At 41.6% G+C, this 72,089-nt stretch overlaps 1 protein-coding gene and 2 long non-coding RNA genes across 3 annotated transcripts; all 3 read right to left on the bottom strand.

Annotated features, from left to right (window-relative positions):
• Positions 1-3,412: 3,412 nt before the first annotated feature.
• On the bottom strand, positions 3,413-11,200 carry LOC308571851 (vomeronasal type-2 receptor 26-like; the record flags this gene model as incomplete). Its single annotated transcript, XM_081167464.1, has 6 exons — positions 3,413-4,314; positions 4,936-5,062; positions 7,106-7,333; positions 8,840-8,913; positions 10,022-10,298; positions 10,913-11,200. The coding sequence occupies 6 exons, from the start codon at positions 11,198-11,200 to the stop codon at positions 3,413-3,415; spliced, it is 1,896 nt and encodes a 631-aa protein (XP_081023590.1).
• Positions 11,201-17,783: 6,583 nt separating this feature from the next.
• On the bottom strand, positions 17,784-32,489 carry LOC308572334. The gene is made up of 4 exons (XR_014001728.1): positions 31,238-32,489; positions 22,672-22,899; positions 20,687-20,813; positions 17,784-17,952 (listed from the first exon to the last, which is right to left on the bottom strand). It is a non-coding gene; the product is annotated as an uncharacterized lncRNA (long non-coding RNA).
• A 6,058-nt stretch (positions 32,490-38,547) lies between these two features.
• LOC308572338 lies at positions 38,548-41,734 on the bottom strand. Its single transcript, XR_014001732.1, has 3 exons — positions 40,975-41,734; positions 39,672-39,798; positions 38,548-38,880 (listed from the first exon to the last, which is right to left on the bottom strand). It is a non-coding gene; the product is annotated as an uncharacterized lncRNA (long non-coding RNA).
• Positions 41,735-72,089: the final 30,355 nt, after the last annotated feature.

Here is a 72,089-nt window from a genome sequence, read left to right as displayed (position 1 = left end):
CAAAATTGTATTATTTGCGGATGATATTCTTTTATTTATTACAAAACCAGAAGATACAATTCCAAAAATTATGGAGATAATAAAAACCTTTGGCAGAATATCAGGATATTCTATAAATTGGACAAAATCAGAGATTTTATCAATTGGGCCAAGGGCTACATTGTATAGAAACCATCAATTTCGGATGTGCAGGGACTTTATTAAATACTTGGGTATAATGATTTCATCAGATATAGACCAAATTGTAAAATTAAATTTCAATCAAATTATAAATGAGATTTCTTTTGATATTGAAAGGTGGGGACCTCCAAACTTTTCCCTTTGGGGACAGGTTAATGCCCTCAAAATGAATGTTATTCCAAAGCTTTTATACATTCTTAGAGGATTACCAATACATATTCCCAAATTTTACTTCCAAAAAATAAATCAACTATTTAGATCGTGCCTGTGGGGTACAAAGCCACCAAAAATATCACTACATAAAATGTAACTTCCAACTAAGGAAGGTGGCTTTGGTCTCCCAAATCTGGAACTATATCATCAGGCCTAACCTGCTGAGTAAGACTAATGACTGGAGAGCAAGCAGGGATCCCAATTGGGCTACTCTCGAATATAGTTTCTTTGAACCTCTTGTAGGGTGGACTAAACTCGGCTCCAATTTTATGAAATATCCTATTATCCTGGAGAGTATTAAAGCACCTATAAAAATTTGGATGAATAAAAATAAAAATAATAAGGATGACCCCTATCAGCATGAGAAATTAACAATATGGGCCAACCCAAAATTAAAAATTGGAAATCAAGTAATAATTTGACAAAATTGGCTGAAAAAAGGTATTTTGACATTGAATCAACAAATCGATGAAAATTACAAATTTGTGGAATATAATACTTTGCAAGTAAAGTATGGATTAACCAGTGAAACACAATGGCAATACATCCAATTGAAACATATATTGGAAAGGCAGTTTGGCCCTGACGCTATGGCAAGGGGAGGAGAAGTGGGAAAATATTGTTTAAAAGGTGTAGTCATAGGTATATCAGTACTCAAATCTGAATTGTTAAATTGTGTTATTAGTGTTATTGTGGTTTTTGTTGTATGTGTTTTTTGTGGTTGTTCTTTGTGTTGAAAAAATGATTAAATATTTTTTTTTTAAAAAAAGGTATGAGTGTAGAAATCCAAGCATATCGACTTCCTGTTTCCGGCGGTGGGAAATGGTGAACTCCCACATGATCGGACTCCAGTCGTTCCAAAAATTCAGGGCTGATATGGGGGTAATTAGCCCTGGAGCCTCCCCAGGGCAGGGGAGGGCTGTCTCGACGACCCATGGTTTGCCCCAGATTGCCGATGTGGTAGGCGGCAGGGGCACTAGGTCATGGAGCAAGGGACGGACTGATACTCCTGCAATGCCACCCCATAGCCGGATGCATCTGTTTGGGGAAATATAAAGATTTGAAAAACAAACAGACACGCTCTGAACTGACGAAGCTGGAAAAAAACCTGCAGTATGTACACTGTCTGGTGTAAAAGATTGAATTTCAAAGAGATCCTCATCATGATGTTTGGAATCTGGAGGGGGTTGATTTGAAATGCCTGTTAAAGACGAAAATAAAGAACAAAATGGCGCCTACTATGCAGTTATGGAATATCTGAAATACCTCCCTGATTAAGAGAAACAGGAGCTAAGCGATGGCTGGTTATAATAATTGGAGACAATATTAAATATGCAACTGTTTGCAAAAAGAATTTTTTTCATTATGAGTGAGAGAAAAGGCTAAATGGATGTCTAACAGTCCCCCTCCAGGGCCCGGAGGGGAGACTCGGTGGACTCCAAAGGCTAATTGATCGTCATGTCTGATATATGGCTACATAGCAAGCAGTTTGCTTAAGAATAAATCAACAAGGAGTCTTTGAAGGAGCCCCCCCCCGTTTCTCTGATAACAGCTGGACGGGAAAGACTAACGATTTGGGAATTGCCAGAACAATAATCTTTAAAGAGCTGGACAGAAGCCTGGAATGGAGGCAATTAGATGAAGTGGCGTGATCGAAAAACAAAAACAGTTGAAAGAGTACAACACACTGGCAAATCTGCACTCCATGAGAAAAAAAGCATTCATCTTCTGATATGATTGAGGGTCACAGAGCCAGAGACAAACATGGAGGATAAAATCACAATACGGAATTATGAAAACATCTATGACAAGATGCAGGACTATGATGTTGAAAACACATTGGAAGTCAGACCATGGGAAGTCAAAAAAATTAAGATTACAATTTGGAAGACAATTGGACTTTTGTATTTTAGTTTTTTATTTTTATTGGATTTGATTTGATTTGATATGTTAATTAGATGTTCTTATTGGAAAATTAATAAACACTTTAAAAAAAGGGGGGGGAGAAATCCAAGCTTATCCTGAGAGTTATCAAATTGGCTAGAGGTGTCTTTTTGTGTGTAGACTTTCTAGTGGAGTGCACATGTGATTTTCAGTTTGGAGCACTTTTAAATGTTCTGCTTCAACATATTATGAAGAATGTAAATGAATACATACATACTTGTAGGGGCTTCAAAATGGATCACACGAAACATGACCCATGATTTAAGAGAACTACTGTTGCCACAAAATTGTCACTTTCCATTCATTTCTGAAAATAATCAGTACATGTCGGGGAATGGTTGGGTTGATAATGAACATAGAGTCATTTCTTGATTGGCTTCCTTTGAGGTGTGATGACACAAGCTGCAAACTGGATCTTGAGAGTGGCAGTGGGCAAGCAATCTTTGGTTGTTTCTACTGGATTCTTACCTTCTTCTTCATCCTTATCTAAACATAAAGTATCTTTATTGCCTGACACCCTCCATTTACCTAGCCTTACTTTGTGAAGTTTGGTTGCTAGTGCAGTTAGGCATGTAGTGAAGACAAAGTATCTCGGATCCAACCTGTTGCAATTCATGGCTATCTCACATGAACTTGATAGATGCCCAGCTCACCCAAAATAGGGACAATTTGGCTTGGGGCATGGTCAAATCTGGTGCACAGCCCTGCTAGATAGACTAATGGAATCAGCAAAAGGCAGCTTCTCAAGTTTTTGCACTGCTTTTCTTCTCTTCACTCTGCGCCCCATCATCTCCTCAGGAGAGGTTCAGGGCCTCTTGGGAAGATATGGGAGGTCAACCCTTTGGATGCAGGAGAAGAAGAGTAGGAGACCAGTAGGGCTTCAAGCTGTTGGAGTTCCCAGTTCATTTATACCGCATATGCAACCACGCTGGATTTCAAGACCATAATTGATAAGAGAATCTCTTCTGTTATTTTGATCATTCCAGGTAACTTCCTTTCCTAAAAATTACAGTGAAATTACCATGCCAACAAGTCTACAGAGTGTAAATACAGAAATGACAGACTATACTGTTATTTACATCTTTCTCCGTATCAGCTGCTCTCTGTTATTCAGCTCAGGCCTCACCACAATAATGTAGCATTTAGGGGAAAAGATGCAACCCAGCAGCCCAGCACTGGAAGCCAAGATGGAGAAGATCTCCACAGCCACCATGTATTTTCCTCTGGTGCTCAAGTATGTGGGAATAAAGGAGAACCAAACACTGCAGAAGACCAGCATGCTGAAGGTGATGAACTTGGCTTCATTGAAGCTATCAGGCAACTTCCGGGCTAAGAAGGCCACAGTGAAGCTGATAATGGCCAGGAAGCCCATGTAGCCTAAAACACCATAGAACATGAGAACTGACCCCTCATTACATAAGAATATAATTTCTTCAGTCATTGAGTGCATGTCCACATCTGGGAATGGGGCAGAGGTTGCCAACCAGGAGGCACAGATTCCTACTTGAATCACAGAGCAGGAAAGGACAATGGAGTAAGCCAGTTTTTTGCCTACCCACTTCCTGATTGTGGAATCTGGCTTGGTAGCCATGAATGCCAAAACCACTGAAATAGTCTTGGCCAAGATGCTGGAGAGGGCCACAGAGAAGACAATGCCAAAAGCCGTTTGTCGGAGTGGGCAGGTTGCCTTATTAGGCATTCCAATGAACACCAAGGAGCACAGGAAACACAAGAAGAGGGATATGAGGAGAATGTAAGTGAGGCTTCTGTTATTGGCTTTGACAATGGCAGTGTCCCGGTGCTTAATGAAAATGCCAAGTACCATAGCTGTGATCAGAGAGAATAAAAGCGCACAGAAAGTTGAAACAATGGCCACGGTTTCCCCAAAGCCTAGAACATTAGGTTTCTTGGGAATGCACTCATTCTGCTCTCGATTTGGATATTGATGCGAAGGACATCTGGCACAGATTTCCAACCCTGAAAAAAGGTGGTATGACAATTGAAAATCATTCAGAATATGCTTATGAGAGGTTTTTTCAAAAAAATCCTCTTACCATTGTGTTTTCATGAGGAAAAGTTTCAAAACTTCTAGTTGAAATGCTTCTGGCCTAGAAGCTTTGAAAATAAAGTCTCCAAAGAACCTTGCTCTTAGAGAAAACACCACCAATTATTTTCCATCCTCCCTTTGCCCAAACCTTAGTTTCTTCCAGGGCAGAATGCATGTACAAATATTATGTCTTGGTGCATCAAAACAGACCTGGTGGACCTACACTCATGGTTTCTAACTTTAAAATATGTTATTAAAATGTGGCAACACAGAAGTGAACTGCTGGCAATTGGAAACTTCATCAAACATTATAAAACATTATATGCAATAATGTTTAGAAGATCAATGTACATAGATACAGTGTTGGGAAATTATAGATTAATCTCAGTTCCTTCACTCTTGAAGGTTAAGATAATTTATTCATAATTTATTGATAGCATTTACTCAGAATGAAGATTATTCTACTATTGTTACTATACAGAGCAAACCCCATTGCCAATTTGCTCATAATATACTAAAATAGCTTGAATATGTGATATGGCATCTCTCACCCTTCTCATTTGAGAACATCCCATGAGGACATGGATCACAATCATAACAACAGAACTTCTCCCCCTCCTTCTTTTTCTTCTCATAACCAGGAAGGCAGTTGGCATTACATAATGAAAGGGGTGGCACCTATCCAAAGATACGTGAAGAGGTCAATATTAAGAAAATGTTTTAGGGGATTCATCTAATATCAGGTGATCTCCCATTAATAGTAGGATCCATATGTGCCTAGGTGGCACAAATAGTGGGAGAAAATGTTACAGTTTGAAGCATCATGGAAACACAAGCAGATTATAATGTTCATACCTAGATTGACCATTCATGCAACCATCAGATATTTTGATCTAATACTACTACTGGCTATTTCTTTTGATGGAACTACATCCTCGTGCCCTTTGCTGCAGGAATTTCACTTGATGTCCCCTTAGTCAACTTCAGGGAGTTGGTGTTTGGAGGTCTTGAAATATTGTAGTTCTGCTCCTATTTGGATGCTCCCTACCACTTATACCATTGGAATACGGTGAAGATGAAGTGAAGATGGTGGGCAGATGTATTGGGGTGGTGATGGACTGGCTTTAGAAAACCAGCTTCATGAAATGGAGGGAACTGCAATACAATGCGTACATAAAATAAATTGGAACTTTTTGTTCTCTTCAAAAACAATTCATAAAGTCTGGTGTCGTTTTTCAAAAACGAATATTTCCAACATTTCCCTCCCAATGTCTTATTTTTTAATATATGATTTTGTAGGCAACTACTTCTGAAAAGTTATGGATGAAGGAATTGGAAAAATATGTCGAACTATAGCAGCAAAGATCTTTTTAATACTCTCAATATATGCAAAATAACCTCTTCATCCTTCATATACAAGCAAATGGGAATGGGAGTTAGCAAATATTGGGTTAACAATCCTGAAAGCAAAATGGATGTGGGCATTAAAATATTCCAGAAATGTTTATTAGTGTGAACCTGAAAGAGAACTATCTTAAGTCAATATTGCAATGGTACTTAACTTTACACAGAATTTATTTATTTATTTATTTGACAGAAAGAGGCATTGTTTGAGGTACAATGGATTTAAGACAGAGCTAATAAATATATTTTGAATTTTAACATAATAATGCCATTCTAGACTGATGCACTGAAGGTTTCTCCTTCGTAAGTCAGCTGTGGTTGAGCTTTTCCCTGTGATGTTTTCCTTTACCAATATATATTCGCAAAGCTGGAGCAATTATGTTGCTACACTTAGTTCCAGTAAAACTGCTTGTAAGGATACTGATGCCTTCAATGCAGACGTGTACCTAGGCTCCCTTGTGCCCTTAGCAAGGAGATATATCAGTGCCTCCAAAGTCATGAGGGATCATGGAACAGAAAATTGAAAAGTTTCCATCTTGTCACCAAAACCTTTTCCTTGGACATCAGTTCTGCCTCATCCCTCCCTTGGTCTGTCTGCCTACCTTCCTTCCTGCATTGACCCTTCACCCATCACCTTCCTTCCTTCCTTCCTTCCTTCCTTCCTTCCTTCCTTCCTTCCTTCCTTCTCTTGCCACTCTCAATCTCCCTCTCTTTTCTTCCATCCAAGCCCTGCTTAGCACTCTGTTCAAATTTATAATAGTGCCAGAGGCCCACTGGAGATGCGGAACCACACAGCTGCTCTGATGGCCAATGCCAGCAGCTGGATAAACCCACCAAGAAACTGAGATGAGCCTGTATGCCTTGCCAGCAACCCATGAAGCCTATGGAGTACATGAATGGACCACTGGGCTCCTAGCATGATTTTGGGGGAGGGTCGCCATGGGCCTGGGCCCATGGCAGGGGTCAACCTGACAAACACCTCCTTACACCCCTGCCTCTATCATTCCAACTCAACAATAGTGTCGCAAGCAGTATCAAATAAATCTATCTCATTCTATCTCATGCTACTAACTGGAGAGCTGCCTTGGACAAACAAGCATGTTGGACATGTTGTCTGATAGCCATTGGTCCTTCTTGGTGTGACATGTCTTTTATGCATATTGCTCTTTTTATGACGTGGTTCATTTGTTTATTTATTAATCAAATTATTAGTAGCAGCATTATTAATAGTGGCAGCAGAAGTTGGGCAGCACTTCCCTTTTCACCTCATGTGGCAAAATTACACGCTCTCCCACTTGTGTGCAGTGATTTCCTTACCTGAGTGAAGACTCTGTGCCATTGAATTCCGTTCCCGTTAATGGTGAGCTCTTTTCCAGGAGGGGCCTGGGGATCCAGCCTTCCAACTTTGACCCTGATATATGAATTATTTGGGAAAGTGACCAGGTTTGTAATATCAAAGCCAGCTGCTAATTCTCCATGTTCATTTAATGTAATTTCATCCCCAGCACTGTTGTTGAATGAGATCCTCTGCAGCAATGAGTGGAGCTAGGTGGAAAGAGAATCGGAAGAAATAGAAAATATTGTAATTTATAATGCTAAATAGCTTTCCTAGAAGGATTGACGTTATTTTCCTCCAGGAGTTCACCACTTCAATTAGCAATGGAGAGAATCCAAATTTTAGTAGGAGATACAGGAAGAGAGGGATATCATGAATTAGCATAAACTCAGCAGCCAAGAGACCTCCAGGAAGATACATAATGGAGGCATAAACCTTTAGGCCTGCTAATTTCAGATCACCCTTTGTAAATCATTAAGAAATGGAAAGGATTTGAGTTGATGTGCAGGATACTGAATCAACCCTGGTCATGCTGGTCAATCATCTCTGGTGGGCTTGGGACAGAGGCGAAAGCTGTTTCCTGGTCCTGCTAGATCTCTCAGCTGCTTTTGATACTGTCAACCATGCTATCCTCCTGGAGCATCTTGGAGTGCTGGGAGCTGGAAGCACTGTTATGCAGTGGTTCTACTCCTTCCTCCTGGGTCATGTCCAGAAAGTAGTAGTGGGGGATGAGTGTTTGGACCCCTGTGAGCTCACTTGTGGGGTGCCTTAGGCTTCTGTCGTCTCTCCTATGCTTTCCAGATATATTTGAAACTGCTGGAAGAAATCATTGAAGGTTTGTGCTGGGTGTTCACCAAAATGTGTATGATACTCAGCTCCACCACCTAGCATTTAATTCATAACCCGTGAAGGCAGTGAACATCCTGTTAGGGTGTCTGAAGACAGTTAGTGGGTGGGTGGTGGCTAATGGATTGAGATTCAATCCCAACAAGACAGAAGTAGTGTTTCTGGGGGACAGGGGGCAGGTAGGATTCCTTAAGCCCTGTGGCCTTAAAGGACCAGGTGTGCAGCCTGGGAGCCATTTTGGACTCAGATGTTTATGAAGGTCCAGGTCAATTCTGTGTCCAGGGCAGCTTTCTACCAGCTCTATCTGGTATTCCAGCTGAGACCCTACCTGCCTGTGCACTGTCTCGCCAGAGTGGAACATTCTCTGGTTATCTCCTGCTTGGAATACTACAATGCACTTTATGTGGGGCTACCTTTGAAGTTGACTCAGAAACTAAAACTAATCCAAAACACAGCTGCCAGACTGTTGACTGGGAAGACTGTTTCCTAGTTCTGCTGGATCTCTCAGCGGCTTTTGATACCATTGACTATAACATCCTTCTGGACTGTCTAGAGGGGCTGGGAGCAGGAGGCACTGGTGGTTCTGCTCCTTTCTCCTGGGCCGTGTCCAGAAAGTGGTGGTGGTGGGTGAGTGTTCAGACCCCTGGCCTCTCACTTGTGGGTTGCCATAGGGTTCCGTTCTCTCCCTCATGCTTTTTAACATCTATATGAAGCCACTGGGAGAGATCATCAGGGGGTTTGGGTTGGGTGTCACACAGCTGCTAGAATAGTGACTGTGAGTGGCTGCCAGGACCATATAACACGGGTCTGAAAGGAACTCCATTGGCTCCAGTATGATTCCAAGCAAAATGCAAAGTGTTGATGCTGACCTTTATAGCCCTTAAGTGTCTTTGCTCCTGTATATCTGTAGGAGTATCCACACCCCAATCATCCAGCCCTGACACTGAATGCAAAAAGTGAGGTTACAGGGATCCAGGCAGAGGGCTTTCTTGATACCCACACCTGCTCTTTGGAAAACCCACCCATCAGATGTCTAGGAAATGAACAACAATCTGACTCTTAGAATACATCTGAAGGCAGCCCTGTATGGGGATGTTTATAAAACTTTTTATAAACGTTTCATATCTTGTTCTGTTTTAATTTGTTGGAAACTTCCCATAGTGGCTGGGATACCCTAATTAGATGAGCGGCATAATAATAATAATAATAATAATAATAATAATAATAATAATAATAATAATAATGATGATGATGATGATGATGATGTTTTATATTTTGGAATCCCTGCATTGCATTGAACACTGTAAAATGGCATCATTTTCCTCTGTAGTCAAACAGCATGGCTCTGTTTGCTTGAGTTACCATAGAAACCAGACATTTTCATTAGTGCACAATACTGAACACTTTGCAAGGTGAACACTTTATAAGAGGAAACACTACCTGCCAAGGCTCTACATTCTGAGAAGAGAGTCTGTCTCCACCCTTTATCCTTTTGCGGATGGCTTCAGATGTGTCCCTAATATGTAAGGCGTGTGCCAGAGCATAGACAGCATTATAGATACTGTAGCTGTGGCCGGTCATGCTCATTTCAAAAAATGGTGTAGGAAGGCTCTCCAGCATCTCCTCTCCAGTACATGTACCCATAATGAGTGCTAATGCAGTGGAATTTGAAAGTGAACAACTGAATGCTTGTTCCCAGAAATCCTTGATAAAACCATCTGCATCTGCCCAGGAAGGCTTTACGCTCTTTAAAAAGTCTGAGAAGTCTTGAACATCCTTGGAGTGAATCGCAAAGGAGATAGCACCATGGAACATTTGTATATTAACCTCCCCATTTTTTTCAAAACGGTCTAATATGAAATCAATTTGGGCGGTTGTAATCCATACTTTTCTTTCAGATTGCTTCCTCTTAGATGGAGGCAAAATCAGCTGAAATATATTTTTTATCCCTATAGAAGATAACAGCCATAAAATAGATGTACTTTCTCCATATATAACAACCGTATTTGCTCTGCTTCTCAGAAAAGCAGTGGACAAAATCCTTGTGTTACCCAAATCAAATATGTTACCAGTAAAATGCAGGTGGTATTCAAATTTTTCTGTGAATTCTGAACAGATTCCATTCTTTAAAAGCATTGGTTCAATGATCTGCAAGAAATGCTCTCCAGCTTCATTATTTGGAGTGATGAGCCCGACCCATTTCCATCCAAAATGCAGAAGTAACTGGATAATTCCCTTGTACTGAAGATCTTCACTGGGGACCATGCGGTAGAAGAAACCACGTTTGATTTGATCATTTGTGGCTGGTTCAAATGAACCATATGAAATCTGAAAAAATAAAAAAGCCAAATCTTTCCAAGTGGAATCAAGAATTCACAATGCACCCATTTATGCTTTCAGGAATGATGTAATGTGAACCCATTAAGGTGCCCCATTTATAATATTGGAACATTTCAAACAATCTTCCATTAAATATAATATACAAACATTAATATACACACATATTAAAATAAATTATCAAACCTTCAATTCTAGCATGTGGTGGGTCACCTAAATTAAGTAATTGGGTATTTGATTGATTGATATTGGAATTGATATTATGATTTGGTATTGATACAATGAGGCGTATATTGGAATTTTGTAACTGAAAACTGCTAAAATTATTTTTTTAAAAAATAATAATAATGTGCCCCATTTATCAAAATGAAACTTTTTGAACAATCCTCCATTAACAATATGATATAAATTTTCTTTAGACCTTATGTCCTTTTATGTAAATTGTTGGGTACTATTATTATACCCCCCAAATATATCCATATACTGCAACCCGTTTCCCTTTTCCATTTTGCCACTTCATATTTATGCATCAACAGATTCCTAGTGGGAGGAGAAAAGAGTGAACTACGGCATGAAAAAGCCATTTTTCAATACCTATATTCTACCTGTGGAATCTTGTAAAGACCTAAGACATCTGCCATGGATGAGGAGGTGTCAGAGCTAAGTCCCCCAATGACTCCTCCTACATTTTTCTGAATGCCACATATGTAGTTGGGGACAAAGTGATGTGATTTAAAGAGCAGATCCAGAGTGTTTCGGTAGGCCATCTTTAAATCAAAATAGCTATCATAGATGTGGAATCCAAGAGTGACGTTGGGCAAGATCTTGGCATTCTCATTGATCTCGTCAACAGCAAACACCAAGGCCAGGATGTGTTGGTAGAACTTTCGCATAACCCTGCAAAGAAAGTGCCTTACCATTTTATAGGGAATTAAACAGTGCACAACACTTAGATCTGAGGGATACAACTGCCTCGATTAAATCATGTTGGAAATATGGAAATGGTTTTGTTCCTTTAGAGTTAATGTTTGGATGTCCCTTCCACCCGAATCAATTTTTTTATTTGTCTGAACACAAGGATTGAGAAGTGATCTTCACTTAATAACATTCTGTTTTTCTAACCATGTTGCTTTTTATTACTAGAAACATGTACAGTTATTGAAATCATTACAGCGCCACTTCATCAGTTGTTGTCCCTAGCAACACAAACTGGTATGAAATTAAGATAATGGAATTGGCAGCTGCCATTTTGAGTATGAAGAATGCTGATTGACTAAATGGCTCTCATCCTATTATTGCTATGTGCACTTGAAGCTTGTCCCTGATTGTTTTCAATGTGCTTTAGACATGACTTCAATTATATATAAGCCTTCACCAAAGCAGCACAAGCTGGGTTTCATAGGTCTCAGTTATCCCCTTGCATACTCATGAAAGTAAATAGGAGGGCCAGAAGTGTTAGCTGTAGGATCCGTATGTGCCTAGGTAGCACAAATAGTGGGAGAAAATGTTACTGTTCGAAGCATCATGGAAACAGCTCCTAGATAATAGTTGGCCAAGAAAAGAAAAATTGGACCCCATATCTCCATAATGAAAGCCTGCCATCGTAAATTACTGTGGGCAGGAGGATCATGGCTAGAGAGCAAGTGCTGGTGACCTGAAACTGAATGAGCTCAAACATGGCTGAGGTTTCATTTCTGCACCTGGAAAGTGGAAGGGAAAGGGCTGTGGTGAAGACAGCTTACTTCTTCACCACAATTGTGTACACAACTAGCTGCATGGAAGAGCTTTTCAATGTTGAATACAGGTTTGTTATCTGGCCAAGAACGCACTTCTCTTATAACTTTAGCAGCCTGCTATTATAACTTTAGAAACTTTTTAGGGATGTAATCAATCAGATTCGGAGTTGCATGCCATGATTGAAGCGAGTCAAATGGTATGCAGTGCACTCTCTGTTCCAGCTTTGCTAGATCAGTTTAAATTATTGTGGCCTGAGGATGTAGTGAATGGGATTGGAGAACTGAAGCTACCCAACAGACCCCTTGACCTTTGACCATCTTGACTTTTAAAAACTAGTTCTATGGGATTGATTGGCAGTGGCAGATTTGGGCACCATGGGCAGCCTGGGCAAGGCCAAAATTTTGCACCCACTTAGCCCTTGCATGGCCTTCCCAAAGGCTGGTAAAACTGTGACCGGGTTAAGGAAGGAGACACAAGGCTCACTCGGGTAGGTTGTGAAAGTGCTAACTAGGCTTTGGGAAGGAGGCAGCAGGACTCTCGGACCTTCCAAGAGCCCATGCCTCTTTCCCAAAGCCAAGTGCCTTGCTTTCCAGGGGTTGAGACACCACTCCCAATAACTCTGTGCCCAATATGTGCACACTGCTCACAGATCCTGAACACTGCTCCTGTGATTAGTGAGGTCTAGTGAGTAATCTTAGCTTCATTGGAGGATGGAGAGATGCTATGTATCCTGAATCAGGTTATAAAATAGTCTTATAAAATCTTAGTATTGGGTTTAATCTTACATTGGGTTTCAAAGCAAACCAAATGCTTTATAGTCAGATATAAATGTAGAAAGAATGAATGAAATGATCTTAAGTGCCATTTACTTACTTTGGACTGTTAATAAAGACTTGAGATGGATGTTCATGGAAGGAAATGCTGGGCAATATGTAATCCATATGAGATGCTATCCCACCAATGATAAGGTCCCCTTGTTCATGCCACTCATGTGGAATATGGAGAGGATTATTTCTGCTGCAACCAACAGTATGTACTTGGGGCACCATATTGGGAAACAGTAGGAGAAGCAGCAGCAACAACATCCTGATCACAAATATCCTTCTACACCCCGACTCTCATTTGCCTCTCTACCATATTGTTACTATCATCAGCCAGACTTGAACAAGATGTATTTTAAAACCACTGACTCTGCTGATTCTGTACTTAAAGGGGCAGGTATCCACCTTCTCCTTAACTTCAGCACTGCCACAAAAAATTCTTTGAATGCAATGATTTGAAATATACCCAATACAATGAAAAGCAAAAGCTGGCCTCACCTCTCCTCCCTTACCATAGCTGTCAGTGGAACATTGGGTTGTTTTAATGATTTCAGATTTTATTTTTTATTTCCCATTCTGCATTCTGGAGCTTTTCCAGGTGAATTAATTACCATAATTTTAATAATTACAGAGGAGATAATCACTTTTGTCTGTCACATCACAGAATCAAAGGTTAGGAAGAGACCTCCAAGGTCATTTTGTGCTATTTTCTTGCTGATGGTGGCATTTTTCCATCTCCGCCAAGCTAAGCAGTTGGCTCCTTACCTCTCTCGCCCTGACCTAGCTACTGTGATCCACGTGACGGTCACCTCCAGACTGGATTATTGTAACTCGCTCTACGTGGGGCTGCCCTTGAGACTGACCCAGAAACTCCAGCGGGTGCAGAATGCTGCAGCGAGACTCCTTACGAGGTCTTCGCTGCGAGATCACATTCACCCGGTGCTACACCAGCTGCACTGGCTCCCGGTGGAGTACAGGATCAGGTTTAAGGTGCTGGTTTTAACCTTTAAAGCCCTATACGGCCTAGGACCCTCGTACCTACGGGACCGCCTCTCCTGGTATGCCCCACAGAGAAACTTACGGTCTTCAAATAAAAACATCTTGAAGATCCCAGGCCACAGAGAAGTTAGGCTGGCCTCAACTAGAGCCAGGGCTTTTTCGGCTGTGGCTCCGATCTGGTTGAACACTCTGTCACAAGAGACCAGGGCCCTGCGGGACTTGACATCTTTCCGCAGGGCCTGCAAGACAGAGCTGTTCCACCAGGCCTTTGGCCAGGGCACAGCCTGACTCCCTCCCTCAGCAATCTTCATGGAGCTCTGGCCCAATGGTTGCCAGTGGCTTGAATTAATTAATTTTATAACGAATGATTTTAGAATGTTGTTTATGCTGTACTTTTGTACTGCTTTATTGTTGTTAGCCGCCCTGAGCCCGGCTTCGGCTGGGGAGAGTGGGATATAAATAAAATTTATTATTATTATTATGTAGGACATCCAGAACTAAAAACAAACCAAGAAAAAGAAAAACACCCCACCTGTAGACTGGCATCCATCTTTTCCCTAAAAAAATGTGTTTATAGGTGAGCCAAATACATCCTTTCCCCATTTGTCTAATTTCCTACTTGTATTGACACTCTCTGACATATGTAACATTGATTCCACTTGCTAGATCTTGGAAACAATGATGGAAATGGTCCAAACCATATCAGGATATAGAGACCCTGGATAATACAGTCCACCTACTTTTGAAAGAACATGTATATACCATTTGAAGCTGAGTGACATGTTTAGGAATAGCTAAGACAATGTCAGGGCCTGGCTGGACGAGGAAGAGTAGTGGCAGCCAGTAACCCGGGAGGCACCTGAGGGGGAAGGGGACTTTGAACCAGGTTCAAAATGGTGGGACAGAGAGGAATCACCACTGGAGAGTGAAGGTGAAAGGTGAAAGGGAGATGATTGAGGTAGCCACAGACACTGATAGAGAAGAAGTAGGGGTTGTGTCTTCTCTGCAATACAGTAGTGATCCAGCTCCTTCCCGTTCTCAGTCTCAAAGAGTCAAGAAAAGGTTGGAACAATTAAGAAGGGAGGTAGAAACAGGGTGAAAAGGGCAGGAAATTTAGCTTCTTCAACTGACTTGCTTAGCTGATGGATGTGCAGTGTGATACCTCCTTGGTTTCTGAGTTATAAAGTTGATTACTGTCAAGAGTTGCCTGTTTCTGATTACGGCGTTGAGCCAAAGATGGAAGGGCTTTTCAAGAGAGCCTGACAGACAGAGGTTTTCAACCTTTTTGAATCCACGGCTCCCTGACCAATTACATTCTTTCTGTGGCACCCCTATGGGACTGAGGAGCCCAGATATGTCACCCCTTGCCTGAAGAGCTGGCAGCTTTCCTTTCAAACACCCTCCCTTGTGGCATGTTCCCTCTGCCTCCTCTCCTCTCCCCTCTCCTTGGGAATCCTCCAGGCAGCTGCTGCTCCTGCCACTGGTCTCTCTGAGCTACCCCCTACCTCAAAAGGGGTACCTCCTAACACTGTTCCACAGGGCCCTGGAAGCACCCCCTGGTCAGCCCCAGAGGCAGCATTCACCTGGAGAGCTTGTAGCCCAAGCTGTGGAAAACTTTGGGAGGCCAAGTCACAAGAGGGCATCAGAGGAGGGAGGAAAGGAAAGAGGAAGAGAGGCCAGTGTTGACTGTGGCACCCCTGACCATCATTCAAGGCACCCCAGGATGCCATGGCACACTGGTTGAAAACCACTGATTCTTACTCTGGTAGGAAGCATTCATTCAGAAGACTGTCATGGTGGCCCATCAGTGTAAGGCAGTGATAGGCACTGTTATGCTGTCCAGATGTTTCTGGACTACAGCTTCCATCAACCTTGATAATAATAGTCTGTTGAAAACTGATGGGAGCTGATGTTCAGCAACATCTGGAGGGCCACAGATTGACTACCCCTGGTGCAAATAAGAGTGGGGTGTAGACTAAGGCTCCATCTCTAGGGAGATATTGTTCTGCTAGGGGTATGTCAAATATTAGGGACCTCTGAGTCTGGAGCACTGTCTACGTATGGGCAAGGTGAGTCACTTCCTGTCTCCCTTCACAGCCCCAGGTCAATTGAGGTATGAAATTCCAGAAGTGTAGAAATCCAAGCTTATCCTGGGAATTCTAAAATTGATTAGAGGTCTCTTTTTGTGCCTAGAATTTCTAATGGAGTGCACATGTGATTTTCAGTTTGGATCAGTTTTAAATGTTCTGCTTCAACATATTATGAACAACGTAAATGAATACATACATGTAGGGGCTTCAAAATGAATCAAACAAAACACGATACATGAATTACTGTTCCCAGGAAATTATCACTTTCCATTCATTTCTTAAGATAATCAGTACATGGAAGGGGATGGCTGGGTTGGTAATTAACACAGAGTCAGTTCTTGACTGGCTTCCTTGAGCTGTGATGACACAAGCTGGAAACTGAATCTTGAGTGTGGCAGTGGGCAAGCAATCTTTGGCCATTAGTACTGGATTCTTACCTTCTTCTTCATCCTTACCTAAACATAAAGTGAGTATCTTTATTGCCTGGTTCCCTCTATTTACTTGCCATTACTTTCTGCAGCTTTTGAAATGGCTCAGTGAACTTTTTACACTGTTTTGGTTGCTAGTGCAGTTAGGCATATAGTGAAGACAAAGTATCTTGCATCCAACGTTCGGCAATTCATGGCTGTCTCACCTGAACTTGATAAATGCCCAGATCACCCAAAATAGGCTCACTTTGGCTTGGGGTCATGGTCAACCCTGCTGGATAGACTAAAGGACTCAGTAAAAGGCAGCTTCTCAAGTTCTTGCATTCCTTTTCTCTCTGAACTCCATCATCTCCACAGGAGAGGTTCAGGGATCCTTGGGAAGATAGGTGGCATCCCTTTGGATGCAGGAGAAGATGAGTAAGGGGGCATGTAGGCATTCAAGTGGTTGGATATCATCCATAGTTTCTTGCATACACATAAGCCCAGTTCATTTACACCTCATGCTGGATATCAAGAACATAAATGGTAAGACAATCTCTATTGTTATTTTCATCATTTTGTTATTTTGATCATTTCAGGTAACTTCCTTTCTTGAAAAACCACAGGGAAATTACTATGCTAACAATTCTACAGATTCTAAATAGAGAAATGACAAACTCTACTGTTCTTTACATCTTTCTCCGTATCAGCTGCTCTCTGTTATTCAGCTCAGGCCTCACCACAATAATGTAGCATTTAGGGGAAAAGATGCAACCCAGCAGCCCAGCACTGGAAGCCAAGATGGAGAAGATCTCCACAGCCACCATGTATTTTCCTTTGGTGCTCAGGTAGGTTGGAATAAAGGATAACCAAACACTGCAGAAGACCAGCATGCTGAAGGTGATGAACTTGGCTTCATTGAAGCTGTCAGGCAACTTCCTGGCTAAGAAGGCCACAGTGAAGCTGATAATGGCCAGGAAGCCCATGTAGCCCAAAATGCAATAGAACATGAGAACTGACCCTTCATTACATAAGAATATAATTTCTTCACTGCTTGAGTGCATGTCCACATCTGGGAATGGGGCAGAGGTTGCCAGCCAGAAGACACAGAGTTCCACTTGAACAATGGAGCCGGAAAGGACAATGGAGTAAGCCAGTTTTTTGCCTACCCACTTCCTGATTGTGGAATCTGGCTTGGTAGCCATGAATGCCAAAACCACTGAAATAGTCTTGGCCAAGATGCTGGAGAGGGCCACAGAGAAGACAATGCCAAAAGCCGTTTGGCGGAGTGGGCAGGTTGCCTTATTAGGCATTCCAATGAACACCAAGGAGCAGAGGAAACACAAGAGGAGGGAGATGAGGAGAATGTAAGTGAGGCTTCTGTTGTTGGCTTTGACGATGGCAGTGTCCCGGTGCTTAATGAAAAGGCCAAGTACCATAGCTGTAATCAGAGAGAATAAAAGCACAGAGAAAGTTGAAACCATGGCCAAAGTTTCACCACAGCCTTGGACGTTTGGTTTCTTGGGAATGCACTGATCATGCTCTTCATTTGGATATTGATCCGGAGGACATCTGGCACAGGTTTCCAATCCTGAAAAAAGGTGATATAACCATTGGAAACAACTCAAATAAGCTTATGAGGTTTTGTTTTGTTTTGTTTTTACACAAGTCCCCTTATGGTAGTGTTTGCATGAGGAAAAGTTTCAAAACTTTTTGCCCAAATGCTTGTGTCCTTTTTAAAAAAATAATATTTATTAAAAGTTTAAGAATTAAAGAATAAGAAACAGAAAAAAATAAACAGTACAAATCAACACATTACAATACATATACATAAAAAAGCAAAGCATAAAAAAACAAATACATCAAAACAAAAACAATTAAAAACATCCAATATTTCCATATCATTATCTTTCATTAACTTGTTTCATCGACCTCCTCACACCTCCCTTTTTGTATTCTAGTTATTAATTGTTTCAGCAAATCCTTTCCATCCTTTCCACTATTTTCTATCATATAATTATCATAATTTATTTTAGCCTTATCTTACCATTAATACCCTAAAACTTATTTATACTTAACTCCTTATAACATTTCTACTAAAGCCATATAATTTCATTCCAACATTTTTCTAACACTCATTAATTTTACATTTCTCTAAATAAAATTAAATTAAAATTCCAATCCTCTTCCACCGTCTCCTCTCCCTGGTTTCGGATTCTGTCAGCCCTTTCTATCAATACCATATAGTCCATTAACCTGGTGACCTTCTGTCCGAGGCTCTTAATTATCTTCCCTGTCCCTTCTGCAGATCTTCTTCATATATATCCATGCACATTACTTTGTCTTCTGCTGATCTTGGTCTTAATTTCCTTCCTTTGGCGCTGAGGAGTAGATCTCGGGGAGTTCCAACCTAGCAATGTCTTTATTCCTTCTCAACAGGTCAGCCCATTCTCCATAGTGAGAACTAAAGTCCAAAAGATATTTCAGAGCACCACTCTCCCCACCACTCTGACCCAAATCCAAATCCCAAAGGCCAAAGCATCCCTGCATAGGAGCATCTATCCAACTTTCCTTCTCCAGTCCAAGCAGGGTTTCATCCCACCAAATCTGACTTTCTCTAGATTCAATCATAAAAGGCAACAGTTTATTTTCATCAAATTGCCTCTGGGCTCCCTCCACTTGAATTACTTGAGATTCAATAACAACTTTCTCCTTCATCTTCTCCACAGCTTGCCATGTCAAAACAGATTCCTGGGTCAATTCCTGAGTAATTTCTGTATACGTATTCCCTTTTTGTCCCAACTCGGCCGTTCCCCCCCCCCCAAGTTGTCAATTTTAGTAATCCTCACGTCCGTCTTCTCATGAATCTGTTCCAGTAAAACACTTGTTTTGCAAAATGCAATCACTAGGGCTTCTTCTGTCAACATTCTTGTCCAAGGTCAAACTCTAGTTCTCACACTCTTTAATCTCTGCAACTGGAAAATTCCCTGGATCCACTCCTGCAACAGTTCCAAAAGCTCCCTCTAAAGAAAACAATTTCTATTTGTATCCATCCTTTTAAGCACAGATCCAGCCACCGAGCTAGTTTCAATTTTCAGTTACTTCCCCCCTCCTTTTTAAATGTAAAAGGAAACAATTGAAACAATGTATTACTCTTATTTAACTATCTGTCAACATCATTTTGTTCTCAGTCAATGAAGCATTAATCTTACTGACAGTCCGTTCCCAGGTTCGGAACGGTGATGATTTATCTTTCTTCACTCTCTCTCCTGCAGGCTTAAACAATAGAATTTCCCCCCTCTTCTCCTGCTTCCAAGGGGGGTTTAGTTATTTTAACCGATGGAGATTTAATCCTTTACAGAAAACTTTCCAGGCTTTAGCTTGCAACATCTTTGCTTTACTCTGTTTACAAGAAAGGAAGGCGGACTTCCTGTTTGAGACCTTCCCGTTTCGATGCCAAATTAAAAAGTTTAGAAATCCAATTTTCCGTTCTACTCACGGGTAGTTGTTTAGACTCCAATTGTCCACAGGAAAAAGTCAGCGCTCTCCGGCAACAGCAATGCGGCTTCACTCCGTGAAAGAAGCAGTCAATTCAAAGCACCACGCCGCTCACCCCACATCGCTCCGGATCCCCGAAATCGGGTCTCCCCGCGAGTAGGGGGGCACAAAAGGTGCCAGCCGAATCCCACGTCCACAGGCTTCTCCCGCCTGTGGTTTTTAATGGGTCTCCGCCTCGCCGTGGCGGTTCAGACCCTGTTTTCCACGGAGCGGATTCCTCCCGATCAGAGGAAATCCGCCATTGCCAGAGGCGCCAACCCGGAAGTCTCAAAATGCTTGTGTCCTAAATGCTTTGAAGATAAGGTCCCCAAAGAGCTTTCTTCTTAGAGAAAAAACTACCACTTCTATTGCATCCTCCTTCCCCCAAAACTATAGTTTCTTCCATGTAAAATTTTTACGTCTTGTTGCATCAAAACAGAGCAGGCGGACATACAATCATGGTTTAAATTGTTAAAATGTGTTATTAAGATGTGGCAGTACAGCAGTGCGCCACTTGCAATAGGAAACTGCATTAAACAATTTAGAATTTGTGTGGCTACAATGTTGGAAAATCTTTACATTACAGATCAAGCTCACATCCTCATGGTATACCCCCTAGAAGGTTAAGATAATTTCTTCATAGTGGCAGCTTTTACTGAGACTGAAGTGAAATCATTCTACTATTGTTCATAAACAATATAAATTGGTATCAGACAGAGCAAACCCCACTTCCAATTTGATCAGAATATGTTAAAATAACTTGTATATGGTACTATGACATCTCTCACCCTTTTCATCTGAGAACATCCCACGAGGACATGGATCGCAATCATAACAACAAAACTTCTTCCCCTCCTTCTTTTTCTTCTCATAACCAGGAAGGCAGTTGGCATTACATAAGGAAAGGGGTGGCACCTATCCAAAGGGATACGAATGGGTTAATATTAAGAAAATGTTTTAGGGGATTCATCTAACATTAGGTGATCTACCAGTAAGTAGGAGGGCCAGAAATGTTAATGTGCCAAAGCAGCACATACAGTGCGATAAAAAGCTACAGTTCTAAGCATCATACAAACACAAGAAGATTACAATTTTTCATATCTAGATTGATTAATGCTGCAACCATCACATAATTCAATCTAATACTACTATTGGTTATTTGTTTTGATGGAATTGCAGCCTCATGCCCTTTGCTTTAGGAAATTCACTTGATGTCCCTTTAGTGAGGTTCAAGGTGTTGGGATTTGGAAGTAGTGAAATATTGTGGTTCTGCTCATATTTGGATGGCCCCTACCGCTTATACCATTGGAATAAAGTGAAGATGAAATGAAGATGGTGGGCAGATGTATTGGGGTTGTGATGGACTGGCTTTATAAAACCAGCTTTATAAAAAGACAGGGGACTACAATACAATGTGTACATATAATAAGTTGGAACTTTTTGTTCTCTACAAAATCAATTTATAAATTCTGGTGTCATTTTTCAAAAAGAAATATTTCCAACATTTCCCCCAATGATTCTCAATATATGAAAAAAGAATCTCTTCATCCTTCATATACAAGGAAATGGGCATGGTATTTAGCAAATATTGGTTTAACAATTCTGAAAGCAAAATGGATGTGGGCATTAAAATATTCCAAAAATGCTTATCCATGTGAACCTGAAAGAGGACTATCTTAAGTCAATATTCCAATGGTACTTTACTTTATACAGAGTTTATTTATGTATTTATTTTGAGAAAACAGGCATTGTTCAAGGCATAACGGAATTAAGGCAGATCTAATAAATATCTTTTAAAATAATAATTCCTTTCTGGACCAAAGTACTGAAGATTTCTCCTTCATAAGTCAGCTGTGGTTGAGCTTTTCACAGCGCTGTTTTTCTTTACCAATATATATCCTGAAAGCAAGAGCAATCATACTGCCATCTTTAGTTCCAGTATAACTGAGATCTGCTTTTGAGGATATTGATGCCTTCAATGCAGTGGTGTACCTAGGCTCCCTTGTGCGTTGGCAAGGAGATATATCAGTGCCTCCAAAGTTGGGAGGGACCATGGAAAAGAAACTCAAAAGGTTTGTTTTTTGTCACCTTTTGTGCTCCTTCGGTCACTTTCTCCTTGGCCATCGGTTCTGCCTCCTGCCCTCCTTGGTCAGTCTGTCTGCCTTCTTTCCTGCATCCCCCTTTCACTCACCACCTTCCTTCCTTCCTTCCTTCCTTCCTTCCTTCCTTCCTTCCTTCCTTCCTTCCTCTCTCCCTCTCTTTTCTTCCCCCCAAGCCCTGCTTGGCACTCCGCTCACACTTATGATAGTTCCACTGGCCAACTGGGGATGCGGAGCCGCACAGCTGCTCTGATGGCCAATGCCAGCAGCTGGATTCCTCCACTGAGGCACAGAGAGAATCCTTCATGACTTGCCCAGCAGCCCATGGGGTACATGGATGGGCAGCTGGGCTCCAAGACACTGTGAGGAAGGCATTTTGTGGTCTCCTCCTGGGCCTGGGCCCGTGGCAGAAGCCAATCTGACAAACACCTTCATACACCCCTACTTCTATGATTCCAACTCATCACTACAGTCTCAAGCAGCAACAGAAAAATTCACGAAGTCTTTTGTGCATATTGCTGTTTTTTATGAATGTGGTTCATTTGTTTACTTATTCATAAAATTATTAGTAGCAGCATTATTAGTAGTGGCAGCAGAAGTTGGGCATCACTTCCCTTTTCACCTCATGCGGCAAAACTACACTCTCTCCCACTTGTGTGCAGTGATTTCCTTACCTGAGTGAAGACTCTGTGCCATTGGATTCTGTCCTCATTAATGATGAGTTCTTTGCCAGGAGGGGCCTGAGGATCCAGTCTTCCAACTTTGACCCTGACATAGGAATTATTTGGGAAAGTGACCAGGTTCGTAATATCAAAGCCAGCTGCTAATTCTCCATGTTCATTTAATGTGATTTCATCCCCAGCACTGTTGTTGAATGAGATTCTCTGCAGCAATGAGTGGAGCTAGGTGGAAAGAGAATCAGAAGTCATCCTGTTTGGGTGTGAACATCCTGTTTGGGTGTCTGAAGGCGGTTAGGGGGTGGATAGTGGCTAATGGATTGAGATTCAATCCCAGCAAGACAGAAGTAGTGTTTCTGGGGACAGGGGGCAGGTAGGTGTGTGTGTGGGGGGATTCCCTAGCCCTGAATGGTGTAACTGTGGCCTTAAAGGACCAGATGTGCAGCCTGGGAGCCATTTTGGACTCACAGATGTTTATTAAGGTGCAAGTCAATTCTGTGTCCAGGGCAGCTGTCTACCAGCTCTATCTGGTATTCCAGCTGAGACCCTACCTACCTGCCTGTGCACTGTCTCACCAGAGTGGAACATGCTCTGGTTATCTCCCGCTTGGAGTATTTCAGTGCACTTTATGTGGGGCTACCTTTGAAGTTGACTCAGAAACTAAAACTAATCCAAAACACAGCTGCCAGACTGGTGACTGAGAGTGGCTGCCAGGACCATATAACACTGGTCTTTTTTTTTTTTTTAAAAAAAGATTTTTTATTGCGTTTCTTTTCACAGGTTAACAAATTTGTTTACATGGCAACATACAAGAAACATTTTTTATATGTATGTATATGAAGAAAAATAAACAAAGAAAAAATATTAAGAAACTTTCCTTAACGTCCTTCAACAGTCCTTCAACTTTTGGACCTCCTCACATCCTCTCAGCATTGCATTCATTGTTCTAGCCAGTTCAGCAATTTGTTATCTTGTTTCCCATCTTATTATACCTTTAAATATATTATGTTACCAATTTCAGAAATTTGTGATTTAATTTTAAGACTCTTAATAAACATAATATTTTGTTTCAAATATGTCTCGTTTTTTTCCATCAATGCTTACTTTATCATTTGCTTAAAATAAAATGCAGAAGCATAATGTTTCTTAATCGTGCGCTATCTTAACATTCAAACAACTTATAATGTTTTTGCAAATAGTCCTTAAATTTTTTCCAGTCCTCCTCCATTGTTTCTTCGCTCAGATCTCGGATTCTGCCAGTCATTTCTGCCAACTCCATGTAGTCCATCAACTGCGTCTGCCAGTCCTCCAGTGTGGGTAAATCTGGTGTTTTCCAGAACTTAGCGATGAGAATCCTAGCTGCTGTGGTTGCATACATAAACAAGGTTCTGTCCTTCTTTGGCACCTTCCGGTCCACCATGCCCAGAAGAAAGGCCTCTGGTTTCTTAGAAAAGGTATATTTAAATACCTTTTTCAGCTCATTATGTATCATTTCCCAAAAGGCCTTTACTTTCGGGCAGGTCCACCAGAGGTGAAAGAATGTCCCTTCTGCCTCCTTGCATTTCCAACACTTATTATCAGAAAGATGATATATTTTAGCCAACTTGACTGGGGTCATGTACCACCGGTATACCATTTTCATAATGTTCTCTTTCAAGGCACTACATGCCGTGAATTTCATACCGGTGTTCCATAACCTTTCCCAGTCCTCAGACATAATGTTGTGTCCTACATCCTGTGCCCATTTAATCATAGCAGATTTAACTGTCTCATCCTGTGTGTTCCATTTAAGCAGCAAGTCATACATCCTTGAAAGTACCTTAGTCCTTGGTTCTAGTAACTCCGTCTCCAGTTTCGATTTCTCCAACTGGAAACCCACTTTTTTATCCATTTTGAATACCTCTTGAATTTGAGCATAATGTAACCAATCTCGCACCTTACCTTTTAGTTTGTCCTGGCTTTGGAGCTTCCAATTATCTCCAACTCTTTCAATCAATTCCCAATATTTTGGCCAATAGGCCTCCATATTGGGCCTTTTTTTAGAAATCTTAGCTTCCACAGGTGATAACCACCTCGGGGTCTTACTTTCTAATAGATCCTTATACTTCATCCAGACGGCAAAAATTGATTTTCTGACAATATGGTTTTTAAACAGTTTGTGAATCTTCGCCTTGTCATACCACAAATATGCATGCCAACCATACACATTGTCAAACCCTTCCAGATCTAGGACATCGGTGTTTTCCAACAGAAACCAATCCTTCAACCAGCAGAAGGCTGCAGCTTCGTAGTACAACCTTAAATCCGGCAGGGCAAATCCCCCTCTGTCTTTTGAGTCGGTTAGTATTTTAAATTTTATTCGGGGCTTTTTGCCCTGCCAGACAAACTTAGAGATATCCTTCTGCCATTTTCCAAAGCATTCCATTCTGTCCACGACCTGAAGGGTTTGAAATAAGAATAACATTTTTGGCAAGACACACATCTTTATAGCTGCGATTCGGCCTGACAAGGTAAGTTTCAATCTTGACCATATATCCAAGTCTTTTTTGATTTCCAACCAACATTTTTCATAGTTATCTTTGAAAAGATTTAAATTTTTAGTGGACAAGGATACTCCCAGGTATTTCACTTTTTTAACCACGCTTAACTCTGTCTCTTTCTGATACCCCTCTATCTCTGTAGGTGTCAGATTTTTAACCAAAACCTTAGTTTTTTGTTTGTTTAACTTAAATCCCGCCACCCGACCAAACTCCAGGATAAGTTCCAAAACTCTTTTTGTGCTAGATTCTGGCTCCTGTAATGTCAAGACTAAGTCATCTGCGAAAGCTTTCAGTTTGTATTGTTTCGCTCCGACCACTATACCTTGCACCAACTGGTCCTCCCTAATCATATTCAGCAATACCTCCAGAACAGAAATAAATAACAGAGGGGATAGAGGGCACCCCTGTCGTGTCCCTTTTTCAATTCGAAGTTCCTCCGATACCACATTGTTCACTATCAGTTTAGCTTTTTGTTCTGCATAAATTGCTTCTAATCCATTTTCAAACCCCCGTCCCACTCCCATCCCTTTCAAGTTCTTCTTCATAAACATCCAAGAAATGTTGTCAAATGCTTTCTCCGCATCAATAAAGATTAAAGCAGCCCTTGTGTTTCTAATTCGCAACAGCTCCAATATATCAATAATGTTCCTGGTATTGTCCGACATATGTCTACCAGGGAGAAAGCCTGCTTGGTCCTTGTGAATTACTTCATTTAATACATTTTTAAGTCTACTTGCTAAAATGTCTGCAAAAATTTTGTAATCCACATTCAGGAGTGAGATGGGACGGTAGTTCTTAAGCTGAGTCTTTTCCCTTTCTGACTTAGGAATCAATGTGATAAATGCTTCTTTCCACGTTTCCGGTGCCTTCCTCCCCTCCATGATCTGGTTACAAACCTCCAACAACGGTTGTATCAAGAAATCCTTCAAAGTTTTGTAATATTTGGAGGTGAGTCCGTCCGGGCCTGGAGATTTGCCCAGCTGCATGTTTTGGATGGCACCTTCAATTTCCTGTTGAGTTATTTTGCTGTTAAGGATTGATCTTTTATCTTGGCTTATTTTAGATAATCCATTTGTTTCCAGAAATTGGTCCATTTCCGATTCTTTCTGAGGCCCCTGTGCGTAGAGCTCTTTGAAATATCTGTGGAAACACTTTCTTATTTCTTCTGGTTTCTGAACTATTTTTCCTTGAATCTCCAAATTTGTAACCGTATTTAACTTTTGTCTTTTTTTCAATTGCCAAGCCAGCAACTTTCCACATTTATTTGCTGATTCAAACGATCTCTGCTTCATTTGTTTGATTTTCCACTCAATCTCTTGATTGATCAGTTTCGAATATTGTGCTTGATGAAATTTGATCTCTCTTAGCACCTCTTTTGACTTTGGTTTAATTCTCAGCTTTTTCTCTCCTTCACTTATTTTCTCTAAAATTTTTTCTTTTTTTCCATTCCAATATTTTCTTTTTATCGAATTCTGTTGAATCAGAAACCCTCTCATTACAGCTTTACTTGCGTCCCAGATTGTTCTTTTCTCCACCGTAGTGTTCAAATTTATTTCAAAGTAGTCCTTTAATGTTTTTTGGGCCTTCTTCACAATCTCTTGATCTCTTAACAAGGTGTCATTCATTCTCCATCTGAAGGATCCAGTTGGAAAAAGTCTCAGTTCCATTTTTAAGGCATTATGGTCGGAGCAGGTTTTTGGGCAGATTTCCACTTTTCTCGTTTTCGGAGCCAGCCCTCTAGATATCCAAATTTGGTCGATTCGTGTCCATGACAAGTGGGCCTCAGAATAGAAGGTTCCTTCTTTACCCAAGGGGTTCCTTGTCCTCCAGATGTCAATCAAGTCCATATTGTCTGTCATTTCAAAAAAGGTTTTAGGGAGTCTGCCGTCTGTTGTCAAGTTTTGATTTTGGGATTTGTCCATATTTGTAGACACCACCCCATTCATATCTCCCATCACAATGATATTAGCATAGTCCAAATAGTCCATCATTGTCTCATGCAGCTTCTTGTAGAATTCTGATTTTCCATCATTTGGCGCATAAACTCCTAGTATCAAAATCTTTTCCCCTTGTGTTTGGATTTCAATTGCGAGAATTCTTCCATGATCATCTTTGAATAAAAATTTTGGCGACAGGTTCTCCTTTGCATAAATTACAACACCTCTTTTTTTAACTTTGTCTGATGAGATAAATTCTTGACCAAGTCTTTTATTGATTAATACTTTCCTGTGGAGCCTAGTCACATGTGTTTCTTGCAAACATATTACATCCAATTGTTCTTTTTTTAGGATATGAAATATCCTTCTCCTTTTTTCCGGAGAATTCCCGCCATTTATGTTCCAACTAAGTAGCTGCAGAGACATCCTGTTTTATTTAAAATGTTCTTAAGGTGGGGTGTCTTCCTTTTTCTCAGATCCCGAGGGTGTAGGCGTTGGCCCACTTCCGGGCAGTATTGGTGCTGGTAAGCCTGGAAGCCAATCCGCTCCTTTTTGGAGATCTTCTCCGTGGTCGTGAAGGAACTTTTGGTTATCTTCAGGTGTTCTTATTTTAACCTTCCTTTCTTTGTAGGTGAAGGATAATCCCTGTGGAAACTCCCACCTATAGGGAATTGCGTTGTGTCTCAGCAATTTTGCTAATTCTGTATAGGTGGCTCTAAGGTCCAGCAGTTGCCTCGGAATATCTCTGTAGATTTCCACCCTTTTGTCTTGTATTTCAATTGCTTTTTTGAAATGAAGGCCTAGGATCTTGTCTCTCTCTTCCTTTGTTCTTAAAATTATCAAACAGTCTCTGGATCTGTCTTTCCTTACCAGTCTTCCCAGTCTATATGCCGAGACTATCCTGAAATCTATATCTTCCTTTAAACCCCAGAACTTCGAGAATTCCTGTGTTAAGTATCCAATCAAGTCTCCTTGCTCGAGTTCCGGGATGCCTCTCAATTTGATGTTGCTCTCGCGATTTTTCAGTTCCACCATTGACAGATAGACTTGTTGTTCACCCACCTGTTTGTGCAGGGGCCTAACTTCTCCTTTTATTTCTTCAACCTCTTTTTGTAGAACTCCCACTTTCTGGATTGCTTCTCCAGCTAATTCCCGATTTTCCGCTGTTGCTCCTTGCAATTTCTCTATGGCTTGCGTGTGCTGGGAAACTTGGTCAGTCAATTTTTGAATCGAGGAAGTTGCTTTATCTATCTTCACAGACTGGTCGTCCACCTTCTGGTTTAGACTTGATAATTGCTCCAATATTTGTTTTAATAGTGTATCTGACCCACCTGCTGCCATATCTTCCTCAGTGGACTTCTCAGTTGTTTCCCCTTGTTCTCTATGGGTCACCAGTACAGCTGGAACCGACGAACGGCGTCCTTGGGTCAACGTTGTTTGTACAAATTGTCTTCTTTCCTTTTCTTTTTCCTTAGCCTCTTTAGTTTCCTTTGCTTTAGATGCTCTTGTTCTCCCTGCACCACTCATTACACATCTGTCAATGTTCAAGGTCAAATTGTCTGTTGTTCCATGGGAAAGGCAAATTCAGAAGTAAACAACCAGTGAGATGGAATTCAAAACAAAAGTCAGTTCCCAGGATTTTATAATCCGAAAGCCCTGTAGGGGGAGTACCACCAGGTTTCAAAGACAAAGAAGGAAGTAATCCGCCATTAAGGTTCCAAATTGTTTCAAAGCAGTAGATTCATTAGTCCAAAAGTCCCTTCATAAACTCAAAGTTTCCCAAAGCACCTTTTATAGATCAACAAAGTTTCATGAAAGGTGCTTGTAACAGTATCCCATTCAGCCTTTTCTGCTCAAATATAACAGTTACGTTTCAGCAAAGTTTTGCAACTGTTTCCGCAGTTTGATACAGTCTCTCTCTCTGGCAGCCCGACAATCTGGCTCTTTAAAAAAGACAGCCCAAAGGAGAAAAAAGATAGGAGGAAAGTCACCATTTACTACTTCTTTTAGTCAATGTCCATTTCCACCTTCAGCTCAGTAAAATAAGCAGATCTTATAGCACGAAAAAGTTTAAGCTTCCCACAGTCCCGTTTCAAACGCTTCCGTTTTTAAAAGCTTTGCTTTGATCTTGTCAGCAATGTCGGAAGACGGACTTCCCTTTTCTCGTCTCCCGCTTTCAGCCAAATTTACCGAATTTCTTCTGCCAAATTTTAAACCCCTTTACTCACGGGTATGTTGCTTGCAGTTTAGCGTTGATTTTAGGAAGAAGGATCAGCGCTCATCTGTAACAGCCGCGCGGCTTCGCTTCCGCGGAAAGAGCGATGAACTCACAGCACCGCTACCCCTCCTTCACTCCGGGTCTCCTTACGGGGTCCCTTCTGTGTTTTCGGAGCAGCTTCTGGTGCCCGCCGAGTCCCACGGCCACGGGCTCCCTCTACCCGTGGTTTATCTTGATGGGTCGTCGCTATGCCGCAGCGAACGACCCTTTTCCGCGGAGCCCCTCTTCAGAGCTCGAAGAGGACCGCCATTACAGTTTCGCGCCGCCCCCGGAAGTCCCATATAACACTGGTCTTAAAGGAACTACATTGGCTCCCAGTATGTTTCCAAGTAAAATGCAAATGTTGATGCTGACCTGTATAGCCCTTATCGTCTTTGCTCCTATATACCTGAAGGAGCATCTGCACCCCTGTCATTCAGCCCAGATGCTGAATGCAGAAAGTGTGGTTACACTGAGCCACCTGCCTTGCTGAAAGCCCTCCCATCAGATGTCTAGGAAACGAATAACAATCTGACTTTTCGAAGACATCTGAAGGGAGTCCTGTATAGGGAAGTTTTAAATGTTTCATGTCTTGTGTTTTAATTTGACAGAGACTTCCCAGAGTGGCTGGGGTACCCCAATCAGATGAGCAGCTGTAGTCAAACAGCCTGGCACTGGCACCATCACTGCATGGCCCTGGGTTCCCAGGCACCCACAACATTTTTAATGATGGGGCCAGGAGCCCTCAATATTCTGCAGCCGGCAGGGCTCTGGTGGGCCCTCCTGCTGTTGTGATGGGCTCCATCACTACCTCCTGCTGCAGCAGTGGGTGATGGAGCCCCTTACAGACCCTTTGGGAGAAGCCTTAGAGAACCCTCTGAAAGGCCCGGACGGGCCTGGACGGGTGCCTCCAAATCTGTAACCTCACATGTAGCACATGACATCACACATGCGCACCAGACCCCCTCAATGTGGGTTGAAACATAGTGTACCTGGCCGCAAGGGTCATTTCAGGCAGCTTGAGATACACTCTCAAGTGGCTGAGGCATCCCAGCCAGAGGAGTGGTGCATATAAATAATAATAATAAAATATCAAACATTAAATACTTCCCAATACAGGGCTGCATTCAGATGTCTTCTAAAAGTTTTGTAGTTCTTTATCTCCTTGACATCTGAAGTGAGGGCGTTCCACAGGGAGGGCGTCACTACAAAGAAGGCCCTCTGTCTGGTTCCTGGTATATATTTCATTAATGTATAGTACAATGAAGAAATTATGACATTTCTAGCAGCATGTGTATGTGTGTCATAATTTCTACATTGTACTATACTTTAATGAAATTAAATATGTCTCCTCTCCAACTAAATCTTGGTCATTTTTGCATGGTAAAATCACCAATTTTATGGTCTATTTTCCAGTATACTTAAAATCCTTTGCTTAGTCTGGGCTACCCCACATTTTCTTCCAAACATTGCTTTGCACAGTAACTACCATAGAGTTATCAAAATTTTCAGAAGGAAATCAGGAACCACTGGTCTAATTAAATGCCAGTAGAAATATTGGAACAGTGCCAGTTGTAAATGTTTAAATATTTAGAAAAAATATTAACTTGTCAAGTAGTTGCTGCTTGTGTGTCACTTATGAAAGTCTGTATAATCTAAAGTCTGCTTAGTATAATTATAGGAGAAGAAATAATTTAAAGTTAATCTTTGAAGTATTTATTACTTTAATTATTTACTTATAGATGAATGCCAACTCACATTATATTATCAACACAGTGCAGAACACTGAACACTTTGCAAGATGAACACTTTATAAGAGGAAACATTACCTGCCAAGGCTCTACATTCTGAGAAGAGAGTCTGTCTCCACCTTTTGTCCTTTTGCTGATGGCTTCAGAGGAGTACCTAATATGTAAGGCATGTGCCAGAGCATAGACAGCATTATAGATACTGTAGCTGTGGCCGGTCATGCTCATTTCAAAAAATGGTGAAGGAAGGCTCTCCAGCAACTCCTCTCCAGTACATGTGTCTTCTGACGCTGTGGAATTTGAAAGTGAACAACTGAATGCTTGTCCCCAGAAATCGTTGATAAAACCATCTGCATCTGCCCAGGAAGGCTTTACACTCCTTAGGAATTCTGAAAAGTCTTGAATCTCATTGGAGTGAATCGCAGACGAGATAGCACCATGGAACATTTGTACATTAATTTCAATAATTTTTTTATAAGCATATAATATGAAATCAATTTGGGCTGTTGTAATCCATACTTTTCCTCCAGGTTGCTTCCTCTTAGATGGAGGCAATATCAGCTGAATCATATTCCTTACCTCTATAGTACTTGATAGCCATAAAATAGATGTACTTTCTCCATATATAACAACTGCATTAGCTTTGCTTGACATGAAAGCTGGGGTCAAAAGCCTTGTTTCACCCACCATATGAAGTATGTTACCAGTGAAATGCAGATTGTATTCTATTTTTTCAGTGAATTCTGAACAGATTCCATTCTGGAAAAGCATTGGTTCAATGATCTGCAAGAAATGTTCTCCAGCTTCATTATTTGGAGTGATGAGCCCGACCCATTTCCATCCAAAATGCAGAAGTAACTGGATAATTCCCTTGTACTGAAGATCTTCATTGGGGACCATGCGGTAGAAGAAACCACGTTTGATTTGATCATTTGTGGCTGGTTCAAATGAACCATATGAAATCTGAAAAGGAAAGAGCCAGACCTTTCCAAGTGGAAACAAGAATTCACAATGCACCCATTTTCTGAGTATAAATCCTGTATATCCCATATTTACTAATCTTAGTCAGGGCCGACCCCAATTTACATAGAAAATATATTGCTCAAAAACCAAACAAACAATATTGTTCATTTAATTTTGTAGATATTAATTCCTATTGTTATGGGAGTCATCACAGCTGCATACTTGTACACAAGGATTCTCTCCAAGAACAGGAGAGCTTTTATCCTGCACTGCCTTCAACAATACTCCAAAGTGGAACTAGAGAAATACAAGCAATTGATCATTTGATCTTTTGGTATATAATCTTTATAACACTTGTAGAGAGAGGTTGATGGCATTTCTACTAAGGACTCTTTTGGGAGGATCTCCTGGAAATTCAGAAGATTTCCTAAATATTGTGCATTTTATTTTTATTCGACCACAATAAGCCATAACATATAAAAGATGCAGAGCTACCAAAGGAGCAGAAGCAACTATTTATGTATGCGACTACAGCAGCACAGATACTATTGGCCCAAAGATGGAAAAAAGATAAAGGCCCGACCAGAGAGGAATGGCTGCTGAAGTTGATGGACTATGCTGAAATGCTGGAATGACCGGGAAAATCAGAAGAGAAGAACTTTAAGAAGGAATGGGGAAAAATCATAATGTATTTAAGTGAACACGGAAAACAACTAAAAACTCTGACGGGATTTGAATAATGCTTGTAATGTATGAAAACCTATGGTAAAAATGGAATACAGTGGTACCTCGGGCTACATACGCTTCAGGTTACATATGCTTCAGGTTACAGACCCCGCTAACCCAGAAATAGTGCTTTGCTTCAGGATGAGAACAGAAATCGTGCTCTGGCGGCGCGGCGGCAGCAGGAGGCCCCATTAGCTAAAGTGGTGCTTCAGGTTAAGAACAGTTTCAGGTTAAGAATGGACCTCCGGAACGAATTAAGTACTTAACCCAAGGTACCACTGTGGAGAAAATAAGAGAAACAGTTGGGGGGGGAGATTGATAATAGTAACCATGGATGGGCGGGGGGAATGGAAGGATTCAGAAGATCCTAAAGGATAATCCAGCAAAAATTAAGGCAACTAAAAAGAAGTCTAGTAATGCAGCAGAACAACACCATATTGGTAAGAATACATCCCTCCCCAAATGCCAGAAAAATAACAAGAAATTTGTTTTCAATAAGCCTCTGAAAGTGGACAATACTGTGTAAGAAGGTAAAAAGCTTCTGGGAGATGATCTATAATGAGTTAAAGAAAATGCTGAAATATACTTTTGTTAAAAAACCAGAAGCTCTCTTGTTGGGAATACTGGATAATGAAATTAGTAAAAAAGATGTGAAATTAGTTTTGTATGCAGTAACAGCAGCCAGAATTTTGCTGGCACAGAAATGGAAACAGGAAGAGATGCCCACAAAAGAAGAACGGAGGATGAAACTGATGGAATACGCAGAAATGGACAGATTGACGGGGAGAATTAGGAACCAATGTGACCAGAGATTCTCCGGGGACTGGAAGAAATTTACAGAGTATATCAAAAATTTCCGTGATGATAATAATAACGTTTGTTGGCTTTCAAGAAGCTCTGTAAAATTACTGTTAGAAATATTGTTTAAAAATATGATGTGATTAAGAGTATTTGAGCACAATATAATATTGGGAAATGTGAGACGAGGATAAAAAATAAATGGAAAATTATCAGACAAGCTGAGGGAAGTTCTGGAAAAAAGGGTTTAAGTTAAAAATGGATGTATAATTTTGTAAAAAAAATTTTTTATGGAAAATCTGATAAAAAAATATTTATTAAAAAAAAAGTGGACAATACTGAAGATCATCATACCTATACAGGAAGGTTCCCCATTTATAATATTGGAAGATATCTAAAAATCTTTCATTAAATATATAATACACACATTCTTTAGAACCTAGGTCCTTTCATGTACCCGGTTGGGTAATAATATTATACTTCCCCCAAAAATATTCCATAAATTGCAATCCATTTCCCTTTTCCATTCTGCCACTTCAAATTTAGGCATCAACAGATTCCTAGTGGGAGGAGAAAAGAGTGAACTACGGCATGAAATATCAATTTTTCAAAACCCATATTCTACCTGTGGAAACTTGTAAAGACCTAAGATGTCTGCCATGGATGAGGAGGTGTCAGAATTAAGTCCCCCAATGACTCCTACTACATTTTTCTGAATGCCACATATGTAGTTGGGGACAAAGTGATGTGAATTAAAGAGCATATCCAGAGTGTTTCGGTAGGTCATCCTTGAATCAAAATAGCTATCATAGATGTGGAATCCAAGAGTGACATTGGGCAAGATCTTGGGATTCTCATTGATCTCATCAACAGCAAACACCAAGGCGAGGACGTGTTGGTAGAACTTTCTCATAACCCTGCAAAGAAAATGCCTTACCATTTTATAGGGAATTAAACACTGCACAACACTTAGATCTGAGGGATACAACTTCCTCAATTAAATCATGTTAGAAATACGGAAATGATTTTGTTTCTATAGAGTTAATGTTTGGATCTCTCTTCCACCCGAATCAAATTTTTTATTTGTCTGAACATGAAGATTGAGAAGTGATCTTCACTTAATAACATTCTGTTTTTCTAACCACGTTGCTTTTTATTACTAGAAACATGTACAGTTATTGAAATCATTAAAAAGCCCCTTCATCAGTTGTTGTCCTTAGCAACACAAACTGGTATGAAATGAAGATAATGGAATTGGCAGCTGCCATTTTGGATATGAAGAATGCCGACTGATGATCTGGAAGTGATGATTTTAAAGTGGCTCTCATCCAATTCTTACTCAGTGCATTTAATGCTTATCCCTGATTGTTTTCAAAGTGCTTTAGACATAACTTCTATCTTACACCATCTTTCACTAAAGCAGCTCAAGCTGGGTTTCATAGCTCTCCTCTCTCCCCTTGCTTATGCATGAAAGCCCCTAGTGTGTAGCTGGCCAAGTAAATGGAGATTTGAACCCAGATCTCCCCAATGCAAGTCTGCCATGTGATATTACTGTGGGCAGCCCGTTCCCAAGGCTGGGAAAGCGCTAACTAAGCTTTGGGAAGTGGGGAGGAGGACTCTAGGATATTGTCAGAGCCCATGCCTCCTTCCCAAAGCCCAGCGCCATTTTTACCAGGATTTGAGACAGCACTCCCATGGCTTGTACCCAATGTGTGGCCACTTATTGCAGAACTCTAACGCCGCCCCTGTGACTGGGGAGGTCTAGCTTCATTGGAGGATGCTCTGATCAAGGGTAAAATAGTATTATAAAATCTTACTATTTGGTTTAATCTTACTTTGGGTTTTAAAGCAAACCAAGTACTTTATTTGTTGTTGTTGTTTAGTCGTTTAGTCGTGTCCGACTCTTTGTGACCCCATGGACCAGAGCACTCCAGATGTACTTATAGTCTCTATAGTACTATAAAGTACTTCATACTCAGATATAAATGTAGAAAGAATAAATGAAATGATCTTAAGAGCCATTTACTTACATTGGGCTGTTAATAAAGACCTGAGATGGGTGTTCATCGAAGGAAATGCTGGGCAATATGTATTGGATATGAGACATTATCCCACCAATGATAAGGTCCCCTTGTTCATACCACTCATGTGGAATATGCACAGGATTATTTCCGCTGCAAACAACAGTATGCACTTTGGGCACCATATTGGGAAACAGCAGGAGAAGCAGCAGCAACAGCATCCTGATCACAAATATCCTTCTTCACCCCGACTCTAATTTGCCTCTCTACAATATTGTTACTATCATCAGCCTGACTTGAACAAGATGTATTTTGAAACCACTGACTCTGCCAATTCTGTACTTAAAGGGGCAGGTATCCACCTTCTCATAAACTTCAGCACTGTCACAAAAAATTCATTGAATCCTATCATTTGAAATCTAACCAATACAATGAAAAGCATAAGCTGGCCTCACCTCTCCTTAGCTTACCTTAGCTCTCTATGGAACACCGGGGTGCTTTTAATCATTTCAGATTTAATTATTTTTTCTTATTTCCCATTCAGCCTTCTGGAGCTTTTCCAGGTGAATTGATTACCATAATTTTAATAATTATAGAGGAGATAATTACTTTTGCAATGTTTTTGGGCTCTTTGTTGCATCACCAGTAGGAGAACTGTCAAAGTAAACATATCTGTCACATCACAGAATCAAAGGTTAGGAAGAGACCTCCAAAGTCATCTTGTCCTATCTGTTTGCTAATGCAGGACACCCAGAATTAAAAACAAACCAAATACCTTGACCAACTACACTCTTCCTGCAGCACCCCTGTGGGGCTCCAAAGCCCAGTTATGTCACCCCTTGCCTGCAGAGCTGGCAGCCTCCCACCCTTTTACAAACACCCTCACGTGTTCCCTCCGCCACGTCGCTTCTGCCCTCTCCTTGGGAGTCCTCTGGGTAGCTGCTGCCGCCTCCCCTGGTCTCTGAACTGCCCCCCTACCCCAAAGAGAGGTACCTCCTAACACTGCCCCACAGGGGCCTTGGGAGCAGCCCTGGCCAGCCCCCGAGGCAACATTCCCTAGGGGAGCTTCTAGCCAAGGTTGTGCAAGCCTTTGGGAGGCTGGGTCACAAGAGGGCATCAGAGGAGGGAGGGAAGGAAAGAGGGACAGAGGCCAGTCTTGTCCGTGGCACCCCTGACCATCATTCAAGACACCCCAGGATGCCACACTGGTTGAAAACCACTGGTTCCAGACATCTCTCTCTTACTCTGGTAGGAAGCATTAATCCAGAAGATTGTCAGGGTGGCCCAACAGTGTAAGGCCGTGATAGCCACTGTTATGCCGTCTAGATGTTTCTGGACTACAGCTTCCATCATCTTTGATAATAATGGTCTGTTGTGAGCCGGTGGGAGCTGTCATTAAGCAACATCTGGAGGGCTACAGATTGACTACCCCTAGTGCAAATAAGAGTGGGGAGTAGAAACAGGCTCCATTTCTAGGGTGATATTGATCTGTCAGGGCTATGTCAAGTATTAGAGACCACTGAGTCTAGAGCAGTTTCTACCTATGGCAAGGTGAATCACTTCCTGTCTCCCTTCACAGCATCATGTCAATTGATGTATGAGATTCCAGAAATGTAGAAGTCTAAGTTTATCCTGGGAATTCTAAAAGCCTGCAAGAGGCATAGATGCTGTGGAGTGGGGTGTCTGGCAGGGAGGAGTGCCGGATAGAGTCAGGCGTCTGCCTTCTCCCAGGAAGGTACAGCTTATTATCAGATAGGACTCTGCCTTTTCAGACGTTTTCCAGTCTGATGCTGGCATCCACATACTGACTGATGGCCCTCTCCACAGCGGCCCTGGATCATTCTGCTTCATCTAATCCAACCTGCTGCAACTCATGACTGTCCCACATGAACTTGATAGATACCCAGATCTCCCAAATAAGCACAAAAATGGCTTGGGGCAGCTTCTCAAGTTCTTGTGTTATTTTTCTTCTCTTCTCTCTGCACCCCAGAATAGCCTCAGAAGAGGTTCAGGGCCTCTTGGGAAGATAAGAGGGTAGCTCTTTGGATGCAGGAGAAGACGTTTAGGCATTCAAGGGGACGTGTAGGCATTCAAGTGCTTGGAAATCATTCATAGTTTCTTTCATACACGTCACCCCTGTTCATTTACACCTCATATGCAACTACACTGGATATCAAGAATATAAATTATAAGAGACTCTCTTCTGTTATTTTGATCATTTCAGGTAACTTCCTTTCTTGAAAAAGGATGGTGAAATTACCATGCTAACAATTCTACAGATTCTAAATACAGAAATGCCAAACTATACTGTTCTTTACATCTTTCTCCGTATCAGCTGCTCCCTGTTATTCAGCTCAGGCCTCACCACAATAATGTAGCATTTAGGGGAAAAGATGCAACCCAGCAGCCCAGCACTGGAAGCCAAGATGGAGAAGATCTCCACAGCCACCATGTATTTTCCTCTGGTGCTCAGGTAGGTTGGAATAAAGGATAACCAAACACTGCAGAAGACCAGCATGCTGAAGGTGATGAACTTGGCTTCATTGAAGCTGTCCGGCAACTTCCGGGCTAAGAAGGCCACAGTGAAGCTGATAATGGCCAGGAAGCCCATGTAGCCTAAAACACCATAGAACATGAGAACTGACCCCTCATTACATAAGAATATAATTTCTTCAGTCATTGAGTGCATGTCCACATCTGGGAATGGGGCAGAGGTTGCCAGCCAGAAGGCACAGATTCCTACTTGCATCACAGAGCAGGAAAGGATAATGGTGTAAGCCAGTTTTTTGCCTACCCACTTCCTGATTGTGGAATCTGGCTTGGTAGCCATGAATGCCAAAACCACTGAAATAGTCTTGGCCAAGATGCTGGAGAGGGCCACAGAGAAGACAATGCCAAAAGCTGTTTGTCGGAGTGGGCAGGTTGCCTTATTAGGCATTCCAATGAACATCAAGGAGCACAGGAAACACAAGAGGAGGGAGATGAGGAGAATGTAAGTGAGGCTTCTGTTATTGGCTTTGACAATGGCAGTGTCCCGGTGCTTAATGAAAAGGCCAAGTACCATAGCTGTAATCAGAGAGAATAAAAGCACAGAGAAAGTTGAAACCATGGCCAAAGTTTCACCAAAGCCTAGGACGTTTGGTTTTTTGGGAATGCACTCATTCTGCTCTTCATTTGGATATTGATCCACAGGACATCTGGCACAGGTTTCCAACCCTGAAAAAAGGTTGCATGACAATTGATAACTATCCAGAATATGCTTAAGAGTGGTTTTCTTGAAAAAATCAGGAGACTCCTTACCATAGTGTTTCCATGAGGAAAAGTTTCAAAACTTCTAGTGCAAATGCTAGTGCCCTAGATGCTTTGAATATAAAGTTATGCATGGAATTTAACATTTCCTATATGGAGAAACTATGTTTTTAGTGATCCTCTTCCATATTCGTAGAACAACAGGTACTGCATAATGAAATCAGAGAAATATTACAGCTGAAATCTTGGAAGCAAGAGGGGTGATTTTTATAGGATTTTAACCCTGTCCCCAAAATCTTTGTTCTTAGAGAAAAAACAATCACTCCTATTACCTCCTCCCCCCTAAAATTTTTAGTGCTGTCTTCAGGACAAAACAATCTTGGGGTGGAGCTACACTAGTGATTTATAACGGTAAAATGCATTATTAAAATGTGACACCACAGCAGTGAGCCACTGGCAATGGGAAACTGCATTAAACATCATGGAACGTTATATTTAATAACGTTTCAAAGATCAATATAGATAAAGTGATGGAAAATCTTAACATTACAGGTAAAGTCACATTTTCATGTTATACCCACTAGAAAGCTAATATAATTTCTTCATACTGGCAGCTTTTACTGAGACAGCAGGGAGATTATTGTTAATAGTAGAATAAAACAGAGCAAATCCCATTGCCGATTTGCTCAGAAGTTTCTAAAATGACTTTTATATGCTAATATGGCATATAAAAAAATATAATATGGCATATCTCTCACCCTTCTCATCTGAGAACATCCCACGAGGACATGGATCACAATCATAACAACAAAACTTCTTCCCCTCCTTCTTTTTCTTCTCATAACCAGGATGGCAGTTGGCATTACATAAGGAAAGGGGTGGCACCTATCCAAAGGGACACGAAGGGGTTAATATTAAGAAAATGTTTTAGGGGATTCAGGTGATCTATCCGTAAACAGGAGTGTCAGAAATTTTAAATGTAGGAACCATATGTGCCGAGGCAGCACATGTCGTTTAGTCGTGTCGGACTTTTTGTGACCCCATGGACCAGAGCACGCCAGGCACTTCTGTCTTCCACTGCCTCACACAGTTTGGTCAAACTCATGTTGGTAGCTTCGAGAACACTGTCCAGCCATCTTGTCCTCTGTCGTCCCCTTCTCCTTGTGCCCTCAATCTTTCCCAACATCAGGGTCTTTTCCAGGGAGTCTTCTTTTCTCATGAGGTGGCCAAAATATTGGAGCCTCAGCTTCAGGATCTGTCCTTCCAGTGAGCACTCAGGGCTGATTTCCTTAAGAATGGATAGGTTTGATCTTCTTGCAGTCCAAGGGACTCTCAAGAGTCTCCTCCAGCACCATAATTCAAAAGCATCAATTCTTTGCCTATTAGCCTTCTTTATGGTCCAGCTCTCACTTCCATACATCACTACTGGGAAAACCATAGCTTTAACTATACGGACCTTTGTTGGCAAGGTGATGTCTCTGCTTTTTAAGATGCTGTAGGTTTGCTTTTCTCCCAAGAAGAAGGCGTCTTTTAATTTCGTGACTGCTGTCACCATCTGCAGTGACCATGGAGCCCAAGAAAGTAAAATCTCTCACTGCCTCCATTTCTTCCCCTTCTATTTCCCAGGAGGTGATGGGACCAGTGGCCATGATCTTCGTTTTTTTTTTATGTTGAGCTTCAGACCATATTTTGCGCTATGTACATCCCTGCTTCTATCGTTCCAACTCAACACTAGAGTCTCAAGCAGCATCAGAAAAAAACTAGAAGATTACAATGTTCATTCACAATGATACAGTCAGCTTAGCATTCTATCTAATACTACTAACCGGAAAGCTACCAACAAACAAGCATGTTGGACAACACTCTCTGATAGCCATTGGTCCTTCTTGGTGTGACATATCTTCTGTGCATATTGCTCTTTGGTTCATTTGTTTATTTATTAATAAAATTATTAGGAGCAGCATTATTAAGTAGTGGCAGCAGAAGTTGGGCAGCACTTCCCTTTTCACCTCATGTGGCAAAACTACACTCTCTCCCACTTGTGTGCAGTGATTTCCTTACCTGAGTGAAGACTCTGTGCCATTGGATTCCGTTCCCATTAATGATGAGTTCTTTGCCAGGAGGGGCCTGAGGATCCAGTCTTCCAACTTTGACCCTGACATAGGAATTATTTGGGAAAGTGACCAGGTTTGTAATATCAAATCCACCTGCTAATTCCCCATGTTCATTGAATGTAATTTCATCCCCAGCACTGTTGTTGAATGCGAGCCTCTGCAGGAATGAGTGCAGCTAGGTGGAAAGAGAATCAAAAGGTCTATGAAGTGTTGTAATAGTGTTACTAAGATAATTTATGGGGTCATGAAGAATCGGATACAACTAGACAACTGAACAACAACAACAAAATAATTCAATAGTTTTCCTGGGAGAATTTAAGATCTTTTCCTGGCTCTGTTTGTTTGAGTTACCATGGAAGCCAGACATTTTTATGCATATTATCTGATGATAAGAAACTACAGAAAGCCACAAGCACTGGCACCATCTCTCTGGGGCCCTGAGTTCACAGGCACCCCCAATATTTTCAATGAGGGGGCCATGCTGGAAGGGCTCTGGCAGGCCCTCCTGCTGCTGTGATGGGCTCCATCGCTGCCACCTGCTGCAGCAGTGGGCTCCTACGGAGCAATGGGTGGGGTTGATGGAGCCCCTTACAATCTCTGAAGGCCATTGGGAGATGCCTTAGAGAGCCCTCTGAATGGCTGGGGCTCCTGCCAGTGTGTGACATCACATGCAGCGCATGACATCACATATGCACACCAGACACCCACAATGTGGGACAGAACATGGTGCACTTGGCCACAATGGTCATTTCAGGCTGCTTGAGATACACTACACGTGGCCAATTTATGCCATTAACCTCATACAAGAAATTTTCTAATTCAGCGGTTCCTTATTAGGGGTCTGGGGCACCATCCCAGCACCATCCCCTGCCAGGGTACTCACTTATCTTGTTAATTACACAGGGTAAACCTTCCAACCTCTGCTTGCAACCAATACCTGCTTGGTGGCAAGGGAAAAACTTGTGAAAGAGTCTCTGGATAGCAAGTGAGGTGGGACTGGGAGGAAAACCTCTGACACAGTTTCTTAGGGCTCTTGCAATCGGTGGGGTGTGGGGTAGGGAGAGAGCGCAAATGGCTTTCTGCACGGGGTAGGTTCACATGCTTATCCTAAATATATATATGTGTAGGGATCCCTTCCTCTTGCTCTCTACATTTTAACTGAAAAGAACTTCTAATTGCTTTTAACGATTATCAAGTTTAAAGGACTATTCCACTGCCTGTAAGGAGGGTTTTCAGTGAATCTTGTCTTATGAGTTGGGGATTCATCTCATCTTGGAAGTCCAAAAAGGGTTTAATGTGTTTTTAACATTTTGTTGGGAGCTGCCCAGAGTGGCTGAGGCAACTGAGCCAGACGGGTGGCGGACATATAAAAACATAATAAAATATCATACATTAAAAACTTCCCAATACAAGGCATTGGCAGGGTGTCAGATCACTCTTTTCCCTAGACTGAGAGAATGGTGAAAAGAAATAAAGTGAAAAAATAAATTGGGATAAAGTGACATTTGCAGCTATTGTCAAAAGTTGCAAAAACAAAGAAGCACGGGACTGAGTGAGGGACAAACTTTTGGAATAACATCAGGATATCAGCTACGTGCAAGGCATGACAGATAGCAGTAACAACCGGTAAAAATAGACATAATGTTTTATAAGGACAGGAAGAAACAACATGGACAGATTAAATGTCACATACAGGAAGAATAAGGATGCATGAGAACTTCACTTGTAGACTAATAAATCACTAAATGTGTTAATACGAATAGAAGTTATCAGTATTGCAGCTGTTGTATAAGGGATTACTATTATGACTGGAATATAATTGAAATTAATAAGATTTTGGAACACAGAAGTAAAGTAAATCGTCAAAGCATCAATTCTAACACACAGAGGGCCACCTAAATTATGTATTTGTGTATTTGAATCGATATTAGGAATTGTGTTGTAATTTGGCATTGATATAATGAGGCTATTATTGGATCATTGTAATTGAAAACTAATTTAAAAAATTACAAAAAACCCTTATTGATACAGGGCTGCATTCAGATGTCTTCTAAAAGCTTTGTAGTTCTTTATTTCCTTGACATCTGAAGGGAGGGCGTTCCACAGGGAGGGTGTCACTACCAAGAAGGCCCTCTGTCTGGTTCCTGGTTTGACAGATATATTCATAAATAGATAGATAGAGATAAATACATAGATATAGGTTTAGAAGCTGCTGGAAACGTCGTAATTTGTTCATTTGTACTAAAATAAAATAAAATTTGTCTCCGCTCCAACTAAATCTTTGTCATTTTTGCATGGTAAAATCACAGATTTTATGATCTATTTTCCAGTATACTTAAAATCCTTTGCTTATTCTGGGCTACCCCACATTTTCTCCAAAAAATCGCTTTGCAGTTATCAAAATTTTCAAAAGCAGGGGTCCATGGCTTAGCTTTTGAAAAACAGAGGGTCCTCAGTAATTAGCTAATTTGGAACCACTGGTCTAATTAAATGCCAGCTGAAATACTGGAACAGTGCCAGTTCTAAATGTTTAAATTTTTAGGAAAAAAATTAACTTGTCAAGTAGTTGCTGCTAGTGTGTCACTTATGAAAGTCTGTGTAATCTAAAGTCTGCTTAATATCATTATAGGAAATAAAATAATTTAAGGTTAATCTTTGATGTATTTATTACTTTAATTATTTATTTATAGATGAATGCCAACTCACATTATATTATCAACACAGTGCAGAACACTGAATACTTTGCAAGGTGAACACTTTATAAGAGGAAACATTACCTGCCAAGGCTCTACATTCTGAGAAGAGAGTCTGTCTCCAACTTTTGTCCTTTTGTGGATGGCTTCAGATGTATACCTAATATGTAAGGCATGTGCCAGAGCATAGACAGCGTTATAGATATTGTAGCTGTGGCCAGTCATGCTCATTTCAAAAAATGGTGCAGGAAGGCTCTCCAGCAACTCTTCTCCAGTACATGTGTCTGCTGGCCCAGTGGAATTTGAAAGTGAACAAACAAATGCTTGTTCCCAGAAATCGCTGAAGAAACCATCTGCATCTGCCCAGGAAGGCTTTACACTCCTTAGAAAGTATGAGAAGTCTTGAATCTCCTTGGAGTGAATCGCAAAGGAGATAGCACCGTGGAACATTTGTATATTAACCTTCACAATTTTTTTAAAATAATATAATATGAAATCAATTTGGGCTGTTGTAATCCATACTTTTCCTCCAGGTTGTTTCCTCTTAGATGGAGGCAATATCAGCTGAATTATATTCCTTACCTCTATGGTACTTGATAGCCATAAAATAGACACACTTTCTCCATATATGACAATTGCATTTGCTCTGCTTGCCATGAAAGCTGGGGACAAAAGCCTTTCAGTCAACATATCAGCTATGTTACCCATGAAATGCAGATGGTATTCAATTTTTTCAGTGAATTCTGAACAGATTCCATTCTGGAAAAGCATTGGTTCAATGATCTGCAAGAAACGTTCTCCAACTTCATTATTTGGAGTGATGAGCCCGACCCATTTCCATCCAAAATGCAGAAGTAACTGGATAATTCCTTTGTACTGAAGATCTTCATTGGGGACCATGCGGTAGAAGGAAGCAAGTTTGATTTGATCATTTGTGGCTGGTTCAAATGAACCATATGAAATCTGAAAAGGAAAGAGCCAAACCTTTCCAAGTGGAAACAAGAATTCACAATGCACCCATTTTCTGAGTATAAATCCTGTATATCCCATATTTACTAATCTTACAGAGGGTCAAACCCCATTACATAAAAAGAATATTTCTCAATTATTTTTGTAGATATTAATTCCTATTATGGGAGTCATCACAGCTGCATACTTGTACACAAGGATTCTCTCCAAGAACAGGAGAGCTTTTATCCTTGCACTGCCTTCAACAATACTCCAAAGTGGAACTGGAGAAATACAAGCAATTTATCATATTCTTTTGGCTTATAATCTTTATAACACTTGTAGGGAGAGGTTGGTGTCATATCTACTAAGAACACTCGTTGGTGGATATCTTGGAAATCCTGTACATTTCCTGAATATTATACATTTTATTCTTCTGTGACCACAATAAACCATATACTATGAAAGTAAAATACCAGCAAAAATTAAGGCAACTAATATGAAATCAAGTAATGCAGCAGAACAACACCATATTGATAAGAATACATCCATCCCCAAATGCCAGAAAAATAACAAAAAAATTGTTTTTGATTAGCCTTTGAAAGTGGACAGTACTAAACATCACCATACCTATGAAAGAGGGGATCTTATGATTCCTAGGGAGAAGGACATTGTTGTCCCAAGTTATTTATGGCTTTGTAAGTCGGCTTCATCACTACGAAGTGGGGCTGGTATACCTCTCATGCAACTAGGGCAGTGCTTTCAGGGATAATGTAATGTGAACCCATCAAGGTGCCCCATTCACCCAACTGGAACTTTTTGAACAAACTTTCATTAAATATATTATACAGACATTCCTTAGAACCTGGGTCCTTTCATGTACATTGTTGGGTATTAATATTCTACCCCCCCCCCAATACCCATCTATTGCAACCCGTTTCCCTTTTCCATTTTACCACTTCATATTATCCATAAACAGATTCCTAGTGAAAGAAGAAAAGTGTGAACAATGGCATGAAATACCCATTTTTCAATACCCATATTCTACCTGTGGAATCTTGTGAAGACCTAAGATGTCTGCCATGGATGAGGAAGTGTCAGAGCTAAGTCCCCCAATGACTCCTACTACATTTTTCTGAATGCCACATATGTAGTTGGGGACAAAGTGATGAGATTTAAAGAGCAGATCCAGAGTGTTTCGGTAGGTCATCTTTGAATCAAAATAGCTATCATAGATGTGGAATCCAAGAGTGGCATTGGGCAAGATCTTGGGATTCTCATTGATCTCATCTACAGCAAAAACCAAGGCGAGGATGTGTGGGTAGAACTTTGTCATCACTCTGCAAATAAAGTATGTTACTATTTTATGGGGTATTCAACAGTGCACAACACCTAGATCTGAGGGATACAACTGCCTCAATTAAATCATGTTGGAAATATGGAAATTGTTCTGTGCCTTTAGAGTTACTGTTTGGATTTCTCTTCCATCTGAATCAGTTTTTCTGAACACATAGTTTGAGAAATGATCTTCACTTTTTCTAACCATGTTGCTTTTCATCACTGGAGACATGCACAGTTATTTAAATCATTCCTACATCCCTTGGTCAGTTCTTTTTCCTAGCAATGTAAACTGTTCTGAAATGAAAATAAAGGAATTGGCAGCTGAGATTTTGAATATAAAGAATGCCAAGTGATGATCTGGCAATGAAGATTGTAAAATGGCTCTCATCCTATTATTACTAAATGCATTTGAAGCTTGTCCCTGATTGTTTTCAATGTGCTTTAAACATGAATTCAATTTTATACCATCCTTCAACACAGCAGCTCAAGCTGGATACCACAGCTCTCCTCTCTCCCCTTACATACTCATGAGAGCCCCACATTGCAGTTGGCCAAGAAAATGGAGATTTGAACCCAGATGTCCCCAATGCAAGTCTGCCATGTTAAATTACTGTGGGCAGGAGGACCATGGCTAGAAAGCAAGTGGTGGTGATGTGAAACTGAATCAGCTCAAACATGGCTGAGGTTTCATTGCTGCATCTGGAACATGGAAGGGAAGGGGCAGTGGTGAAGACAGCTTACTTCTTCAATACAATTGTGTCTACAACTAGCTGTCCGGAAGAACTTTTCAATGTTGAATATACGTTTGTTATCTGGCCAAGAGAAGATTTCTCTTTTAACGTTAGCAGCCTGCTATTATAACTTTAAAAACACTTTAGGGATGGAATCAATCAGATTTGGAGTTGCATACCATGATTAAGGGGGATACGGGTGGCGATCGTGGTTTAAACCACTGTGCCACTTTGACTTGATGATCGGAAGGTTGGCAGTTCGAGGCCCCGCGATGGGGTGAGCTCCTGTTGTTTGGTCCCAGCTCCTGCTAACCTAGAAGTTCGAAAGCACGCACTGCAAGTACATGAATAGGTACCACTCCGTTGGGAAGGTTAATAGCGTTTCTGAGCTCTGCTCTGGCTTCGCCAGAAGCGGCTTAGTCATGTTGGCCACATTACCCAGAAAAACTGTCTGCAAAAGCTGACAAACGCTGGCTCCCTTGGCCTGTAAAGCGAGGTGAGCGCTGCAACCCCAAAGTTGTTCACGACTGGACTTAACTGTCAGGGGTCCCTTTACCTTTACCATGATTAAAGCCAGTCAAATGGTATGCAGTGCGCTCTCTGTTCCATTTTTGCTAGATCACTTTAAATTATTGTGGCCAGAGGGTGTAGTCAATGCACTTGAAGAAATGAAGCTGCCAAATTGACCCTTGCCCAGCTTATGGAAGGAAGTGCAAGGTTCCTAGAGCTCCCCACCTCGTTCCCAAAGCTGGAAAAGTGCTAACTAGGTTTTGGGAAGGAGGCAGGAGGACTCTGCACCTTATCAGAGCCCATGCCTCTTTCCCAAAGCCCAGCGCCTTGCTTACCAGGTTTTGAGACAGCACTCCCATGGCTTGTACCCAATGCGTGGCCACTTCTCGCAGAACCCTAACGCCGCTCCTGTGACTTGGGAGGTCTAGCGAGTGATCAATACTTCATTGGAGGATGGAGAGATCCCATGTATCTTGGAGCAGGTTATGGCGTAGCCCCTCTTTCAAAGTACTGCTCTAAACTAAGAGTAGAATAGTCTTATAAAATCTTACTATTGGGTTTAATCTTACTTTGGGTTTCAGAGTGAACCAAGTGCTTTATAGTCAGATATAAATGTAGAAAGAATAAATGAAATGATCTTAAGAGCTGTTTACTTACAGTGGGTTGGGAATAAAGACCTGAGATGGGTGTTCATTGAAGGAAATGCTGGGGAATATGTAATGGATATGAGACACTATTCCACCAATGGTAAGATCACCTTGTTCATACCACTCATGTGGAATATGCACAGGATTATTTCCACTGCAAAGAACACTATGCACTTGGGGCACCAGATTGGGAAGCAGCAGGAGAAGCAACAGCAACAACAACATCCTGATCACAACCATCCTTCTACACCTGGAATCTCCTTTACCTGTCTACAATATTGTTACTATCATCAGCCTAACTTGAACAGGATGTATTTTGTGACCACTGACTCTGCCAATTCTGTACTTAAAGGGGCAGGTATCCACCTGCTCATTAACTTCAGCACTGTCACAAAAAATCCATTGAATGCTCTGATTTGAAATCTAACCAATACAATGAAAAGCAAAAGCTGGCCTCACCTCTCTTTAGCTTAGCTTAGCTCTCTATGGAACACCGGGGTGCTTTTAATCATTTCAGATTTAATTATTTTTTCTTATTTCCCATTCAGCCTTCTGGAGCTTTTCCAGGTGAATTGGTTACCATAATTTTAATAATTATAGAGAAGATAATTACTTTTGCAATGTTGTTGGACTCTGTGTTGCAACACCAGTAGGAGAACAGCCAAAGTAAACATATTTGTCACATTGCAGAATCAAAGGTTAGGAAGAAGCCTCCAAGGTCATCTTGTCCTATCTGCTCGCTATTGCAGGACATCCAGAACTAAAAACAAGCCAAGAAAAAGAAAAACATTCTACCTGTAGACAGGCATCCATATTTCACCTAAAAACCTCTCTATCAAAATGTGTTTATAGGTGAGCCAACTACATCCTTTCCCCATTTGTCTAATTTCCTACTGCTATTGGCCCTGACACTCTCTGACATATGAAACATTGATTCCAGTTGCTGGATCTTGGAAACAATGATGGAAAAACAAGCTGGTCTCTGACCGTAATAAATTATTGATTGTTTGACAATGATGGAAAAGGTCCAAAGCATATCAGTATATAGAGACCCTGGATAATACATCCCCTATACTTTTGAAAGAACACTTATATACTGTTTGAAGCTGAGTGACATACTTGGGAATGCCCAAAACAGTGTCAGGGCCTGGCTGGATGAGGAAGAGTGGCAGCCAGTGACCCAGGAGGCACCTGAGGGGGAAGGGGACTTTGAACCAGGTTCAGACTGGTGGGACAGAGAGGAATCACCAGCGGAGAGTGAAGGTGAAAGGCTTGAGGGAACCAGAGATGCTGATAGAGAAGGAGTAGGGGGTGTCTTCTGCTCTGCAATACAGTACTAATTTGGCTCCTTCCCCATCATTATTCTCAGTGCAGGAACAAAGAGTCAAGAAAAGGCTGCAGCAATAAAGAAGGGAGGTATAAATAGGGGATGAAAAGGTCAGAAACCTTAGCTTCTGCTACTGACCTGCTTTAGCCTGGAAAAGAGGAGGTTAAGGGGTGATATGATAGCCATGTTCAAATATATAAAAGGATGTCACATAGAGGAGGGAGAAAGGTTGTTTTCTGCTGCTCCAGAGAAGCGGACACGGAGCAATGGATCCAAACTACAAGAAAGAAGATTCCACCTAAACATTAGGAAGAACTTCCTGACAGTAAGAGCTGTTCGACAGTGGAATTTGCTGCCAAGGAGTGTGGTGGAGTCTCCTACTTTGGAGGTCTTTAAGCAGAGGCTTGACAACCATATGTCAGGAGTGCTCTGATGGTGTTTCCTGCTTGGCAGGGGGTTGGACTCGATGGCCCTTGTGGTCTCTTCCAACTCTATGATTCTATGATTCTATGTGCAGTGTGGTGGCTCCCTGTTTACTGAGCAATAAAGTTGATTACTGCCCAGCTGTGTCTGTTTCTGCTTACAGCATTGAACCACAGATGGAAAGCCTTTTCATGACAGCCTGACAGACAGAGGTTTTCAACCTTTTTGAGTACACGGCTCCCTTGACCAACTACATTATTTCTGTGGCACCCCTGTGGGGCTCAGGAACCCAGTTATGTCACCACTTGCCTGCAGAGTTGGCAGCTTCCCACACTTTTCCAAATTCCCTCCCTTGTGGCATGTCCCTCAGCCTCCTGTCCTCTGCCCTCTCCTTGCTGCTGCTCCTGCAGCCCCTGGTCTCTAAGCTGCCCCCCTACCCCCACGACAGGTACCTCCTAACACTGCCCCACGGGGGCTTTGGAAGCACCCCCTGGTCACCATTCACCTGAGGAGTTTGTAGCCAAGGCTGTGCAAATCTTTGGGAGGCTGAGTCACAAGAGGGCATCACAAGGGGGAGAAAAGGAAAGAGGAACAGAGGCCAGTGTTGACTGTGGCACCCCTGACCATCATTCAAGGCACCCCAGGATGCCACAGCACACTGGTTGAAAACCACTGGTTCAAGACATCTCTCTCTTACTCTGGTCGGAAGCATAAATTCAGAAGACTGACAGGGTGGCCCATCAGTACAAGGCAGTGATAGGCACTGTTATGCCATCCAGATGTTTCTGGACTACAGTTGCCATCGTCCTTGATATTAATCGTCTGTTGAAAGCTGGTGGGAGCTGTTGTTCAGCAACATCTGGAGGGCCATAGATTAAATACCATTGGTGCAAATAATAGTGTGGTGTAGAATAAGGTTCCATCTCTAGGGTGGTATTTATCTGCCACTGCTATGATGATGATGATGATGATGATGATGATGATACAACACCCAATACCCAGAGGTCTCAGGGTGTTTCACAAAGAAGACCACAACATATAAAATAACCTTAGAACCTGGAGGAGTGTCTATGGCAAGTTGAGTCACTTCCATCTGATTTTCAGTTCGGAGCACTTTTAAATGTTCTGCTTCAACATATTATGAACAATGTAAATGAATACATACATAAATGGAGGGGCTTCAAAATGAATCACCCAAAACATGATCCATGATTTAATGGAACGACTGTCGCCATGAAATTGGCATGTTCCACTCATTTCTTAAAATCATCAGTATATGTAGGGGAATGGTTGGGGTGGTATTTAACATTGTGTCAGTTCTGCTTTGGTTTGTGAGTTGTGATGATAGAAGCTGCAAACTGAATCTTGAGAGTGGCAGTGGGCAAGAAATCTTTGGCTGTTATCACTGGATTCTTAGATTGTTCTTCATCCTTATCTAAACATAAAGTTAGTATCTTTATTGCCTGGCTCCCTTCTTTTCCTGCCCTTACTTTTTGAAATGGCTCAGTGAGGTTTTCTAGCCTGATGCTGGCATCCACACACTGACTGATGCCCCTCTCCACAGCCGCCCTGGATCATTCTGCTTCATCTAATCCAACCTGCTGCGACTCATGACTGTCCCACATGAACTTGATAGATACCCAGATCTCCCAAATAGGCACAAAAATGGCTTGGGGCAGCTTCTCAAGTTCTTGTGTTCTTTTTCTTCTCTTCTCTCTTCACCCCAGAATAGCCTCAGAAGAGGTTCAGGGCCTCTTGGGAAGATAAGAGGGCAGCTCTTTGCATGCAGGAGAAGAGTAAGGGGACGTGTAGGCATTCAAGTGTTTGGATATCATTCTTAGTTTCTTTCATACACGTCATCCCTGTTCATTTACACCTCATATGCAACTACACTGGATATCAAGAATATAAATGATAAGAGAATCTCTTCTGTTATCTTGATCATTTCAGGTTACTTCCTTTCTTGAAAAAGGATGGTGAAATTACCATGCTAACAATTCTACAGATTCTAAATACAGAAATGACAAACTATACTGTTCTTTACATCTTTCTCCGTATCAGCTGCTCTCTGTTATTCAGCTCAGGCCTTACCACAATAATGTAGCATTTAGGGGAAAAGATGCAACCCAGCAGCCCAGCACTGGAAGCCAAGATGGAGAAGATCTCCACAGCCACCATGTATTTTCCTCTGGTGCTCAGGTAGGTTGGAATAAAGGATAACCAAACACTGCAGAAGACCAGCATGCTGAAGGTGATGAACTTGGCTTCATTGAAGCTGTCCGGCAACTTCCGGGCTAAGAAGGCCACAGTGAAGCTGATAATGGCCAGGAAGCCCATGTAGCCTAAAACAGCATAGAACATGAGAACTGACCCTTCATTACATAAGAATATAATTTCTTCAGTCATTGAGTGCATGTCCACATCTGGGAATGGGGCCGAGGTTGTGAGCCAGAAGACACAGAGTCCCACTTGAACAATGGAGCCGGAAAGGACAATGGAATAAGCCAGTTTTTTGCCTACCCACTTCCTGATTGTGGAATCTGGCTTGGTAGCCATGAATGCCAAAACCACTGAAATAGTCTTGGCCAAGATGCTGGAGAGGGCCACAGAGAAGACAATGCCAAAAGCCGTTTGTCGGAGTGGGCAGGTTGCCTTATTAGGCATTCCAATGAACATCAAGGAGCAGAGGAAACACAAGAGGAGGGAGATGAGGAGAATGTAAGTGAGGCTTCTGTTGTTGGCTTTGACGATGGCAGTGTCCCGGTGCTTAATGAAAATGCCAAGTACCATAGCTGTGATCAGAGAGAATAAAAGTGCAGAGAAAGTTGAAATAATGGCCAAAGTTTCATCAAAGCCCAGGACGTGTGGTTTCTTGGGAATGCACTCATTCTGCTCTTCATTTGGATATTGATCCGGAGGACATCTGGCACAGGTTTCCAACCCTGAAAAAAGGTTGCAAGACAATTGGAAACAATCCGGAATATGCTCAAGAGTGGATTTTGTTTTTTAAAAACTCAGGAGACTCCTTACCATAGTGTTTCCACGAGGAAAAGTTTCAAAACGTCTAGTTCAAATGCTTGTGCCCTTGATGCTTTGAAAATAAAGTTATGCATGGAATTCGACATTTCCTATATCGAGAAACTATTCTTTCAGTGGTCCTCCTCCATTTTCTTAGAACCACAGATAGTTCATAATGAAATCTGAGAAATATTATAGCTGAAATCTTGGAAGCAAGAGGCATGATTTTTATAGGATTTTAACACTATCCCCAAAGAGCCTTGGTCTCAGAGAAAAAACCACCACTTCTATTCCATCCACCCTTCCCCAAAACTTTAGTGTTGTCTTCCAGGACAAAATGTATGTACAGTGGTACCTCGGGCTAAGAACTTATTTCGTTCTGGAGGTCCGTTCTTAACCTGAAACTGTTCTTAACCTGAGGCACCACTTTAGCTAATGGGGCCTCCCACTGCCTCCACGCTGCCGTCGCACGATTTCTGTTTTCATCCTGAAGCAAAGTTCTTAACCTGAGGTACTATTTTTGGGTTAGCAGAGTCTGTAACCTGAAGCATCTGTAACCCAAGGTACCACTGTATGAAATTTATGTCTTGTTGCATCAAAGCGGACTTGAAGTGAATCTACACTAGTGGTTTATAAAGTTAAAATGCATTATTAAATTGTGACGCCACAGCTGTGAGCCACCAGCAATGGGAAACTGCATTAAACATTATGGAACATTATATTTAATAACGTTTAAAAAATCAATGTACATACAGTGATGGAAAATCTTTACGTTACAGATAAAGTCACATTCTGATGGTTTACTCCCTAGAAGGTTAAGATAATTTCTTGTACATGCTAGAATGGCATCTCTCACCTTTCTCATTTGAGAACATCCCATGAGGACATGGATCACAAGCATAACAACAGAACTTCTTCCCCTCCTTCTTTTTCTTCTCATAACCAGGACGGCAGTTGGCATTACATAATGAAACGGGTGGCACCTATCCAAAGAGACACGAAGAGGTTAATATTAAGACAATATTTTAGGGGATTCGTATAACATCAGGTGAACTATCCGTAAATAGAAGGGCCAGAAATGTTAACTGTATGATCCATATGTGCCCAGGTGCCACATACCTTGGGAGAAAAAGCTAAAGTTCCTCTTTTTTTAAAAAAAAATAAATATTATTGACTATTTTCACCAAACAGATTATTCCAACAACTGTATTTTCCCCAGTTTCCCCCCATCTCCCCCACATACTCCTTCCCTCCCTCCCCCGCGACTTCCCTCAGTTCCTCTTTCTGATTTGTTAACACATATTATTCTCTGCATGTTATAAAAATGTAAAAATCTCTAAATTATCCATCTATTATATTAACAAATAGATTTGTGTATGTTTATTCAAAACCTGCCAAGGAGTCCTATTCATTTTGTTGTTTCTTTAAGTACTTTGTAAAAGGCTCCCATTCTTCTTTAAAGTCACAGTTGTCCCTATTGCGCAGTTTCTGCGTAAACTTTGCCAGTTCTGCATGGTCCATCAATTTCTCTTGCTACTCTTCTTTTGTCGGGGTTTCTTCATGCTTCTATCATTGTGCTATTAAGACTCTTGCCGCCGTTGTTGCATACATAAATATGTTCTTCACTTTCCTTGGAAGGTCTTTTACTACAATATCCCTAACAAAAATGCTTCTGGTGTTTTTTTTAAAACAAATGTTAGTTTAAACATTTTCTTCAAGTCATTATATATCATTTCCCAAAATTTTTAAATTTCTCTACAATCCCACCACATATGATAGAAAGTCCCTTCTTTTTCCTTACATTTCCAACATATGTATTAGCCAGTTTTATACATTCTTCCTGTCTGTACTGGTGCTATGTACCATCTATACATCATTTTCATGTAGTTTTCTTTCAATAAAGAATAATCTGTAAATTAAAATTAGTTTTCCACAAACCCAATCTTCAAACAATATATTATGACCTGTAACTTGTGCCCATTTGATCATGACTGATTTCACCTCCTCATCTTTTGTCTCCCATTCTAGCAGAATACTATATGCACCCTTAAGCAGTATACTATATGCACCCTCCAACTTTAGCCAGTCCCTGATCCATACCAGGCATGCAGCCTCATAGTATAATTTAAGGTCTGGGAGGGCAAAAGAACCTCGTTCTTTTGTATCTGTAACTGCTCCTCCTCAGCCATCGGGGTTGGGTCTGCTCTGCTCCTCCTCCTGCTTCCTTGGTCTCCCTGCCTGCCTACCCCCCTCGCTTGTCATACCACCTGCTCACCTTCTATCTCTTGCAATTCCATCCACCAGCCTCTCCTTTCTTCCCTCCGAGCCGTGCTTGGCACTCTGCTCACACTTACAATAATGCCAACAGCTAACTAGAGATGAAGAACTGCACAGCTGCTCTGATGGCCAATGCCACCAGTGTCATGGTCCAAGAGTTGGCTTCACCTACTGAGCAGCAGCCTAAAGGAGCAGAAAGCAAAGTGACTTCACCTGCTGCTGATCTGCCTTCTTGCTCCTGATGAGAACCAGCAGGCTGCAGCTGGAAACAACTTTTGTCATTCCTGACCAGACCTTGCTGCTTCTTGTTTCTCGTGACCTTTGACCCTTGGCTTTCTTGACCCCCAGATTGTCGGACTACATGAACTGAGATACTCGTGACCTTAGGACTGGACTGGACCTTTTATGCGGACTCTGCCTCCAGGCAAGCACCCCCCTGAGACTTAACTGGTTGTCTGGCTTCTCCATCCACTGAGCTCTGCCATGGCTGGCAGCCCAATACAATGACAAGCAGCTGGATTCCTCCCCCGAGGCACTGAGATGAGCCTGTGTGCCTTGCCCAGCAGCCCACGGAGTACATGGATGGGCAGCTGGGCTCCATGGCACTCCGAGCAAGGCATGATTTGGGGGTAACCTCCTAGGCCTGTGGCAGGAGTCAACCTGACAAACACCTCCATACATTCCTTCTATAGGATGGGCAGCTGGGCTCCATGGCACTCCGAGCAAGGCATGATTTGGGGGGGAACCTCCTAGGCCTGTGGCAGGAGTCAACCTGACAAACACCTCCGTACATTCCTGCTTCTATAATAATAATAAATAATATAATAATAATAATAATAATAATAATAATAATAATAATAATAATTATTATTATTTTTATTTATACCCTGCCCTCCCCAGCCAAGGCCGGGCTCAGAGCAGCTTACAAGCAATAATAAAAACAAGTTGAATGATTACAACTTAAAAAACAAAATTAAAATACTACATTAAAATATTGAAACATTAAAATATTAAAATGTACCCTCATCGCAGGAGAAGGAAAGGAAAAAAGAGAGGGAGGGAATCAAATTGGCTCCAAGCCAAAGTCCAGGCGGAACAACTCTGTCTTACAGGCCCTGCGGAAAGAAATCAGATCCTGCAGGGTCCTGGGCTCATGAGGCAGAGTGTCCCACCAGGCCGGAGCCAGAGTTGAAAAGGCCCTGGCTCTGGTTGAAGCCAATCTAACCTCCTTAGGGCCCGGGACCATTAGGGTGTTGCTATTTATGGACCTTGAGGCTCTCCGTGGGGCATACTGGGAGAGGCGGTCCCGTAGGTAAGAGGGTCCTAGGCCGTGAAGGGCTTTAAAGGTCAAAAGCAGCACCTTAAATCTGACCCTGTACTCCACCGGGAGCCAGTGCAGTTTGAAAAGCACTGGGTGAATATGCTCCCATGGCAGAGACCCCGTGAGGAGCCTCGCTGCAGCATTCTGCACCCGCTGGAGTTTCTGGGACAACTTCAAGGGCAGCCCCGCGTAGAGCGAATTACAGCAGTCAAGCCTGGAAATGCCCGTCGCATGGATCACTGTGGCCAGGTCTGGGCGGGAAAGGTAAGGGACCAACTGCTTGATGCGGCGAAGGTGGAAAAATGTCGCCTTGGCTGTTGCTGTAACTTGCGCCTCCATGGAAAGGGAGGCGTCCAGGATTACACCCAAACTCTTAACGGAAGGCAATGGCACTAATTGGGCCCCCGCAAAAGAAGGGAGTTGGTCCCTCATCCCCATGCCATCCCGGCTCAGCCATAGGACCTCTGTCTTCGAAGGATTTAGTTTCAATCGGCTCCCACGAAACCATCCAGCCACAGCTTCCAAGCATCTGGTCAGTGTATTTGGGGCTGAGTCGGTGTGGCCATCCATCAGCAGATAGAGCTGAGTGTCGGACTTCCGGGTTGGCGCCATCAGCTAATGGCGGATTCCCTCCGAGCTCCGGAGGGAATCGGCTCGGTGGAAGAGGGGTCCTGCCGCCGTGGCGATGCGGGGACCCTTAGAAACCACAGGCGCGGATGCTTGTGGACTTGGTGACTCGGCGGGCACCATTTGCACCCCCTCCGACTTGCAAAGAAGCCTTTTTAAAGGCTTCGGAGCGGGTGGCGGAGAGCGGCATGGTGCTATGAGTAGACCGCTTCTTCCACGGAGTGAAGCCGCAAGCCATGGCTGGAGAGCGCTGACTTCTTTCCTTGATCATTTGGACTACAAAAAGTAACAACCCGAGAGTAGTACGGAAATTGGAATTAAAAATCTTTTTTAACTGAATTCGGTACGACCGGGGGAGGTGCCAAAAGGAAGTCCGCCTCCCCCCCCTTGCAGACAACTTAAAGCAAGAATTAGACAACTAAGGTTGAGAGACTGTTTTCCTCTCTTTGAGATAAAAAAAATTTAATTTCACGACTTGGATATATAATTTATTACTGGAGGATTAGAACTGAACGTTAGAGTTGAAGTGTAACCCCCCCCCCGGAACCGGGAGCGATCCGTGAGAGAGCCTGCAGAAGATATTTACAGAGTTTGACAGCTGTCAAGTGAGCTGTAAAAGTCAGGAAATTCTATTTGTTGCTACTTTGGCCGGTTATTTTTGTTACACTGGACTGTGAGTTTTTGAAAAAGGAGAGAAAATAAGAACAAAATAACCTGATTGTTGGAGAAAGAATACTTAGTAACCAGAATCCCTCTAGAGGGGGTTCTGAGATATTACAATGGCTACAGATGGAAAGTTACAGGCAGAACTGGATAGGGTGTTTGATTTCCTGGGAAAGCTGCAAGAGCAGAGTGATGATGTTATGGCTGTAAACCTTACAATCTTGAATTTTAAAGTAAACAATTCTGTTGAAAAGGACTTGACGCAAGAAAAATCTGCAGCTGGAAAGGAAAATACATGTGCCGTTTTGGAAGAATGCGAAGGAGGAGCTGAAACGCTACAAGTGGAAAAGGACAACCAGAGGCCTGTCGAATTGGAATGTAAGGAAAGCAAGGTTTGGATGAAGAAAATTTGGTTTGAAATGGAGAATGAGGACTGGGGATTTTTCCCTATAGGGAGTCCGGAAGACCTATGGATTACAAATTTGATCAAGGTGAAAATTGGAATATCTGGGACATTTGGGACACTTGGACTTAGAAAGAGTAAGAAGCAGGACCTGGACTCTTTCTTTGAGTATAGAGGCCTGGTTGGAAAAAATATAGACCCTAGTGGGTCAAAGATGCTCCGAGATCTGATGTTCAACATAAAGGACTGCCAACAAAACCGGCTGAAAGGGACTGAGAGAGATTTAAGAGCCTCAGGCTGAGAGCTGATAGACTAAAGGACAATTTTTGGGGATCGAAACTGGGGGAGGGGGAAAAAAGCTTTGGAATCCAAAAGGGTATTACTATATGTTTTATTTGATAGGTCTTGTAATTATTTTAATAAGTGGGAATCTCGTGAAAGGGAACGTGGGTCGACCTTAGAAAAAGGAGTTAATGTCGAATTTTAAAAGGAGGTTTAGAAGTTTAAAATTGGCTTATTAAGATGAATTAAGTAAAATATTGATAAGGGATAATTGGAGAATAAAGAACTTGCTGAGCTAAATTTTGAAATTGGGATGCAAGAAGGGGAGGTGGGGGAAGTCCGGGACAGTGGTTAAGAAAATAAGGTTTTAAAAATTATATGTGTTATTTGTATGTAGTGTTGATGTGTATGTTTATGTTTCTGTGTTTGTCTAAAAAAATTGAGAAAATCTTAATAAAAATTTTATTAAAAAAAAAAAAAGAGCTGAGTGTCATCAGCATATTGGTGACAGCCCAGCCCAAAGCTCTGGATAATCTGGGCAAGGGGGCGCATAAAGATGTTAAAAAGCATTGGGGAGAGAATTGCGCCCTGCGGCACTTCACATACCAAGGAATGGCACGACGACATATCCCTCCCTAGTGCCACCCTATGTCCCCAACCAGAGATAAAAGAGCATAGCCAGTTACGGGCTATGCCCTGTATCCCCACATCTGTGAGGTGGTGGTCCAGAAGATCATGATCAACCATGTCAAAGGCTGCTGACAAATCTAAAAGGATCAGCAGTCCTGACCTGCCTCAATCCAGTTGTCTACGGAGATCATCTGTTAGGGCAACCAGAGCCGTCTCAGTCCCAAAACAAGGACGGAAACTGGACTGAAATGGATCTAAAGCCGGTTTCCTCCAGAAAACTACCAAGCTGTTCAGCAACCGCTCTCTCAATTACCTTACCCAGATATGGAAGATTTGAAACTGGGTGGTAATTGGATAGGTCTAAGGGATCTAATGAAGTTTTCTTTAAGAATGGACACACTACTGCTTACTTCAGTTCCCCTGGGAATGTCCCCGTGTCAAGGGACAAATTGATAATTTCAACCAGGGGGGTCCGCGCAACATCTGGACACTCCCTAATCAGCCAAGATGGGCACGGATCAAGGAGGCAGGTGGTGGGCCTACCAACTTGGAGGAATCTATCCACATCAGCAGGGAGTATCCGATCGAAATGGTCCAACATTGGACCTGAAGTCAGTCGAGGGGCCTCCAGTTCAGTCACTGTATCTAATTGGCAGGGAGGTCACGGCGGAGCAACAGGACTTTCTCCACAAAAAAGCTTGCGAATGCCTCACAGCTGTGGTCCCTATGATGGCAACCCAACACTAGAGTCTCAAGCGGTAACAGAAAAACTCATGAAGATTACAATGTTCATTCACAAAGATACAGTTAGCGTAGCATTCTATCTAATGCCACTAAATAGAGAGCTGCCTTGGGGATTTCACAAACAAGCATGTAGGACGACACTCTCTAATAACCATTGCTGTTTCTTAGTTTGACATGTTTTCTTTGCACATTGCTCTTTTTGTACCAGTGGTTCATTTTATATTTACTAATACAATTATTATTGGCAGCATTATTAGTAGTGGCAGCAATAGTTGGGCAACACTAGTCAAAGCTAGACAAGCCACTCCTGTGTGCAGTGATTTCCTTACCTGAGTGAAGGCTCTGTGCCATTGAATTCCGTTCCCGTTAATGGTGAGCTCTTTTCCAGGAGGGGCCTGAGGATCCAGCCTTCCGACTTTGACTCTGACATAGGAATTATTTGGGAAAGTGACCAGGTTTGTAATATCAAATCCAGCTGCTAATTCTCCATGTTCATTGAATGTGATTTCATCCCCAGCACTGTTGTTGAATGAGAGCCTCTGCAGGAATGAGTGTAGCTGGGTGGAAAGAGAATCAAAAGTTCTATGTAGTCTTGTAATAGCCTTACTAAGGCAATTCAATAGTTTTCATGGAAAAAATTAAGTTCTTTTCCTCCAGGAGTTCACCACTTCAGTTCCCAATGGAGGGGACCCAAATTTCAGCAGGGAAATCATGAATAAGTGTAAACTCAATAGTCAGGAGATACATTTCAGAGCAGCCTTTGTTAAGATTCAATATATAAAAGGAATTTGAGATGATGGGCACCAAAAGGGCCAGGAGCTCTTTTTGAGCAGTCTTGTGTGAGTATATGTTCCTGGGTAGTAGGGATTATTTAGGACACACAGTAGAGCAGTGTGCAATTGATCCCTCATATGGAAGTCCTCACCTCTAAAGTGAATATGTTCTAGGTGGACATGTGAAGGGGCTCCCACAGCAACGAATGGCAGACTGGCTACAACCTTTGCCACACCTCAAGATGTACTGGACTCTTCCACTAGCCATCACATATCCAACACAAGTGGAGGGCATCAGCTCTTGGCTACAGCATGTTACACCAATCTGCTCTACACAGCACATAAGAAATGAGAGGGGCTTTATTGATGATATACAAAATGTCCCTAGAATTCATGTACTGCTACAAGAAAGGCCACCTGCCACTGAAAAATAATCTTTACTTTGATGGAGGTCAGGCAGGGTAAGTTCAAGGAAATATTTTCTAGAATCATAGGATCATATAATTATAGAGTTGGAAGGGATCATAATAAAATTAGTTAATGTTCATTTTGTTGTATTAAGATTTATTATTTTATTTATTATAAAAAAAATCACAACCCATATCGTACATCAATGAAGTGCACAACACTGAGCAGGTTGTAAAGACTTTGTAAGAGGAAACACTACCTGCCAAGGCTCTACATTCAGAGGAAAGAGTCTGTTTCCGTCCATTGTCCTTTTGCAGATGGCTTCAGATGAGTACCTAATATGTAAGGCATGTGCCAGAGCATAGACAGCATTATAGATACTGTAGCTGTGGCCGGTCATGCTCATTTCAAAAAATGGTGCAGGAAGGCTCTCCAGCATCTCCTCTCCGGTACATGTACCCATAAGGAGTGCTAATGCAGAGGAGTTTGAAACTGAACAAAGAAATGATTGTTCCCAGAAATCCTTGATGAAACCATCTGCATCTTGTCCAGATGGCTTTACATCCTGCAGAAAGTCTGAGAAGTCTTGAATCTCCTTGGAGTGGATTGCTATGGATATAGCACCTTGGAGCATTTGTATATTAGGGTCAATCAGTTTTCCTACAATATTTGATATGAAATCTATTTGGGCTGCTGTAATCCATACTTTCCCTTCAAGTTCGTTCCTCACAGATTGAGGAAGAAGTAGCTGAATCATATTCCATGCAATAAAAACAGACGTGAGCCATATAATAGATGTACTTTCTCCATATATAACAATCGCATTTGCTTTGCTTTTCATGAAAGTTTGTAAGAGAAGCTTTGATTGATCCACTATATCAAATATTTTACCGCTGAATTGCACATAGTATTCCGTTCTTTCTGTGAATGCTGAGCAGATTTCATTCTTCAAGAGCATTGGTTCAATGGTCTGCAAGAATTGTTCTCCAGCTTCATTAGCTGGAGTGATGAGCCCAACCCATTTCCATCTAAAATGCAGAAGTAACTGGATAATTCCCTTGTACTGAAGATCTTCATTGGGGACCATGCGGTAAAAGGAAGCGAATTTGATGTGATCATTTATGGCCTGTTCAAATGAACCATATGAAATCTGAAAAAGAAAAAAGCCAAACTTTTCCATGTGGAAACAAGAATTCACAACACACTCATTTATGTAATATAAATCCTATGCATTCTATCTTTTCTAATCTTAGAGAAAGGGCCACCCTCCCATTTACCTAGAAAACACACAAAACAAACAATCTTGCTCATTTATTTATGTAGATATTGATTCCTATTATTGTAGAATCATGACAGTCGCATACTTGTACACATGTATTTTGTCAAAATCAGGAGAGCATTTATCCCTGCTCGTTTCCACATACTGCTTGGATACATCAACAAAACGTGATTGTGGAAATGCAGGGAGACAAAGCATTAATCATGTTCTTTTGGTCTATAACCTTTAAAGCAGTTGTGGAGAGACTTTGATGGTTTATGTACTAAGAACTCTCATGGGAGTTCTCCTATAGGTTTCTTGAATATAAAACGTTGTATTCTTCTGTGATCAACAATAAATCATTACTGTATATATAATGAAAATAAAATACCAGCAAAGATTAAGGCAATTAAAATGAAGTTAAGTAATGTAGGAGAACAACACAAAATTGGTATCAATATTTCTCTTTCCCCAAATGCCAGAAAAATAACAAGAAAAATGCTTTTCATTAGCCTCTGAAAGAGGACAGTGCTGAATAACATCACACTTCCATAAGGTGGGAATTTCATGATTCCTAGGGAGAGGACCATTCTTGTCTTGAGTTATTTATGCCTGTGCAAGCGATTATCAACAGCATGAATTGGGTTTGGTACTTATCAGACACCTAGGACAATGCTTGCAGAATTGAAATAATGTGAGCCCAATGCTCCAGTAAATATATTAAACACACATCTTTGGGGACATTGCTCTCGCATAAAAGTTGGTTTATGCACATACTAACGTCCTCAAATATATCAATATATTGCAACCATTTTCCTTTTTCGACTTGATACTTATGAATCAACAGCTTCCTAGTGGAAGGAGTGTAGATTGAACTATGGTATGAAATATCTATTTTATGTACCTGTGGAATCTTGTAAAGACCTAAGACGTCTGCCATTGATGAGGAGGTGTGAGAGCTAAGTCCCCCAATGACTCCTACTATTTTTTTCTGAATTCTACATATGTAGTTGGGGGCAAAGTGATGTGATTTAAAGAGCAGATCCAGAGTGTTTTTGTAGGTCATCCTTGAATCAGAATAGCTATCATAAATGTGGAATCCAAGCGTGGCATTGGGCAAGATCTTGGGATTCCCATTGATCTCATCAACAGCAAACACCAAGGCGAGGATGTGTTGGTAGAACTTTCTCATCACCCTACAAATAAAGTGCGTTACTATTTTATGGGGAATAAAGCAGTGCACAACATCGAGATGTGAGAGATTCAACTGCCCCTGTTAAATATTCATGTAAATATTGAAATTGCTTTGTCCTTTTAGAGTTAATTTTTTGATGTTTCCTCCATCCAAGTCAGATTTTTATTTGTCTGAAAACATAGATTGAGAAGAGATATTCATTTACTAAGCTTCATGTTTTTTAACCATGTTGCTCTTTATCACTAGAAACAAGAACTTTGCCACATGGCTATGCTACAGTTATTGAAATCAGTTCGATATCCCTCTGTCCCTAGCAATAGAAATGATATGATATTAAATAAAGGAATCGGCAGCTGCCATTTTGAATAGGAAGAATGCCCAGTGATGAGCTAGCAGTGATGATGGTAAAAGGGCTCTCCTCCCATTATTACTAAGCGTATTTAAAATGTATCCCTGATTGTTTGCAATGTACCGTACTTTAGACATGGCTTCCATTTTGTACCATCCTTCACGAAAGCAGCTCAAGCTGGGCTTCATAGCTCTCCTTTCTCCCCTTGGATACTCACAAAAGTGCCTAAGCTGCAGGTGACCCAAAAAATGGAGATTTGAACCCAGAAGGTTGCCATGATGTATTACTGTGGGCAGGAGGATCAATGGCTAGAGAGCAAGTGGTGGTGATCTGAAACTGCATCAGCTCAAACACAGTTGAAGTTTCATATCTTCATCTTTACCAGCACTGCGTCCACAACCAGCTATCAGGAAGAGCTTTTCAGTGTTGAATGTTCGTTTGTTGTCTGGCCAAGTGAGACTGATTTAGAGATGAAATCAGTCTCAGACAGATTTGCGTGATACAATTGGAGCCAGTCAAATGGTATGCAGTGCACTCTCTGTTCCATTTTTGCTGGATCAGTTTTGATTATTGTGGCCAGAGGAGGTAGTGAATGCACTTGAAGTTGTCAAACTGACCCCTTGACCCTTGCCTGTCTTGGCTTTTAAAATGGAGCTTTATAGGATTGACTGGCAGCAGCAGACTTAGGTACTATGATGCCCATAGTGAAAATTTGCACCCACACAGACCTTGTATTGCCTTCCCTTAGGAAGGAGTCACAAGGCTCTGGCAGGGTCCTAGAGTCCTTCCACCTAGTTCCCAAAGCTGAAAAATTGCTAGCTAGGCTTTGTGAAGGAGGCAGGAGGACTCTAGAACCTTCTCAGATGCTCATGGCCCTCTCCTCAATCCCAGTGCCTGGCTTACCCAGCTTTGAGGCAGTGCTCCCCTGGCTCTGACTCCGATGTGTATACACTGCTCGCACAACCCTAATTCTGCCTCTTTGACTGGGGAAGTTCAGTGAGTTTTCTATGTTTCACTGGAGGATGGAGAAATACCATCCAACTTGAAGCAGGTTATGGTGCGCCTCCTCTTTACTCTGAACCAAGAATAAAATATTCTTATAAATTCTTACGACTTTTGTTTTAAAATAAATATTTTTTCATAGCTTTTTCCCCAAAGCAAAAGTACTTTCTAGACAGATCTAAATGTATAAAGCATAAAGGAAATAATCTTAAGGTCCGATGGGCATTTTCCAGGGCCCGCTTCAACGATCTCCCTTCAGCTCTCCTAGAGGGAAGATACAATAAAATACCGATCGAACAAAGATTATGTCCCTGTAACAGCAATGAAATCGAATCCATTGGGCATGTCATCTTATACTGCCCATTATATCAAGACTCAAGAAAAGAGCTGATCGAACCGATTCTGAGGAAAATACCTCATAGTACAGACAACACCTATATCAGACACCTCTTAGCTGACAAAGAGCCCGAAATTAACAGGGCCGTGGCAAAGTACTGTTAAATGGCAACAAGAATAAGACGAGCAATGATGCCTACAAAGGAGCTCAAACTGTAAACAACCAACGAACGATAATAAACAGTAGCGACTTCTGAATTGAATTTTAAAAACTCAAAACTCGAAACCTGGTCATAAATATAAGCACCAATTCTGAGAATTGGCCATATTTTTACTGCTACTTCTAGCACAATACTACTCTTAATGTCATATTTTATAAATTGCTTCCTGGTCATTGACCGTATTAAAGATATTTGATTTGATTTGAATCTTAAGGTCCATTTACTTACACTGGTTTTTCAACAAGGGCAAGAGATGGGTGTTGATGGAAGGAAATGATGGGGAATGCGTAATGGATATAAGACACTATCCCACCAATGATAAGGTCACCTGGTTCATACCATTCATGCTGAATATGCAGAGGATAATTTCTGCTGCAAACAACAGTGTGGACTTGGGGCACCATATTGGGAAGCAGTAGGAGAAGCAGCAGCAACAACATCCTCATCACAAATATCCTTCTACACATGGACTCTCTACAATATTGTTACTATCATCAGCCTGACTTGAACAGGATGTATTTGGTGACAGCCGACTTTGGCAATTCTGTCCTTAAAGGGGCAGGTAGCCACTTTCTTATTAACTTTATCACTGTTACTTAAAAAATTAATTGAATGTGAATTAATATAGAGTGGTTTGAAACCTGACCTATACAATGAAAGAGGGAAACTGACTGAAAAAACAGAGCCTGGCCTCCTCTCCCCTCCCTTACCATTGCAGTGAATGGAACGCTGGGGTGCTTTTAATCATTTCTGATTTAGTTTTTGACTCTTTATTTTTCATTATGCCTTCTGGTGCTTTGCCAGGTGAATTGATTATAGCAATTTTAATAATTACAGGTCGGATAACCTTTTTTTGTTTTTGACTCTATAGTGCATCAGAAATGATTTCCAAAGTAAACATATCTGTCACATCACACAATAATAGATTAGGAAGAGATTTCTAAGGTCATCAAGTATTATCCGCTTGATAATGCAGGAAATCCATAACTACAAACAAAAACAAAAAGACCCCACCCGTAGGCAGGCATCCATCTTTTTCCTAAAATTTCCTCTATCAAAATGTATTTAGAGGGGAGCCAACGGCATTCTTTCCCCATTTGTCAAATTTCCTCCTGCTATTGGTCCTTACACTCACTGTCATATGTAACATCTATTACACTTACTGAAACTTGGGAACAATGATGGAAAGGGTCCAAACCATATCAGGATATAGAGACCCTGGAGAACACAGCCAAACTGCTTTTGAAAGAGCACATATATACAGGTTTGAAGCAGAGTGGCATGCTAAGGAAAAACTGTGCCATCCGTCTTTTACTCTTGTAAGAAGTAGTAATTCTGAAGACTAGGTGGTCTATCACTGTCAGGCAGTGCTAGGCAGTATTTTCCCCTCCAGATGTTTCTGGATTACAGCTTTCATCATCCATGATAATAATAGCCAATTGTAAGCTGATGTGAGCTGTAGTCCAGCAATATCTGGAGGGCCACAGATTGGGTACCCTTGTCCTGGTTTTGCAGGAGTGGCTGTTGGCTTTTTGCAGTATGGTAGCGCTGCAGAGAGCTTGCTGGGGAGACCATGCATTAAAAAGGGACTCAAAAATAACTTAAATAAGGTTTTAATAAGAAAAACAAAAACTCCATTTACACTAAATACATCAACAAACCAGACCCAACCACCAACCCATCCCCCAGGGTAATGGGAGAGCTAGGTGCTGCTCCTTATATACTCTACCCAACTGCTGACATAGTTTAATCAGTACAACTCAGCAGCACCTGCTATGTTTCACAGCTGTAAAGCTGGGTCTCGTTAGTTTGCTCTGGCCCTTGCTCTGGCCCCTTAAAGACATACACATGGAGTGGAACAATGATGAACCTTTACATTTAAAGAAACCATTCAACATTTTCCCTGCGGTTCATCATTGTGGAACAAAAACATAAAGCATACTTTGTACATGTCTTTCATGTGTAACCTTTGGAAGTGCTTTTGTAAAAATATCTGCAATTTGATTGTCACCTGGAACATATTTAAATACAACCATTTCATCAGCAATTAGTTTCTTTACAAATTCTAAATGTAATCTTAAGACTCTAGTGCTTAGGTAAATTCTGAACATCATTGTAGCTTTTTGGCTCAAAAATCGCCTTATTGGCATACACAGTATTAAAATGTTCACCTGCGAAACGTTGTGGCTTCTGCCTCTTTCTATCTGAACGTCTCAGTCCGGAAGGAGAATCAGACTCCTCAGACTTAATGGGACTCAGCGAACTACTAGTTTCAGGTTGTAAATCATCATTGTCAGACTGAAGAGGTGCCTGTAGGCTAAGCTCACAGTCAGCAAACTCAAGAGAATCTAACCTCCCCTCAGGTGCCTGTGACTTTAAATCAAACAAATTATCATATTCAACAGGCTTTTTGTCTTTTTCTATTAATTCAGAATCACCATTTCCTCCTGCTGCTGCTGCTTCCTCTTCTTCTTCAGCATCATCTATACCATTTGTATCTTGGAAAACAGCAACCCCATTCCAATTTACAGTTTGTATCATGCTTCTGGTAATATGAAATTTGCCAGTTGCTGGTATGTAAATTCTGTACGCCCCCTGCTGGTAGCCCATTAATTTTCCCTGAACACTACGCTCACCCAATTTCTGCTTAGCAGGATAATGCATAATTACATCTGAACCCCAAATGCGTAGGTATTTCAGATTAGGGCGTTTTTTAAACAGCTTCTCATAGGGGGTGACATCTAAACCAGAATGATAACTGTGATTTCTAACATAACAAAAGGCATTGAGTGCTTCAGCCCAAAACGCTTTGGGCAGATTAGCATCGTGCATATAAGTTTTAACCCCTGCTTGCAGGTCACGCTGCACAACTTCAACAAGCCCATTTTGCCAGGGACTTCGGGGGCAAGATAACTCATGAGTAGTCCCCTGCGCTTCCAGGAATTTCTCAAAATCCTCAGAAACAAATTCCCTGCCCCGGTCAGAAAACAGGTTCTTAATAGGTTTGTTAAAGTGCGTTTTTACCCAGTTGCAAAAAACCTTGTACTTCTCAAATGCTTGGGACTTCTCAGCTATTGCATAAGTCCAACAGTATCTACTATACTGGTCTATCAGGGTAAGCCAGTACTTCGAACCTCCTAATGATGGTGGGAGTGGCCCAACTAAATCACAATGTACACGCTCAAATGGCTCAGTTACTTTCCTATCTGAGCACCTACCCTTGCGTGCAACCTTAATCTTATTCTTGCAACAGGATAGACACTGCATAAAGAATTTACATGGTTTTAAGTTGAGGCCATTGACAATACTCTTTGTCTTAATTACATCAGCAAAATTCAGGTGTCCCAGAATTCTGTGCACCTCGTGGACACACCCAGAATGTGGTCTTGCATTCCTCAACCCCTGGCTTGACTGTGCTGCTCTGCAATTTATAGGCGATTGGGAGTAGGTGCGAAAATACAGTCTATATAAACCATCAGATTCCCGGGCATACAATAGACGTTTGTTCCCATCGAAAAACTCACACATAGACTTTAAGAAACGCACAGTTATGCCTTGACGAGCAAAGCACCTTACTGACAATAAATTGTCCACTGACGGGCAGTAAATGCAGTTCGCTATTGTAATGTTTAAAGAGTCAAGTTTAACAGTACCCCTGCCAAGCGACTGCAGGACTTGTGAATTGGCTAAATGTACATTACCAATTTCCTCTTCGAAAGAAATAAACAAGCTTCGATTGTTGCAGACATGCTGAGATGCTCCTGAGTCGACAATAAAAGAATTCCACTTTGCACCTTTAATTCTTTTACGATCTGTAGTCCGAGCATGAAAAGCTCGCAGCTCGTTTCTGTCTCTACTATACGATGCTGGCTGCTGGGCTGACGACCGTGATTGACGAACAGAAACAGGCTTGGGAGTACTTTGCTTTCTTTTGGATCTGCAGTCCCTTGCAAAATGTCCTTGCTTATTGCAGAACCAACAACGCTTTGCAGCTTTAAATGCAGTTGTATCACCACAGGTTTGCATATGGTGTTCCTCATTCTTTCTGGAAACAGGAGTGCTTATGGCACAAGCCTCCCTTCTATCCAACTCGCCCATTAATCTTGCCGTTACCCCTTCCACAGTTAATTGTGCTGGTGGAACGGCAGATATCTGGCTAGCTACACCATCAAAGTCCTCATTAAGGGAACATAGAATGATAAAAACATACTGAATATCAGGTATCTCCATGTCCCTTCGAATTAATTCACCGCGTATTGCCTCCAGACATCTCAAGTGTGCTGCCAAATCACCACCAGGCTGCAACTTCGTCTGGTACAACTGCTTGAAAAACGTCAATGCAGACGCTGACTCTTTTCTAACATGCACTGCTGCAAGACTGTCCCAAATTTCTTTGGCAGTTTTCTTATTTCTTATATAGACTACTTGCTGGTCGCTGACTGCCAAATTAATTATCGCCCTGGCTTTTGCATCTCCTTTCGACCAAGCATTAGTTACAGGGTCAGGAGGGTCATCAGTTACATAGGTCCATACTTCTCTAGAGGTCAAAAGCTCCTCCACCCAAAAAGACCATAAACTATAGTTCTCATCTGTTAGCTGTGGGAAGACCAGAGCCTTCTCAGCTTCTGGAACCCAGTCAACCATTCTGGAACTCTTCCAGACCCACAAAAACTACGCTAACAGGAGAAGGAGTTTTCAAACCTTTCTCAGAGTCCAAAAATATGCAGTCATCCACTCAGCAGCTGGGCCCATAACCAAAGATGTTGGCTTTTTGCAGTATGGTAGCACTGCAGAGAGCTTGCTGGGGAGACCATGCATTAAAAAGGGACTCAAAAATAACTTAAAGAAGGTTTTAATAAGAAAAACAAAAACTCCATTTACACTAAATACATCAACAAACCAGACACAACCACCAACCCATCCCCCAGGGTAATGGGAGAGCTAGGTGCTGCTCCTTATATACTCTACCCAACTGCTGACATAGTTTAATCAGTACAACTCAGCAGCACCTGCTATGTTTCACAGCTGTAAAGCTGGGTCTCGTTAGTTTGCTCTGGCCCTTGCTCTGGCCCCTTAAAGACACACACATCGGGTGGAACAATGATGAACCTTTACATGTAAAGAAACCATTCAAGAAACTGTAGTCCAGCAATATCTGGGGGGCCACAGATTGGGTACCCTTGGTGTAAGGAAGGTTTGGGTTGTTGAAAAAATGCCTCATGTTTGGTGTCATGCTGAACTGTCAGTGCTTTGTTTGGATTTGGATTTGATATCCTGCTTTATCACTACCCGAAAGAGTCTTAAAGCAGCTAACATTCTCCTTTCCCTTCCTCCCCCACAACAAACACTCTGTGAGGTGAGTGGGGCTGAGAGACTTCAAAGAGGTGTGACTAGCCCAAGGTCACCCAGCAGCTGCATGTGGAGGAGCAGAGATGCGAACCTGGTTCACCAAATTAAGAGCCTACCGCTCTTAACCACTACACCACACTGGTTCTCTTTCTCAAGAATTTGAGCCCTCTGAGACTGATGCAGTGTCCATGTGAAGGTGAGTCACTTTCTGACTCCCTTTCCAGCCCCATGTCAAGGCAAGTATAAGATTACAGGTCTGGAAACAACAGCAAATACCAGCAGTAGAAGAATGGCGACAGAAGGTAATGGAATATGCAGAAATAGCCAAATTAACAGGAACAAATAGACAACAGGGGAGGAAACATTTCAAAAAGAATGGGAAAATTAATGTCGTATATAGGAAAGATAAGATGAAATAGTGAAACCAGTAGAACTGGAAATAAACCTTATAACTGGAAAGATTAGGAAAAGTGATGGATAATGAAAATAACAAGAAGCAAAATGAATAAGGAGATTAATATAACTAAGAGTAGTTGTAAATAAATAAATACAGACAGACAATAAGAATTGTCTAAAGAGCAGGATTTATTAGGTTTCAGAATACTGTACACACAATTTCCCAGGGCTAGTGCCTGCCTCCACTTCTTGCCTGATATTCTTTCCCCACAGCCACAACCCAAACTGCCCAAATTCTTCCATAGTTTGGGTGGAGACTTGGTTGAGTCTATCGCATGGCCCTGATAGATTGAGCAATGCTATTGCATAACATAAGGCAGTTTACAATGTTCCCTTTCCCCTTTCCTCTATCTGCAGTTTCCAACACACACCAACATCTGCTCAGGAGTTTCAGAACCTATTGGGAAAGGGGATGCTGGAAAAGTAGAGTAAGGGATTCAAATTGTTGGATTTGATCCATAGTTTCATTCATACACATAGTTCCAATTCATTTCCAGCTGATATGTAACTGTGCTGGATGCCAAGAACAGAAACGATAAGGCAAGCTCTTCTGTAATTTTGACCCCCACATCTGACACTGGCCAGAAAGTTTCTAGAGCCTAACTCCCAACATAAACTACAATCTCTTCTGCTATTTATACATTGCTCCATATCAGCTGTTCTCTGTTATTCAGTTCAGGCCTTATCACAATAATGTAGCATGTAGGGAAAAAGAGGCATGCCAGCAAGCCAGTACTGGAAACCAAGATGGAGGAAATCTCCACAGCCACCATGTATCTTCCTCTGGTGCTCAGAGGTGGTGCGGATATCATCCATAGTTTTTTCATACACATAACCCCTGTTCATTTATACCTGATATGCAACTATGCTGCATATCAAGAAAGCCACTTTTGAGCTAGGGAGGAGGTGGGGTTGCGGGCTTCACGGCTGGCTCGGGGGCTTGGCCTCGCCTACTTAGGTCTGGCGCGGCCGAGGCTCTTCCTATTTCCCGTGCCACAGCTGACACATAATCCCAGTTCATTTATACCTCATATGCAACTATGCTGCCTATCAAGAACATAAATGATAAGACAATCACTTCTGTTGTTTTGATCATTTCAGGTAACTTCCTTTCTTGAAAAACCACAGTG

This window comes from Podarcis bocagei, assembly GCF_964188305.1.
Source record: "Podarcis bocagei genome assembly, chromosome: 13".
Classification (NCBI taxonomy): Eukaryota; Metazoa; Chordata; class Lepidosauria; order Squamata; family Lacertidae; genus Podarcis; species Podarcis bocagei.
Note: the sequence above shows the minus strand (reverse complement) of the source record. Positions and strands in the feature narration are given on the sequence as shown.